This window comes from Glycine soja, chromosome 14 (genome assembly GCF_004193775.1).
Source record: "Glycine soja cultivar W05 chromosome 14, ASM419377v2, whole genome shotgun sequence".
NCBI classification, from domain to species: domain Eukaryota; kingdom Viridiplantae; phylum Streptophyta; class Magnoliopsida; order Fabales; family Fabaceae; genus Glycine; species Glycine soja.
Window position 1 is genome coordinate 26,779,981 of NC_041015.1, and position 72,089 is coordinate 26,852,069.

Genomic DNA, 72,089 nt, shown 5'->3' on the forward strand with positions numbered 1-72,089 from the left:
TGCTTGTGGCCACGTTCATACATCGTACGTAGTGTATGTTCATGGGGGGAAGTGCATTGACCTTGTCGGATGGCCCATTCATGGGGGACAAGCGTGGTTAAAGAATCTAAGCATTTATGAGGGGATGCTTAGGCACTTTAATTGGTCCATAGTAATTGGAACTTGCTTGTGGTCACGTTCATACCTTATACAACACAAGAAATAGAATAACTGTGGCAGAGTGTACTTTGTACTGAGGGGGCGCGTCACCTGGTAGGGAACTCCTTTGGGTCCCAGGCTGATCACCTATAGGGGGGGCAATTACGTGCACAACCGGGTGGTCTCGACGAACTCTGCATGGTTTCCTAAGTGAGAGTGTCGTGTGGACACGCTTAGGCTATTTCCTGGGATTTGATTGTTGGTACGTACCACATTGCATCTGAGAGTTGAGTCAGGTGCATGCATCATTCTGTGTAGTCTTGATTGGATCCATGGATGGATGATGAGAAATTGTTGAATATGGATGATGAGTAATTGTTGAATATGGATGATGAATAATTGTTGGATGTGAGTTTTGAATAATGAATGTTGTGTAAGCTCATAATGTTTGCCTATGTTTCTTGCTAATAGTGGTTATTTGAATTTGGTATTGGTTCTTTTTATAATGAACTCACCCTTGCAATTTTGTATCATGCGGTTGATACCTGTGATGATCGCGAACATTGTTCATGGGAGCAGAATGACAACAATAGGGTGTTCGGCTTCCAACAAGTGCATCGGATCGCACAAGTAGTATAAAACGATAAGAACCGAGTATCGAACTCTCGGGAAACTTATGTTATTTGGTAAGCTATTTCAGCAAATAAGTGTCTAGTGTGTAAAGATAAGTGTGAATATGAAGAGGTGTATAAACTATCTATGCAAAAAGAAAGAAAATCATGCGAGAGAAATGATGTGTAAAAACAAGTAGAAACACGTTGGTCTTCCTAATAGGTGCTTGATGCTGAAAAGATATTCTCTATCTAACAATGCTAATGTGTTCTTATGGTGTCTCCTGAGATACTAAACCCCGATTCCTCATGATAGTTTACCCTAATCCTGATCAAGCATCGTCCGCAAATTCCTCTTGTAAGACTAAACTCGACCAGGACCGCATTAAGACACATACACAACTAACTTATCATACCCCGATTCCTCGTGATAGTACGACAACTTAGCCCTGTACTATCAAGGACTTTAGAGTTAGACCAATTTCCACTATTGAATGACCCTAACAAAGCATGCATCTATGTGATCAAGGCAAAGGCATACTGGAGTGAAAAATAGATAGCACAGAGCACACATAAAACATCATTAAATAGATAAAAATATATTTACATCAGGTAGCTACAGGGAAGATCCAACAGAAGATTTAGCTTTCCATACCAAGAAGCCTTCGTTACAACAAAGAGAAGAACAAGATGAAAGATTGCAAAAATACAAGTGGTGAGGATGTGTCCTTCACCTCTAGGATCTCACAATCACTCACAAACTCATTTCAAGCTCTCAAACCGGCTCCTGCTTCAAGCTTTGGTCTTTGCAGATCTTCACATAGCAAAATCTCTCAAAACTCTCTGAAACTTGGACCTTTCTCTCTCTAGAATCCCTAGACATGCAAAGCTCTGAATCCCAGTCCAAACTCCCCTTCTGAAATCTGATTTTAGGCTTAAATAGGTGGCCTTGTTCGTGCTCGTGCGCTTAGCCCACTTATGGACTGCTTAGTGCACATTAGTGAATTTCGGCTTAGCGCGTGCCTTTCTCGCTTAGTGGATGAACTAAAGCGGTGCACTTAGTGAGATGAAGCGGTGCGCTTAGCGAACTTGTACAGCTCATCTTCTTCCAGAGTCTTCCTCGTGCTTAGCCCATGAGTGTTGCGCTTAGTGGACGCTCGCTAAGCCAGCAGATTGGCTTAGTGAGAAGTGAAAAACAACACTTTTCAAAGCTTTCCTAATTAACCTAAAATTGAGAGAAAATGATTATTAAACACACAAAATGGAAGTACTAAGTATTTATTACCTATATTTAACAGAAAATACTTATAACACTACAAAATAACCATAAATTGGAAGAGTTTGATACAATTTACACAAGTTTTATACACAAAAGTTAGTTGTATTCACCAACTAACAACTCCCCAAAATTTACAGTTTTGCTTGTCCTCAAGCAAAAAGAGAACAATTCACTTGTCCTCAAGTGACAACAACATGCAGTGACTATGTACAAAGGTGTATGCTACAAAAGTTACTGATTGCATGATAAGAGAATGGAGTAAAATGCCCTCATCACTTGCCTTTCACAAGGTATGCAGTTATCCAAAGAGAAGAATAAAATGTAATTTGAACAATTAGATGGAGCTAATCATAAGACAGATATCAAGAAAATTAGCTTAAACCACAGTCTCACGGCTACTGTTTCACTCAAGCACAAGTGTTTAAGCTATTCATTAATAACAACTAGCAAGAGGTCCAATCTTTGAATTTCATCTCATGCCATAAAGTCAGAAATGTATAAACTGAATCAAAAGGACTTTCTCAAGCTTGTAGTGAGGCTTGGCTACAAAAATACATTGGTTTTTCTAGGATTCAAAGGTTTTAGATTCTAAGAGAGAACAAATCCTAGACTTATCCAAGTGATCTTTTTAATACAATTAGCTTGCTCACTAGCTTTTCACTTTCATTGCTTTTGACCTTATTACATCAGCACACCTTTCCTATTATTGTTTTTTTTATATACAACTTATGTGTTGTATGTGATGATGCTTTATCTCTTTCTTTGCATCCCAATTAGTTGCACTCCCCCAAATTTGGGGTAAATTTTCCTTGAACCATATGCTCTCCTAGAATCTAAACAAGGTATCGGGAGAGAATTATTTAAGTTCAGGGTTCAAATTTTTTACGAACTCATTCAGCTTACAAAGGGTGCGAATGATAGAATTATAATTCAAGGTAAGTTTTCTGGTCAAAAGACTTTTGTATGCATAATCATGGCCTTCATCATGTCCTCATTTATACATTTCATTCTAAAATTCAGAGATTGATGCAAAGATTATTACTCACAGCCAGTCGTTCACTCACAGTTTAAGTTGATACTCTCACCAGTTTTGGTTCAAGCTTTTCTTTCACAATCAATCTGCCTACTGACTAACAATTCTAAATGCAAGTTCACATTCTTGTTCTTTCTTTGTCTAGCATACACACTTGCTCAAACTCGTGAAAAGGAACACAAACTCCATCAAAATCATGCACTCAACTCAAAATAAAAGCATACAACCATTTTTCACAAAAAGATAAAAGTGTTTCACTGCCATGTCATCAAAAACAAGTCAAACTGTTCAAAATGCTTCAGGATAAGAAAATTAACTACCCATAAATAAAACTAGCAAAAATGAATTATTGTACTAAAACCATAATTAAAATAATAAACCAAAAAGCAAAAAAGTGTCATCAGGAATCAAAATTCCTGTGATCGGTCCTAAGTATCCTGTGTCTGAACATCCTCCTCGTCTGTTACGTGAAGCACAGGGGTAGCTGTAGGAGAAGTGTTCGGAGATAGGACTGGCGTAGTCTGATCCTTAGGAGTGGAAGGGTCTGCTTCCTGCTGAAGTGAAGCTATATCTGCCACTGGTTTTGAAGGCTCAGAAGTGGCCTCAAGAGATTTCTCATAAGTGGTTGCAGCTTCTTGTGTTTGATCTGTCTTCTGACCAAGGGCTCTGGAGTGGTAGTCTCGGATGACTCATCCTCCATATGCTGAGGTACCTAGGCTGTGGGACCTTCATCTTCCCTGTGAAGAGAAGGTTAGGTCCCGGGCCAGGCTACCATCTCATTAAACTGCTCTACTGAAGGAATAGAGTCTGGAGGTGCCACCATCTGTAAACTTTGTAATAAGATAATCTTCCCCTGATGGATGCTTTGAAGCATGGTTTCAAAACGCTGAAAATCTGCAGGAGTTGAGGTAGAAGGAGCTGCTAGGGTACGTGCTGGAGGAGGAGCTATAGATGTGGAAAGGGCTTCAACTGGCCTTGTCCTCGCTCTCTTGGCCCCTCTGATAGTAACTTCCAGATCATCAGGGTTCCAACAGTTTTTCCTGATATAGGCCAAGTTAATGATCGGGCTCAGGCGTTCGAAGACCAGGCTGTCAGAAGCAACCCTTCTAGACTTACATAAAACGGTGATAAGAGCAGGGAACCCAAGTCTAGAAGAGTTAGACTAGGCCATAGATGCAATCTGACCAGAGATGAGAGCTCCCACATTCATGTCCATCTGAGAGACTAGGCCAAAGATCAGCCTAGCTCGATCTACTATCAGATCCGAGGTGTGGGAAGTAGGAGCCAGGTTGGAGTATGAGAGAACACTCCATACCTGAGCAAGAGTTGTTAAATCTTTCCTGAGAATCTTCCCAGGTTGGCCTTCAGCATTCAAAACAAACCCCCGACTTGGGATACATAAGGCAACCTTAATTTCTCTAATATCAGCGGGCAACCCGCAGTATTTGGAATATGCGGGTAAGGTTTCACCCTCAGCTAGTACCACAGATGTCTCCAAAAAGGTGTTGAGGTTGTCTACATCAATCTTCACCACGTGGCCTCTGACCCTGACTTGCTTTGGTGAAGGTCCTTCGGAGCTGTAAAGATTGGCATAAAACTCCTTCACCAAAGCTAGATCTATGTTGCTGTCAACTAAATTGGTGAGGCATTTATGGAAGTTATGCCTCTCCAATTCATCCTTAAACTCGTCCAGCTCAATATGGTGTATTTCTACCTTCCTTTCAGGCAGTATATGTCTTTATAGAACATTATCTATGTATCGGGTCCAGGCCTCAAAGGAGTGGAACCTCTTTGTATCCTACTGAGATGTGGGTCTTGTACCAATACTCTTTCTCTTTCTGGAAGCCATCTATAGACAAAGGAACCAAACAATTAATCAGGACACAAGTTATTCAAATTTCAAAAACTGAAAAAGACACTGGTCACTTAGCGAGACATGGTCCACTTAGCTGGCCTTTACAAAAAAATACTACCGCTTAGCGACATGAGGAGCCGCTTAGTGGAAGTTGCAAAAATTTAGCTTCTGCAGAATTGGCTTAGCTGGACAGCGCCCGTTAAGCTGAACATCTGCCACAAGGATATGCGCTAAGCTCTTTAAAGGCTACGCTTAGCAGCACCAACTTTTCAAAAATTCCACTAAGTATTAGGAGCTTAGCGAGCAAAGCTCGCTTAGCTCAGTGGATGCCACAACAAATCGCGCTTGGCTTAGGCAAGCTCGGCTTAGCCCGTGGCTATTAACAAAAAATTTTCAAAGTTACCTGGGCTTAGTTATTCAACCTCGCTTAGCCATAGGTAGCTCAGCAAGAGGATGAGTGTTTGTCCTCAAAGGACGAACTCGCTTAGCGCAGTAGGTGCGCTTAGCGAGTTCTTCTGAGAACGCCTATATACACAATGAGTACTGATGAACTCACTTAGTGCAGCATGCTCACTTAGCGAGTTCATCGCGTTTCCCAGAAAACGCAGAAAATGCAGTTCGTTTTCTTGCACTTTTCAAGCCTCTAAAGGGCATATCAGACATGCAATGTGTGCACCATACTCAATACAATATACAAGCGTATATAGTCCTAATCTTAAACTAATTCTAACAAAACATAAAAACCCTAAAAATATAAAACTACAGTTGAATTCTTCCACCCTAAAGTTTAGACAAGAAAAAGAGAAAAAGAATCAAGGAACTTACTTGGATTGTTAATGCTTTGGGATTGGAAGTAGACAACGCAAAGATGCAAAATGTGCAAATTTTTGGAGAGAGAGAGTGCAGTGAAGGTGTTTCCGAAATCTGGCAAGTGTGAGTGTAACTACTATTACACTTACTTAAGCAGTTTTCGACAATTTCACTTAGCGGAATGCTGCGCTAAGCGAGCTAGAGAGACGTTTGGTTTCTCAACTAGGCTCACTTAGTGGACCTGCGCGCTTAGCCGACATTTCAAATTCAAAATCATTTTTTTTGTTTAACATAGGCTTGGCTTAGCGTGAGGATAAGACCGCTTAGTGAGGTTTGCATATCTGAAAAGCTGCAACTCTCGCTAAGCCAGGCTCGGGCTAGCTTAGCTAAAATGATGCATCTTAAGTATAGAGGAGCATGCGCTTAGCTGATAAGGACTCACTTAGCGCTCACATTGCCACAAGGAATTCAGCTTAGCTGCCATGATTGGCGCTTAGCTTCATGGACCTCAGTTATGGCCGTAAGGAATTTAGCTTGGCGACAATAGGTCACGCTTAGCCAAGGATAAGCTGCCGCTTAGTGATCAAGTTGAAGCTTAGCCGAATTCAGATCGAATTGAAGTTGGCTTAGCTCATCCTTGGCCAGCTTAACGGACCAAATTAGCCTCAAATGCAAGGGTTGAGCGCTAAGCACTTGAGACTCACGGCTTAGCGCATGACCAAAGATGCGCTTAGCGCGAGGCTCGCGCTTAGCGAAAGAACTGTTTTTCAAAAAAAAAAAGTTTTCTTAGTTATTTTTCAGTCCTTTTTCCAAGAAATTGAAACCCTTATGTTAAACATTCAAAGATATGTGGATATACTCTTATGTACAGATTATACATCAAGTTCAAAATGATTAAATGCTTGAAAAACAAAGATAACAGAAATTAAAACTGGGTTGCCTCCTAGGAAGCGCTTCTTTAACGTCATTAGCTTGATGCTTTTACCTCACTGGGTGATCTTATGTTTTGGTTCTTACTTTCAGAACCTCTTGACCTCCTTCCATTACCTGAAAGCAGACATTGTGTTCTGGAGCAGGCTTGTTTTCAATAAACAAATCAAAATCAATTTTCTGATCTTCAAAACCTAGCTCCTGCTTCCTCTTCCCCATATCAACTATGCAGCTTGCGGTCAACATGAATGGCCTTCCCAATATTACAGGGATGTCAATATCTTTAGAGATATCCATTACCACAAAGTCTGCCGGGAAGATAAAATGTTTTACTCTGACCAACACATCTTCAATTACTCCATATGGCCTGGTAATGGAGTGGTCAGCTAATTGTAAAGTCATTCAAGTGGGCACTATTTCCAACACTCCCAATCTTCCACACATGGAGAGTGGCATCAAATTGATATTGGCTCTCAGGTCAATAAGAGCTTTTCCCACATTGACTTCCCCAATTGAACAAGGAATAGTTACACTCTCAATATCTTTATGCTTGGGTGGAAGGATCTTTTGGATCACAACACTACAGTTTCCTTCCACTATGATGTTTTGCTAATGAATATATTTATGCTTCCTTGTTAACATATCTTTCAAGAATTTAGAGTAGAGTGGCATTTGCTGCAAAGCTTCTCCGAAGGGCATGGTTATTTCTAGTTTCCTAAAAATGTCTAAAAATTTCTCCAGATGACGATCTTTTTCCTTCTTGGAAGGTACCCCGGGATATCGTACTTCCAAACCTTCATCCACAACTTTTTCACTTCTACTCTTCTTTGCATTCTTATTATTTTTTTCTTATTTTTCATTTTTTTCATTTTCTATTTCTTTTTCTACTTCTTTTTCTTTTTCTTGGTCCTTTAATTCTTTATTCTTGACCATTATTTGTTCCTCTCTTTCTTGATTATTTTCACCTCTCACCTCATTTTTCTTGCAATCAGTACCTTTCTTGTCAGCAATTTTCTTCTTATGCACAATACTATCCTCATCCTCAGCCTCCACAAACCTTTTACTCCTTGTCATCACAGCTTTGCATTCCTCCTTGGGATTCTATTATGTATTTTCCAGAAAACTATTGGATGACTTGTCAGCTATCTGCTTGGCCAGTTGTCCCACCTGGACCTCAAGGTTCTTCGGTGCTGACTCAGTGCTTTTATGATTTGACATTGTTACCTGCATAAACTGATTCAAGGTCTCCTCCAACTTAGTAGTCCTTTGGAATAAGTTAGGTCCTTGTGGGATCGGCCTGCTTAAAGGCCCACTCTGGTCTTTGTTGAACTAGTTGCCAAGGTATGTCCTCCATTGTCCTTGTTGATTATAGGGACCCTGTTGGAAGCCTGAAAGTCCTCCTTGAGTATACCCTTGTTGCTGTTGATTTCCCATAAAATGAATTTCTTGAGTTTTTTTCCAGTAGGAATACATTAGCCTATTTCATGAGCCTCACCACAGATGGTACAACCTTTGACCTGCAAAATAGAAGAATGCGTAGGTTGACCCATAGACAACTTAGTTGGCAGCTTACCGAGTGTTTCTGTTAAAATCTCAAGTTGCTTAGAAAGCAACTTGTTCTGTGCCAATAAAGCATCATGTGATGATAGCTCTATCAAGCTTTTCTTCGTGGGTTGATGGGTTCTGTCTCGTAGAATGGCATGATCACTGGCTCACATGTTCTCAATTAGCTCAGTTGCTTCTTCCGGGGTCTTAAGTTTTATCTTTCCCCCTGCAGAAGCATCTAACAGTTGCTTGGTTTGTGGTCTTAGCCCATCTATAAACATATTCAATTGGATTGGCTCAGAAAACCCATGAGTGGGAGTTCTTCTCAACAAGCCTCTGAACCTCTCCAATGCTTCACTCAAAGATTCATCAGGAAACTGATGAAATGAAGAGATTGCAGCTTTCCCTTCCGCAGTGTTGGACTCTGGGAAGTATTTCTTTAGGAACTTTTCAATAACTTCTTCCCAGGTTTTCAGACTGTTACCTTTGAATGAGTGGAGCCACCTCTTGGCTTCTCCTGCCAATCTTAATAGTGTTGCATATTTCAATGAACGTTGTCAAGAGTGCATAGGGGTCTTCATTAGGTAATCCTTGAAATAAGTTCCCCTGTATTAAATGAATTAAGGAATTTGGGTAGTTGATGTTGTTAGCTTGCACTTCAGGACGTGCAATGCTGGTGAAAAATTGTGGTACTGAACTACTTGAGTAATCCTTAAGGGTAATCCTCTAGTCATGTTCTTCTGCCATGGTAATGAGTACATGTAATTGAGTGACGGATTCCCTTGATGATGGTGAATCAGGTGATAATAAGTCAGAGAAATGAGTCTCTTCCTCAAGAATGGATGCAACCGTTTTGTCTTGCAGAAGTTTCCATCTCCTCTCGGTTCTGTTCCTTTGCAATGTAGCCTCAATTTCTAAGTCCAGAGGAACTAAATTGCCTGTGGGAGATCTATGCATATACAAGACTAACAGAACAACGGTTATCTAGTTTAACAAGAGAAGACAAGTCAGAATTAAGAACAAATATTCACAAAAACAATCAAAGTATAACAAATAAAGAATAGAGACCTAAAGACGAATTAACTTCCCAAATAAAAAGTTCCCCGGAAACGGTACCAAAAACTTGTTCGGCTTCCGGCAAGTGCACCGGATCGCACAAGTAGTATAAAACGGTAAGAACCTAGTATCGAACTCTCGGGGAACTTGTGTTATTTGGTAAGCTATTTCAGCAAATAAGTGTCTGGTGTGTAAATATAAGTGTGAATATGAACAAGTGTATAAACTATCTGTGCAAAAAGAAAGAAAATCACGCGAGAGAAATGATGTGTAAAAACAAGTAGAAACGCGTTGGTCTTCCTAATAGGTGCCTGATGTTCAAAAGATATTCTCTATCTAACAATGCTCATGTGTTCTTATGGTGTCTCCTGAGATACTAAACCCCAATTCCTCATGATAGTTTAGCCTAATCCTGATCAAGCATCGTCCGCAGATTCCTCTTGTAAGACTAAACTCAACCAGGACGCATTAAGACACACATACACAACTAACTTATCGTACCCCTATTCCTCATGATAGTACGACAACTTAGCCCTATACTATCAAGGACTTTAGAGTTAGACCAATTTCCACTGTTGAATGACCCTAACAAAGCATGCATCTACATGATGAAGGCAAAGGCATACTGGAGTGAAAAGCAGATAGCACAGAGAACAGATAAAACATCATTAAATAGATAAAAATATATTTACATTAGGTAGCTACAGGGAAGATCCAACAGAGGATTTAGCTTTCCATACCAGGAAGCCTTCTTTACAACAAAGAGAAGAACAAGATGAAAGATTGCAAAAATACAAGTGGTGAGGATGTCTCCTTCACCTCTAGGATCTCACAATCACTCACAAACTCATCTCAAGCTCTCAAACCGGCTCCTGCTTCAAGCTCTGGTCTCTACAGATCTTCATACAACAAAATCTATCAAAACTCTCTCGAACTTGGACCTTTCTCTCTCTAGAAACCCTAGACATGCAAAGATTTGAATCCTAGTTCAAACTCCCCTTCTGAAATCTGATTTCAGGCTTAAATAGGTGGCCTTGTTCGTGCTCGTGCGCTTAGCGAACTTATGGACCACTTAGCGCACATTAGTGAATTTTGGCTTAGCACGTGCCTTTCTCACTTAGCGGATGAACTGAAGCAGTGCGCTTTGTGAGATGAAGTGGTGCGCTTAGCGAACTTGTATAGCACATCTTCTTCTAGAGTCTTCCTCGCGCTTAGCCCATGAGTGTTGCGCTTAGCGGACGCTCGCTAAGCCAGCAGATTGGCTTAGCGAGAAGTGAAAAACAACACTTTTCAAAGCTTGCCTAATTAACCTAAAATTGAGAGAAAATGATTATTAAACACACAAAATGGAAGTACTAAGTATTTATTACCTATACTTAACAAAATATACTTATAACACTACAAAATAACCATAAATTGGAAGAGTTTGATACAATTTACACAAGTTTTATGCACAAAAGTTAGTCGTATTCACCGACTAACACAGGGTGCAGGGAGTAAGATCCTGGTGAGGAGCCGCCAAGCCGACGTGACAACGTTGGCATTATTTTGGGAGAGAGTTGTATTTTGTTTATTAACTCCTCCATAGTTGGGTTATGAGTTATTTTGTTGAATTAAAGATGTAAACTTCAGATTTTACTTATATGCATGAACAAATTTTAATTTTCCATCATGTGGATGACATGTACTAAGTTGTTGTTCCTATATATATATATATATATATATATATATATATATATATATATATATATATATATATATATATATATATATATATATATATATATATTCACCTAAGTAAATGTGTATGTTTTAGCGGATGTAGGTTGGGACAAAATTACTTCTATTTTCATAAGCAAATTAAGGGAGTTCTTTTTATAAAAATTGAAATTATCGCATATTAGAGTGTCGATATCGTAGCGACGAGGGGGGTCGTTACATTTAGTGGTATCAGAGCAGTTCGAACCTTTCAGCCAGTGAGTTGTGAGTCTGCTATGTTTTCTGTGCATTCTTTGGTTGTTTTGTTGAATGCTTGATGTTGGTTGTTTGTTGATGTCTGATGTTTGTTGTTTGCTATTAGCACTTACTCACTAGTTGTGTTTCTATGAGCTATAGAGATTTGATTGTTGTAGTCATATTGGATTTGTTTTTCTGATGTTTGCTATACCATGAGTTTCAATTCCGAGTCACGGGTTATCAGACTGGCCATCTGTATAATTTGTGAAGGGCAATGGGATGATATGGCAAGCGATCAAAAAATACAAATGATGGAAAGAGAGTGTTAATGTCTTGAGGCATCAACTCTCAAGAGTAACCAAGTAGGAACTTGTGATGGTTGTGATTTTGTGTGGTTCTTTTTCTTGTGTGTATTCCTTCCATGTCTGACTCCCTGGTGTGTATAGTGAGTGATGGCTGGATGGAATGATCATGCGATAGCTAATGCCCTTCAAGCCTTAGCTCAGGCTATAGGGAATCCAAACAGGGGAGAAGCTGGTGGAGCTGTTGAGTACCAGGGGTTGGACCGCTTCCAACGAAACAACCCTCCTTCTTTCAATGGAGGATACAACCCTGATGGTGCTCAGAACTGGATAAGGGAAATTGAGAAAATTTTCTGAGTTATGGCATGTCCTGAGGGGCAAAAGGTTGCTTTTGGTACATATACTCTAGTGGAAGATGCAGAGTATTGGTGGGAGAATACATACCAATGCCTAGAGGCTAAATGTCAAGATGTGACCTGGGATGTCTTCAAGAGGGTATTTTTGGAGAAATATTTTCCTAAGGATGTTAGGAACAAGAAAGAGATGGAGTTCTTGGAGCTTAAGTGGCTGAATATGCAGCCAAGTTTGAGGAGCTGGTGAGATACTTTCCCCATTATCAAGGGAGAGATGGTGAAAGTTCCAAGTGTGTAAAGTTTCTGAATGGCTTAGGACCTGAGTGAAGCAAGTTGTGAATTACCAAGGTATTTGTCAGTTCCCACTTTTGGTTAACATGTGTCAAATTTGGGATGAAGACTCTCGAGACAGGGCGACCTATTATAGGAGTACAGGTCCAATGAGGAACAAAAAGAATGGACCTCAACATCGGGGAAAACCGTATTTGACTCCTCCTAAGCAATATGGTAACCGCCATGACAATCAGAGGACTGTTGCTAGGGGATTTGCAGGTGGTAGTGGTAGCAAACCCAATACTTTCCCCACTCATATCATTTGTTACAAATGTAGGAAGCCAAGGCACACCTCCTCAAATTGTCCAGATAAAGATATGATCTATTTTAATTGTGGACAAAAGGGACACACTCAAAGAGATTGTTCACGACTCAAGAAAGAGCAAAATGGTGAAGGCCTGAATGGTCAAACTGGACATCCAAAGGCCACAGGAAGAGTCTTTACCCTTAATGGTGCTGAAGCTTTGAAATCCAAAGATCTAATCCAAGGTAGATATTTCATAAATGGGATTTCGTTACTTGTGTTGTTTGATTCTGGTGCAACCCATTCCTTTATATCCTGTTTGTGTGTAGGAAAACTTAAGCTTTCTGTGTCTTCTTTAAATAAAGATCTAGTGGTAGAAACCCCTACTAGTGGTTCTGTGTTAACTTATGATGTGTGTTTGAATTGTCCTGTGGAGATTTCTGGTAGAACATTCTTGATTGATTTGATTTGTTTGCCTTTGAGCCAGATTGATGTTATTCTTGGTATGGACTGGTTATCTTCCAACCATGTCTTGTTAAACTGTTTTGATAAAAGTGTGGTGTTTGATGATTCTGGAGTGAGTAAGGATATGATGTTTATATCTGCCAACCAAGTTGTGACATCTTTAAAAGAAGATGCTCAAGTGTACATGATCTTGTCTAGCCTGGAAATAAAGACAAAGGTTTCTATGTGTGACCTCCCTGTTGTCAGAAAGTTTCCTGAAGTGTTTCCTGAGGATATAACCGGTCTGCCACCTGAGAGAGAGATAGAGTTTTCCATAGACTTAGTACCTGGTGCTGGACCCATATCCATAGCTCCTTATAGGATGTCTCCTATAGAGTTAGTTGAGCTTAAGAAACAGTTAGAGGAGTTGCTGGATAAGCAGTTTGTTAGACCTAGTGTGTCTCCATGGGGAGCCCCATTGTTATTAGTAAAGAAGAAAGATGGGACCATGAGGTTATGTGTGGATTATCGCCAGTTGAATAAGGTGACGATTAAGAATAAGTACCCTTTGCCTAGAATAGATGACCTTATGGACCAAGTCGTAGGAGCTTGTGTGTTTAGCAAGATAGACCTTAGGTCGAGTTATCATCAGATCCGAGTGAAGTCTGAGGATATACCAAAGACTGCTTTTAGGACCTGTTATGGTCACTATGAGTATCTAGTCATGCCCTTTGGTGTGACTAATGCTCCAAGAGTGTTTATGGACTACATGAATAGAGTTTTTCACCCTTACCTTGATAGTTTTGTGGTAGTATTTATAGATGATATTTTGGTATACTCTAAGACTAGAGAGGAACATGAAGAACATTTGAGGATTGTGTTGCAAACCTTTAGGGACCGACAACTCTATGCTAAGTTAACCAAGTGTGAGTTTTGGTTAGAGAAAGTTAGTTTCCTAGGGCATGTGATATCTCAAGGGGGTATAGCTGTGGATCCCTCTAAGATAGAAGCTATTCTTAAGTGGGAAAGTCCTAAGTTTGTTTTCGAGATTAAGAGTTTTCTAGGTTTAGCAGGATACTATTGAAGATTCATAGAAGGTTTCTCCAAGTTGGCTTTACCTTTGACTAAACTGACTCGTAAGGGTCAAGCTTTTGCGTGGGATACCCAATGTGAGCATAGTTTCCAGACCCTTAAGGAAAGATTGACGACCGCTCCAATGCTAGTTTTTCCTAACCCGAGAGAGCCATTTGAGGTGTATTGTGATGCATCAAAGATTGGTTTAGGAGGAGTGTTGATGCAAAATTGCCAAGTAGTGGCCTATGCTTCTAGATAGCTTAAGACTCATGAGAGGAATTCTCCCCCCCATGATCTAGAGTTGGCTGCTGTGGTTTTTGCCCTTAAGATGTGGAGGCATTATCTGATTGGCTCTTAGTTCGAGGTGTTTAGTGATCATAAGAGCCTTAAGTACTTGTTTAGTCAGAAGGAGTTAAACATGAGACAAAGGAGATGGTTAGAGTTTCTCAAGGATTATGATTTTGAGCTTAGCTACCATCTTGGTAAAGCCAATGTAATGGCTGATGCCTTGAGTAAGAAATCTCTACATATGTCTTCCTTGATGGTTAGAGAGATGGATCTCCTGGAACAGTTTAGAGACCTTAGCCTTGCATGTGAGGTTACTCCTAATAGTGTAAGATTAGGAACTTTGAGGATCACTAGTGAGTTACTAGGTGATATCAGGGAAGGCCAGACGATTGATCCTTTTCTAAGGACTCAGTTAGAGGCTATAGAGTCAGGAAGGGATAGTATTTTCAATGTTGGATCAGATGGAGTTTTGAGACTTCAAGATAGGATTTGTGTTCCCAATGTGCCTGAACTTAGGAAGATGATCTTAGAGGAAGGACATAGGAGTAATTTGAGCATCCATCCTGGTGCTACTAAGATGTATAAGGATTTAAAGATGATGTTTTGGTGGCCCAACATGAAGAGAGAGGTTAGTGAGTTTGTCTATGCGTGCCTCGTCTTTCAGAAGGCTAAGATAGAACATCAGAGACCTTCAGGAAAGTTACAACCTTTAGAGATACCCTAGTGGAAGTGGGACAATATTTCAATGGATTTTGTGGTAGTCACCTAGAACCCCTAGAGGTTTAGATTCTATCTGGGTTATTATTGATAGACTGACTAATTCTGCTCACTTCATTCCCATTAATATCAGATTTTCCTTGGAGAAGTTGACCTCCTTGTATGTAAGTGAGGTTGTCAGATTACATGGTGTGCCATCTAGCATAGTATCTGATAGAGATCCTAGGTTTACCTCTAGATTTTGGGAGAGCTTGAACAGAGCGTTGGGAACCAAGCTTAGACTAAGTTCAGCCAACCATCCTCAGACTGATGGCCAAACTGAACTGACCATTCAGTCATTGGAGGACCTTTTAAGGGCGTGTGTCTTAGAGCAGAATAGAAGCTGGGAGAGTTTTCTTCCATTGATAGAGTTCACTTATAACAATAGTTTTCACTCTACCATTGGCATGGCTCCCTATGAAGCTTTGTATGGAAGAAGATGTAGGACACCCCTATGTTGGTTAGAGCCCGGAGAAGGCCTTACCTTAGGACCTGAAGTGGTACAACAAACCACTGAGAAAGTCAAGTTAATCCAAGAAAGGATGAGGACTGCTCAAAGTAGGCATAAAAGTTATCATGATAAGAGGAGAAAAGATCTGGAATTCGAGGTTGGTGATCATGTATTCTTGAGAGTCACTTTGTGGATTGGGGTTGGTCGAGCATTGAAATCTCGAAAACTCACACCTTGCTTTATCAGTCCTTTCCAAATTCTTAAGAGAGTTGGCCTTGTGGCATACCAAATTGCATTGCCCCCGTCTCTTTCTAATCTTCACAATGTCTTTCATGTGTCTCAACTCCGTAAGTATATCCATGATCCATCCCATGTGATTGAATTGGATGATGTACAATTGAAGGAGAATTTGACATATGAAACATTGCCTTTGAGGATCGAGGATAGGCGAACAAAACACCAAAGAGGGAAATAGATTCCATTGGTCAAGGTGATCTGGGGAGGTGCATCAGGAGAAGATGCCACGTGGGAATTAGAAAGTCAGATGCAAGAAGCTCATCCATCCTTGTTTGAGTAAGGTAAATTTTGAGGACAAAATTTCTAAAAGGGTGGGGGAGTTGTAACACCTTGATATATATATATATATATATATATATATATATATATATATATATATATATATATATATATATATATATATATATATATATATATATATATATATTAGTAATTATATTTGATGTTTGATTATTTTGTTGTGTTATTTTATCCATAATTATTTTCAAGGAGGTTAATTTAGTTCATAGAGAGGTGTGGGTAGATAAGAATCTAGCTTCTCAAAGAAGCCACGAGGAAGCTTCTCGAGAAAGCCTCTTAATTAAACTTCTCAAGGAAGTTACATGAAGCTGTCTCGGTAAAAACGATTCTCAGCCTTCGTTAACCGTTGGATCCTCTCGAAATTTGGTCTAGAGCTTTACAGAACACTTGTACACGATCGGACCGTTGGGATCTTTGAGAAGACGTCTGGAGTATGCGCGAAGTTTCTGTTTCCGAGAGCATTAGTCACTTGTGTGTTTTGAGCCTTGTAGTCCAAGTAGCTTTGGGAAAACGCCATTTGCTTCTCCTTCTTTCTTCCAAAACCATTTCCAACGTGCCAAGATTCTTCTCCATCACCCACAGCCACTAGTAGCCACCACGAACCGCCATTGTTCTCCGTTGAAACCCCACACCGAGAGGAACCCTTCAACCGAAGCGGAATCTTCCAACTTGTCTCGCGGTTTCGGTTGAGAATGAAGCCTGGTCTGACCTTCGTGGTTTTCCTTGAGGTAAATGTGATTCTATGCTTGTTTCTTGTTAGTTTCATCTTATCTTTGCATCATTCTGAGTTTGGAAACCACCATTGTATGTTTTGCGCTTCCTTTGAAAAGCCCTAGAAAAAAGAGACTTTGTAAAAGTTATCCTTTTCTGAAATGGGTGCTATTTTCATGACCTTCATTGAAACCCGGTCGCATAGGTGTGATCGGAATTTCAAAATGATGTCCCTTTGTAAAACCGGAAATTCTCTCAGTCCTTTCATTTAGTAATGTGGGTGTTTGACCCAGAGCATTGTTGTTAGCTTTGTTTCTGAAATCCATATTAAGTATCCTTCGTTTTGGCATGGTAGAGGCTTGCGTGGAACCGATGAGCGGGAACGAAAAAGAAATCTCCAAGTGACGTGACAAGGAACCCGCGGGTAGCTCACAATAGGTAAGGGGAGTTTATTATAAAATTTACCATTTTAACACCATAGTTAGGGTTAGGGAACCTAGCTATGAGAATAACTACCTGTCCTTGTTGAATGCTGATTTTTCCTTTATAGAAAATGATGTTTTTAACTAATGGGATGCGATATAATTGTCTTTGATGTGCATGCGGGTTTTCCAAGAGAAATAATGTTTTTAACTAATGGGATGCGATGTAATTGTTATTGATATGCATGTTGGTTTTCAGGAAGAAAAACTATGTTTTTTACGAATGTGATGTGATATATATTTATTGTGATGAATGATATTGTTGTCTTTATTTGATTTGTACTGTTTGAAGACCTGGGGAGTGTGAATCTCAGGCATGAAAGAAATATATATGTGTGGAGTGCAATTTATAGTTGTTGTCGCTATTAAGGATTTTAATTGATATGTGGTGATATTGATAATTATGATGATATTGATTTGAGATGACGTTGTTAATAAAGACCATGTCAACATGAATTGATGTTATTGTTGATGATTACGTGAATATGAAATGAGGTTGTTGTTGTTGATAACGTCATTGAGACGAGATGATATCTATGTTGAGAATGATATGAAAATGGAATGTTGATTGATGTTGAAAATCCATTGGCATGTGCATGTTGTGTATGTTCATGGGGGGGTGCATTGACCATGTCAGACGGCCCATTCGTGGGGGACTAGAATGGTTAAAGAATCTTAGCATTCGCAGCGGGAATGCTTAGGCGCTTTAATTTGTCCATGGTCATTGCACTTGATGGTGCCCATGTTCGATACATTGGATGTTGTGTATATTCGTGGGGGGTGAAATGCATTGACCTTGTTGGATGGCCCATTCATGGGGGACAAGCGTGGTTAAAGAATCTGAGCATTTCTGAGGGGATGCTTAGGCACTTTAATTGGTCCATGGTCATTGGCACTTGCTTGTGGCCACGTTCATACGTCGTATGTAGTGTATGTTCATGGGGGGGGGGAAGTGTATTGACCTTGTCGGATGGCCCATTCGTGAGGGACAAGCGTGGTTAAAGAATCTAAGCATTTCTGAGGGGATGCTTAATCACTTTAATTGGTCCATGGTCATTGGCACTTGCTTGTGACCATGTTCATACCTCATACAACATAGGAAATAGAATAACTGTGGCAGAGTGTACTTTGTATTGAGGGGTTGCGTCACCTGGTAGGGAACAAGTTCAAGTGATTGCATATGCTGTATAATGATTTTGATGATGCCAAAGATTGAAGCAATTCAAAGTTTACTACAAGTTCAAGTGAAGATCAAGAGATCAAGAGAAAAGATTCACGATAGTCCATTATTTGTTAAAAGAATCTCTTAAAACATTGTAAAGGTTTGGCCTTAAAAGCTTAATTTTTCAAAATCTTTTATAAAGTTTTAAGTGTTTTTTTACATCTTTGAAAATAGTATATTTCTCTCTGGTAATCGATTACCAAAAGCAAAAATGATTTTGCAAAGCTTTCAAAAAGTTTGAATTTGAATTTTAAAGGCTGTAATTGATTACCACCTTTGTGTAATCGATTACCAGTAATGGAATTTTTTGAAATTCAAACTGAAAAGACATGACTCCTCAATTATTAACTGTGCAATCGATTACCACAGATCTGTAATCGATTACCAGCGAGGAAATTTCAAAAATAACTCTGTAAAGTCACATCCCTTCATGAGTTTTTGAAAAGCCACCAAAGGCCTATATATATATGACTTGTGTTCGAAAATCTTCAGAGTTTTTCAGAACTTCATTGTCTTATTCTTTCAAAAGCAAACCTTTGGCCAAACACTTGCAAAACAATTAAGGATTCTTCTAAGTTCTTCAAATTGTATTATTCTTCTCTTAAAGAGAGAAAGAAACTTTTGTTCCTCAGAAGCAAACTGTGGTTGTAATCAAGAGGTAGTGGGTCTCTTGATTTGTAAGTTTTTTTTAACAAGAGGGAAAGGTATCCCTAGGCGGCTCAGAAGTTGTAAAGGAATTTACAAGGATAGTGGAAATCTCAAGTGGATTGCTTGAGGACTGGACGTAGGCACAGTAAGTGGCCGAACCAGTATAAACTGAGTTTGCAATTCTCTCTTCCCTAATCTCATTTACATTATTGCAATTTAATTTTATTTTGCACATTTAAAGAGCATCGAATAAGTTGTTCGTTGCTTCTTTTTCTGCATATAAAGTTTGCATATATCTTTTAAAGAGAGAATTAAAAATTTTCAGGGGAAAATTTTGAAACTTAATTCACCCCCTTCTTAAGTTATTGATGCCACTTGTTGAACAAAGATAAAGCAACATATTGGGTTCAAAACTAAATATCCTATAAGGTAATATAATGTACAGTTTTCACAAAAGTAGGAAACTTTTCCAAAGAGGATAAGCATATAAACAAGGAAATTTCCAAAGAGTGAAGGATCATTGAATAACAATGTCCCTAACTAATAATAGGTGAATACTAATATACTTAATGTTGTCCATTCTTGCATGTTTTCATTACTCATTCATCATACATGAATCTTTCAGATTCTAATGGTTCTGGAATAAATAACCACTAGCAATGTAAAACTAGAATTGACAAATGATCACACTCTAAAATTTGAGTCAGTCACATGTTTCCAATTTAGTCAAAAGTTAGAAAATCACACATATAGCGGTCTTATTTTTTAATGTTATATTCATAACAAGGAAAGCTGAAAGCTTCCTATAGACAACTCTGTTATTAATTAACCATTTGGTCTTCAATAGAGGAATCAGAACTCAACAATATGCTAGAAGGTACAGGACAATCAACCAGCACTTGAACTTTTGGCCTTGCTCCAAGAATTGCAGGGGCACGAATAAAAATTCCACAAAATGTTTCAGGATCTCCTTCCTTGGAGACAAGCTCTGGCATTGAAAGCTCTGCCTCAAAGCTTTGAATCTAAATCAATATGTATTTTAGTTAAATGTTATCCAAATTATCAAAGTGCACAAAAAAATTTGTTCCTCAAACCAAGTATATTATTCTCTTCACTAATTTAATGTAGCTTTGTGCATCACATACTATATTTACATTCATAGAAATCCATGAATCTTATTAATTATAATGATAAAAATGGTAAATGTTTTTAAACAAGAAAAATTTGTTTTGGGAAAATAATCTTGTAATTGATGTTATCAATGGCGGATGACAGAAGGCCAGAATTCTACCATATAAACACACCATTGCACCTTATGGCACCGCCATGGTGGGCCTCCCTTCACAAATTGCCTATGGAGGTTGGGTTGTTGTGGTTGTCAATAGTTTGTTTCATAGAATATACTATAGCTTAAAATGCATAGCACATGCATTTACCTGGCTACCAAAGAAATTTCTATGCACTGTACAATCAAGTCCACCAACGAAATATCGTCCACTAGTCTTCTGTCCTAAAATGATGTTAGTCATTTTAATTTTTTAAACTATTAGGACTGGAATTAAGTATTATGAACCACAACAGTTCATGGCCATACTCCAAAATATTAGGATTGGAACTAAGTATTATGAACCATAGCAGTTCATGGCATTCTAATATCCTATGAAATTTCACAACATACCTTTGACCTCACCACAAAAAGATTCTATCAAATCCATCATCCATAGCTTAGCCAGCAAACCCAACACAGATTATCAACAATCATGGGTAAATATTTGGAGGTATGCATTATAATAAGATATTGACTTGCAGAAATGATTCATGCAACATTAATTCAAATTAAAACCACTAAGGCTCTATCCCTTAGCTGCCGAAGAATGCTGATAGTGATGAACATAAGGGGTGACTCGAATAGATTTTGCTACTAAATTTCTCACTTCAAATCCCTTCCTCTGATAAAATATTTTTATCCTACCCATAACTAGCTAAAGCTTTTATCCACACAGTTCAAACCACTTGTTGACAAACCAATATAGCATCCGGTTCCCCCCCCCCCCCCCCCCCAACTCTCACTTTTTAATATATATAAGCACCAAAACTCACACTCACTTGTCACCATAGTAGCAACTTCAACTACTGATATCATATCACAAAACAGTGAATGATTATTAGGGAAGTTTGTTTAGTTTGAAACTGCACCAATTTATGGGGAAAAAAAACAAGCTTGCAAAGACCTAGTGACATAAAAGCATTTATTGAAAAAAAAAGCTTGCAAAAGCTCACAAAAATGAGAAAACAAGCAAACACGCACCTTGCAATGATGTCATTCCAATGGAGGATGCTCAACCTCGCAACGATGGCAAACCCCAACGGAAGTCACGAACCCCAACGGTGACGATGGTGACGAGGAGACGACGGTGACAGGTCGCAGATGACGCTCACAAGTCTTGCGGGTGAGGGAGAAGAGAAAGGCTTTGTTTGAGAGACTGAGCGCACGGCAAAAAAGGGTTTTGGGTTTTAATATATGTATAACACAACATCGGTTATTTAAAAAACTGATGTTAACATCAATTGGTTAACATCGGTTTTATAAAAAATCGATGTTAACAATCTCATGTTAACATTGGTTTTGAAAAAATCAATGTTAACCAGTTGGCGTTAACATCAATTTTTTAATAACTGCTGTTAAGGATCTCATGTTAACATCAATTTTTTCAAAACTGATGGTAACCAGTTGATGTTGACATTGGTTTGTTCAAAAACCAATGTTAACGTTAACTGGTTAACATTGGTTTTCAAAACCGATGTTACCTAACTGAAATTATTTACGAAAATGCCACTATGCTTTTGTTAACATTAGTTTTTCCAATAACCGATGTTAATCGTGCGATGCTAAATCTATAAATTCTAGTAGTGAAAGCTACATACAATAGTTGTAGAAAAATTGTATGGCAGATTGGTTAGTTTAAAAGGAAGGTTTAGGTAAGCATTCTGGGGCATGGACCATGGAAAATAAAAGCATGACTTAGCAGATAAATATCGCCTCAGAAATTTGAAAAGAAGGGTATGTGTGGCTAAGAGGCTATGGAAAGAAAAAAATTATCCCAAAATAAAACCATATAATTAAAGGGCCGATGAACATATATTGGTTAAAAAAATTCATTGCACGCAATTCTTGCCAAATTCATTTATGTTGTACTAAAATTGTATTAAGTCATAATTAATGCAAGAAGCATACTTAGAATTCTATCTATTTTGTTACGTATGGAGTAAGTTGATGTATTCGAGGTGAATTTTTGACTTAGATTAACTTGTGGTGGATATTGGCCAACTCTGCTCTAAATAGACTATGGTCTAAAATCTTTTGAATTTAATGTTGACACAATTTGGAAGATGGATAGGCACTTGGGGTGTTCATGAGGATGAATCGCCCATGAATTTGAATTGATCTAAACTGATTCGAACAATTTAGGTTGGATCATTTATGTATTTGGGTCAAAATCAAACCGAACCGATCAAAATTGTTCATGTATGGGTTGGGCTATGAGTTTAGATTTATAGATCCGATTAAAACTGAACTGAACCAATCAAAACCAATCAAAATTTTAGAGTTGTTTGGTCTGACTTTAAATACTGCTAATATTGAGACTCAAAGTATTGGAACTGCAACTATTGGGATTACTAACATTGGAACTTCTTAATGTATTACTTTTAGATACATTGTTATTTGTTTTACTTTTTTTCATATATATTTTTTCTGCCATGTTTATAATATTAATAGATCATATTTTGTTCATTTGTTTCAGAAATCTCATTGTAACAAATTTGGTTGTAGCAAATTTGGTTACAGGAATATTATGTTGCAGTTCAAACTATTATAGTAAATCTGGTTGTTAATAGATCATATTTTAGAATATTATGTTGATGGTATTAAATGAATCAATTTTACTACTTTCAGACATTTGATAATATTATGTTAATTGTATTGGATATTTGGACGAATCATGATATAAAATAGTAGTTCTAAGAAGAAAAAAAAGATAAAATTTAAATGGGTAACCCATCGGCCCGAACCAAACTAAATTGTTCATGAATGAGTTGAGTTGGGTTGGATTTCAAAAAAAATTGAGAAAAATGAACCAAACAAAACCTATTAAATTTGATTGGATTGGATCCTAAATTTGGCAAAAATTGGCATGAACCGGCCCGCGAACACCCCTATTAGGCACTTACAAAAATTGCTTTGACAATAAAGTTGATAGGAATGACCAAAATGACTATATGTGAATATTAAATGGAGGATTCAATATCTTTTTTCTTTTAACTTTTTTGGATTTATATAATTTAAATTTTGATTGGTTAAAGTTTATTTTTTTTGTCACCACTTTTAGTTCATATATTTAAGTGGTAACATTAATTGATGACATAATTAGTGACCTAGTGACTTGTCACATGACAAGAAATTTTTAAAGTGGTTAAATCCTAAAATTAGACACAATCAATGGATATGGTGTACCTGCTAAAGGATAGCTAAGTAAATTTCTTTAGAATATCTCTCTTGCTCCAAAACCTTCTCTTTAAGGCTATGTTCAGCAAGACATTTCAACTAGCTTATATTTTTTTTTTTACTAGCTGAAAAACATATTTGATTGTTTAGTAAATAAAATTTTTAGTAGTTTTTCAGTAGCTTCAAGCGTTTTTTGAAAGCTACTTGACATACAAAATTTAAAACATTAGCTTCTAACTATTTGTATTTTTTTTCCTTTTTATCCTTAATATATTTATCAATTTCCTGATTACCCTTTTTAAATAAATCATAGTTTTATTGCTTTTATATCATTTTACACTTTTCGGCTACTTTTATTAACACTTATAATTTAATAAGTTATCTGTTCTACTTCCAGCTTTCAATGTCCATCTAGTTTTTCAGGTTTCAACTTTCTTATTAAATGAGAATAATAAATGAGAATCAACAATGTTTTTATCTTGAGAGTCTCACTCTTATTTAATTTATACATACCATAATGGGTCGTAGATCCATGGACCTTGTCGCATGATTACCATTTAAGGTAACCTTTTCTTGATCATAGTTATGAATTGATTTGTCTTCATAACCTTGATAATAGCTTTGTGATAGCACCTTTGCCCTGGACGAATACTTGAGGCTCTCCTTTTGTTGAGTGGGAGATTTCTATCTAATGTATTTAGGGATGCCAAAGATATAAGGGTTCTTTGCTCGTTGTTGGTTTCTCGTATGACCGGTTAGGGTATTCGGCTTTGAGTACCCTTTTGGTATACTTGGAAAATGAGGTTCATAAGTCATAAAGAGTAGGATTTCAAACTTTGTTACCTTGGTTTTGATTAGATCTTGCTCTTTGTCTCTCAAGTGATTTTTTCTCTACGTATGGAGGTGTCGTGGTCATTAGGGAGGTGCGCTTGTCAATGTCCTTAAATGTGATTGCAAAGTGTGGTCACATCCTAAAAAATGGTATTGAAGGTGTGTCATGGTGGGCTTCCTTGCGTCATTGTGTGAGTGGGTGCGAACACAACAATGGGAGCGACATAGATTGAGAAAGGGGAACGATGTATGAGTGGGTGTAATGGAATAGGGTTAGAGTATAAAATATGCGTTTTCGAATAATTCTTGCTTTATTTTTTATTTTATTTTATTTTTAAATTAAAACCAATAAATTGAGCACTTATGTGTCAAATTTTATGCATAAGAAAGTGCTTATTTTAGTAAGTGTTATCTTAATATTTTGTATTCAATAATATAGCATTTTTTAATAAAGGCTATATAAACGACTCTATATGCTCCATTTTGTCACAGTGCACATCATTAAGTAATCTAATGGATAGTCACAAGTAATTTTTTTTTTGGTAAGTTGTGCTTTTAATCCTTCATTAACTAGTTTGAACAAATGAGAAATTAAAAACAATTCATAAAAAAACTTAAATGTGACTATTATCTTGTCAAACTTTTTGATGATGTAACAAGCCATTGGATTACCAACATCACTGTTATGTCATTAGTTAACATTGTTGGTTGATAGCAAGAATAAAAGAAGTTTAGAACTTTGACCGGTCAAAATTTAGACTAAGAATTAAAAGTAGAAATCCAATGGTGTTTAGAGAAAAAAATAATAAACCCTTAAATGTCAATGTGATACAACATCATTAATAATATTTATAAGGACCATAAATGAGTTGAATTTTCTGTTATAGGAAACAAGGCCTATTAAGGGCAATGACACTTTTGATGTATTTGGAAACATCTTCTACTATCATAACATTACATCAAATCTATTTCTAAACTCATTTCATTTTAATGTAGTGATAAAATAGTTATGCTACAATCCAAGGTATAATTGTTTAGCATTCTACATCCGTGAATTTACTTTACTCAAAACTTGTAGTTTTGGTTGATACAATCTAGCCTAAATAGATCTGTATGAGAAGACAATTGTTCAATATACCTGTCATTATTATTAAATAGAATAAAATGTTTTTTATCATCCAAAAGAAATATATTAACACAAGTACAAGTGGCACTAAAAGCACAATTATAACTAAAAGGCCTACATCCTCAAAGGCCCAGGCATCCCAAACAAAATGTTAAGATATATTTACTAGTTATAACAACCCCATAAATATACCATAACCTCTTATACCTATCGAAATCATAAATAAGAATGGTTGTTCACATTAACATTAACAGTTGATATCCCACCCCATCAATCAAGACCCATACACACCCCTAATTACCCTTTCCATATGTATGTCCTGCATGCCAACCTTTGGCACCACAAGCCCTCCAAGATAACAACCATAAGTCTTGCCTCTCCCAAAACTAGCAAATAAGCAACCACAACAACTGACCTTCATTCAACCATATTTAACATTTTGATTTAGCACTATTTTCAGGTTTGAGGACCACTCTTACAAAGAAGACCTGGAACTTTTGACCTTGTTCCATTACCAAGCTCGAATCTTCACTAGGTTTAAGACATTTTTCAAGTCCAGATGGGCTTCATTGAAGATGATGTTGTTACACTTCATCCAAATCATCCAAATAACTTCTAGCCACACAACTCCCCACCGCTCCTTCGCCTCCTTGCCTCGCACCCAATCTGAGAATTGCCATAAAGACTCCACAGCCCCTAAAGGGGTCGCTACTAGTACTTCACACCATGTAGCACATCTATACCAAACACAAGAAGATACCCTACACTAAAAAAATAAGTGTGATATAGTTTCATTGTGCTCTTTACACAAAATGCACAACACATCACCAATTGGAAGCTGTACACCACTCAAGGAAACTTTCCAAGCCAAAGCGATCACCTTTAATGGATCTCAAAGATGCCACAATTTGTTGTTGAAGTATGACTCTTCTACATCCACCGCCCCCCCCCCAAATTCAATTTACCATATCCATATTTGACTGAATAAATTACCCCACTCTCTCCCTTCTAGATCCACTTGTATGAGATATCTCTACTGGGCCTACCACTCTTCAATTCCGTTATCAAATCATCCTTCAAGCTCTCTTCCCAACCAAATAAATTTGTCCTCTATCATAAGTCCCAAGTCCCCACATAATTCTCCCACGACCCAACATCCTTAATGAAACTTTGTTGTTGCACTGATATTAAAAACAACTTGTTGTATTTAAAGCACATTGCATCTAATCCCAACCATATATCTTTCCAGAAACCAACTTCATCCCCTACCCCAAGGTCACGTCTCATATTATCCCAGAACCATTCCTTATGGAAATCTATACGACATGATAAGGATGTGTGTTGCCACCAGATTGATAATACTGGACACTTCACCAAATCTTCATCATTAACAGTGTTGAGTCCAAAATCCTTGGTGTTTTATTTATGACAAACCTTCTGAACACAAATCATAATCCTTTTGAATTTATGCCTACTGATGAGTTTGCTTAAGTGTATTTAGAAAAGACAAGTTCTGTGAAGAAAAACAATTGAATTAAACTCAGGGTTGTCATGAGTCACTCAGAAAGGATAATAAGCATGAAAGCTCAAAAGAAGACTCAAAGTGTCCCTAGCTATGTACTACAATGAAGAAGTCAACATGTTCACTGGATGAAGAGAAAAAAAAAATAAAGCCATGAGAAATAGCCAACAAATAAAGGATGAGAAGAATGTTGCAAACATGAAGATCTGGACAATGAACATGACATGAAGAACAACTTTGTTGCAACACACTTAGAATCAAATCTCATTAACAGGATGAGCTCATTTTGGACATTGTATGAAGAGTTCTAGAAATGCAATCGAGCTATTCTTGGTGGATATGGAAATCTTGAAGAAATTTCTTCAACTTTCACGAACTAGTCATGGTATGATACAACCTGGATCATGGACAAAATTGAGTCTGAAGTTGCAGATGCTAGTCTGCCTAGATATCTTGATATGCGTGTAGTAATTTGAAGACTGCTTGAGCTACATAAGTGTGTTTGGGATGATCTCACTGGCTATGAAAATATTAGAGAAATATATACACCTTTCATTCAGAAGTCATGGGATAATAAGGCTTGGATCTTGGAAGAAACTGATCATGAAGATAGAGATGTCATTTCATCCTCACTATATAATACAATTGCAATGCTTTGAAGATTGCTTATGTTGTAGTGGCCCAAATTACATGAGACCAAACCCTGAATGTTAAGGATAAAATTATCTACAACTTTCATGCAAACATCAAAAGCTAGTTTGGTCATTCAAAGGGTCAAAGAAACCAAATATAGTTGCAAGCATAACATGCTACTACAAGCTCACACCAGAATGTTTGGAATACAAGTATATCATGTCATCTCATCAAAGTTTTCCTATAAAAAGAACATTTAGTGGCTTTCCATCTGCATTAGAGAACTATATAGTGGCTTTCTCATCAAAGAACATCAAAAGCTAGTTTAGTGGCTTTCTCATCAAAGTTTTTAAATAAATTGATCATAAAAAAGAACCTACATCAGAATAGGTCTTTCTTCAACAACATCAGAATGTATTTATGAGAGAACATTAAAAAGCTACTCAGAAACTGATATCAAAATGACAACATCAGAATGGATTGATAAAAAAGGAGCTGGAAGCTGTAAAGTTAAAAGTAGCTTGTCTACTACAAAAAGAAGTCATCCAACTATCATAACGGCTAGATAATGACTAGTTTGGCATGTAGGGCCTATAAAAGGATAGAAGACAGTTGCAAAAGATAAGAGAGAAGGTAGGAGACAACCTACACTATACAAAAATAGAATTCATCTCTTCTCCTCGTTGTAGAAGTGTTTCAAGCTGAGAATGAAGGTAGTAGGAGAGCATACAACTTAGATCTTTAAAGAATATTCACTCTAGTGAATGTTGTAAAGTTGTAAAAAACCCTCAAACACATTCTCCTTGTTTGTATTTTGTATGTATCCCAAATTAACCATGTGGGTTAAGTTTGGATGTGAGAGAAGTGATAGGGAGAACCCATGGAAGGCTGGTAGCTTAGAGAGATTCTTTAAGATGACAACTTGAAAAGGATAGAGTGAAATAAAACTTGGGTAGCCTGAAGAAGTGAAAGAAATACTTGTATTGTCTCTCCCATGACCAAGTGAGTGTCGTGGTTCAATGGGTTTAGCTTCCCAAGAGTGAGGAGAATCATTCTATGGGTTAAGCTCACCTGAAAAGGTTAAGAATACTTGGATTTTCTCTCCCATGGTGTTGTGGTTGAGATGTGTTATGTCCAAGCCAAGTCCAGGTGTGGTATGGTGAGGGAGATGTTGTAAAGTCCAACAAGTGGTTGACAGTTGTAAAAATCCAACATGTCGTTAGTTGTGTTAGTGAAAATCTCATCAGTTTGGGTGATGATAGGATGTAACCCAAGGTTGGGGTAAACTAGTATAAAATCTATATGTTGAATCTCCTCTTCCCTTCCTTTTTACACTATGTTATTTGTTGTTTTATATACTACATCTTACATATATCATAATGCATACATAAGAAGGCTTTTGTAACAAGCTTAATTGTTTTGTTAAATGACATATTTGAACTAAATTATCTTTATGATAACAAGATCTATTTCAAACTAGTTCAATCATATGCATCAAAGTATGAAAACTTTCAGAGAACATGAAAATAATTTTGTGCATGAAAAGCTTCAAATAGTTCTGAATAATGTCTTTCTGAGTACCACAATCAGCACAACAGATTTTTGAGTGCTGAATCATCATTACATAATCTGTTTTCATAACAACTAAGAGACACATTTATCTATGTAATGATCTTTGAACATGAGAAAATGCACATTGACATTAGGTTCTCAAAATGATATCAAACATTTAATAGTGAGTGTTTTGACTAACCACTTAGAAAGTTGAACTCTCTAAGTGCTTGAAACTTTGTCTTAAAACTTTTTGAACACCAAGGTAATCTTGAGTAAAAGTTCAGAAGGGTTAAAGTTTTAGGATAAGTTAGCTAAGTCACAATCCAACCCCCCTTCTTGTGACATATAGCACAAAAAGCATCATCTCATAGAATCATAAGTCAAGTTATCACACTGTCAACTTTTTGCAAAAACCATATCTTTGTAAGATATAGCACAGGAAGAACCATATCACAAAATCATAAGTCAAGTTATCACACTGTCAACTTTTTGCAAAAACCATATCTTTGTAACATATAGCACAGGAAGAACCATCTCACAAAATCATAAGTCAAGTGATCAGAATGTCACAAGAATGGGGGTTGACTTGTGACTTTGCCTACTTTTCCTAAAGCTTTAACCATTTTGAACTTTTACTAAAGATTACTTTGGTGTTCAGAAAGTCTTGACATAAAGGTTGAAGCACTTAGAGATTTTGACTTTCTAAGTGGTTAGTCATAACACTTATTATTAAATGTTTGATATGATTATGAGAACCTAATATCAATGTGCATTTGCTCATGTTCAGAAGATCATTACATAGATAATGTATCTCTTACTTGTTATGAGAAAACACATTATGTAATGATGATTCATCACTCAGAAAGTTGTTGGGTTGACTACAGTGCTCATAATGCTATACTCAAAAAGAAATTTTGACGCTCAGAATGTTCTAATGCAAATGCATTATATATGACAACAAATAACATAATGTAAAGAGGAAGAGAAAAGAGGATTTAACACATGGATTTTATACCCGTTCACCCCAATCTTGGGCTACGTTCAAACCTCACCCAAACTGATGAAATTTCCACTAACACAACCAACAACATGCTGGATTTTTATAACTGCCAACCGCTTGTTGGACTTCACAACATCTCCCTCACTATAGGCACTACACTTGTTTTTGACTTGGAGATAACCCGTCTCAATCACAACACCATGGGAGAGACAATCCAAGTATTCTTCACCTCTTCAGGTAGGCTTAATCCACAGAATGATTCTCCTCACTATTGGAAAGAAAAACCCATTGAACCATGAAATCCACTTAGTCATGGAAGAGACAGTACAAGTATTTCTTTCACCTATCTAGGCTACCCAAGTTTTATTTCACTCTAGCCTCTTTAGGCTTCCATTTTAGAGATTCTCTCTAAGCTACCCGCATTCCATGTGTTCTCCCTATCATTTCTTTCACAACTAAACTTAACTCACATAGTTAATTTGGGATACATACAAATTACAAATTAGGAGAAGGTGCTTGAGGGGTTTTTACAGCTTTCCAACACTCATTTAGGTTATCTTCTCAGAAGCTCTAAGTTGTATGCACTCTTATTGTAACCATTCTCTTCCATGTTTTGCACATGTCTTCTATCTTCTTTTATCCTTTTATAGCCCCCACATGTTAAAATAGTTGTTATCTAGTTGTTATGACAATTGGATGACTTCTTTTTGAAGTAGAGAGATTGTTTTAAACTTTACAATTATCAACTCCTTTCTAATCAGTCCATTCTAATGATTAGTTTTTGAGCAGCTTTTTGATGGTCTCTTAGAAATACATTCCAATGTTGCTGAGGAAGGACTTATTCTGATGTAGGTTGCTTCTAATGAAGATAACATGATATGACATTGTAGATAGCTCAACTCCATCAATCCAAATACTTCATCACAACACAGATCATTGTGAAGTAGCATACTTCAGCATAGGTAACATTTGAAGTTTGTTGTTATTGTTGTGTTAGTGTTATGTCCTTGTTTTAGACTTCACAAAGTGTCTTCAATTGTCACTTTGATTTTGCACACCAGATCTTCTCTAGAACATTCTTAGCTTTCTACTTGTGCATCTTTTAATGTAGCTAGCATTCACTTTTAGATGTGCCCTTAGTATGTGTGGCAACATATTGAAAGTGAGATGCTTTCAACCTCAGTCTTCTTATATGCCTTCTATATTGTGGCAACATATGGAAGAACTAATGTGGTCTTTGAGGTGCATTCTGATCCATTATGAGCTCTATTCTAAATTTTTGTTTTCATAGTCAAATTCTTCATCATTCTAGTGTAGACTATGATGCACTTTCATTTTGATGCATAGATACTGCATGATCTTGACTTCAATACATTATTTTGATATAGCCATCTCATAATCTATCATGTCTTGATTTTGGTCTATCATCAAAGTATCATGTTCTCATTCTCAGAGTCCTCAAGTGCACCATTTTGATGTTGACTCTGAAACAACTTCATTCTGATGTTGTCTACTCAATGTAGCTTTTGATAGATCTTCGGAGTAAGGAATTTTTTATGTCTTTGCAAAATGGAGAGACTGAGATCCTTAGATGAAATAATGACTTCGTTAGTAGATGGGCTTCTTTCAAATCTTCTGAAGTTTCTCATTTGAAAGCATAATTAAGACATCCATCCTAACCTTTTTCTAAACTCATCAACACACTTGTTATGTTCTGCTATTTGTATATGTATCATTTGCACATGTCATACCCTAATTTCTTCCGGGGACTATCGTTCGTTGATCTTTTGATCCTTGCTAGTCGACTTACGGTCTTGAATGCCAGTTTCAGTGTGAAACAAAGGATCATTCATTGTTTTGATCAAGAATGCAAAAATACAAAAAAGGACAAAAGGGTCTTTTCCTTGGTTTTCCTGGACCCTAGCTCACCTAGGCTAGCCTCAGGTGTTGGATCAAGTGGCCTCGGAATAATTAAGAAGGGGGGGTTGAATTAATTATGAACGTGTCTTGACAAATTAAAAAATCTATCCTTCTTAATGTTACTAGATTCAATTAGGCTTTTACTACTAAGTTAAGAAAGTAAATAACAGAAATAGAAACTTAACCAAAAGTATAAGCGATAATTAAAAGTACACAACGGAAATTAAAGAGTGTAGGGAAGAAGAAGACAAACATAAGATTTATATTGGTTCGGCCATAAACCATGCTACCCTCCCTTGTTCTCTTTGAAAAACCACGTGGATGTACCCTCCAATTGAACTGATCCACAAGAGATGTACCCTCTCTTGTTCTCAGTATAACAATCCCCAAGTAGATGTACCCTCTACTTGTACCACAAAGGATGTACCCTCCAATGTGTTAGGACAAAGAATTCTCAGGCAGTTAGTCCTTTGAATCTTTGTAAGGGGAAACAAAAGATATCTCAGGCGGTTAGTCCTTTGAAATGTTTTGTTTAAGGGGAAGGGAAGAATCAAAAGAATTTTCAGGCGGTTAGTCCTTTGAATCTTTTGTAAGGGAGAAGAGAGACACAAAAGAATTCAGGCGGTTAGTCCTTCATTCTTTCGGCAAAGGGAGAAGAGAATGAAAAAGATGAATAGCACAAGTTTTTGAACAAGGAACTTTTCTTGGAAGAGAAAGTGTTGATAAAAAACTTTTAGAAAGATGAAGAGAAATGAATCAGAAAATTCTGTAGAAAGATATTGAAAGATTGATTGAAAGATGTTGAGAGATGATGTTGTAAAGATTAAAAGATAGATGATTCAAAGATGATTGATGATTGATTATTGATTGTTATTGAAACTCATGCCATGGTCACATATTTATAATCTCTTGATGACTCAAGTCAAAGCTTGTGACTCTTGGCAATTTCTTTGAAACTAGTCACTTAAAAAGTTGTGACTTTTGAAAGAATCTTAAAAAACAAGTCACTTGAAGAATTGTGACTTTTGGAAATTTATTTTTCGAAATCAGTCACTGGTAATTGATTACAATTAAGGTATAATCGATTACACATCAACAGATGTGACTCTTCATTTTGAATTTTGAAAATTAAAACATTTAGAAGCTCTGGTAATCAATTACAGGTATTGTGTAATTGATTACACAAGTTTAAAATACTTTAAAACTGTTTAAACATAAATTGTAACTCTTGAAATTTGAAATCTTAATGTTTTAAAACACTGGTAATCGATTACCAGAGAGAAAAACTCTTTGGTAATGATTTTGTGAAAACTTCTTGTGCTACTCAATGTTTTGAAAAACTTTTTTAGTACTTATATTGATTGAGTCTTCTCTTGATTCTTGAATCTTGAGTCTTGAATCTTGATCTTGATTATTCTTGAATCTTGATTCTTGAAACTTGGTTCTTAAATCTTGAATCTTGATTCTTGAATCTTTGGAATTTTCTTAACTCTTGATTCTTTGGTATCATCTAAATAACCTTGGAAGGCATTGCTTCCACATCTGACTCGCCTAGGCCACCAAATAACTTCATGGTGAAGAAACCAACTAGCCTGGGCGAGCTGCCTTTGCCCTAAGTGCCCATTTTCCTATAAATAGGCATGCTAGGGAGGCCGAGGAAGGGTGGGAAGGTTCAGAAGGAAGAGAATTGAGAGAAGAGAGAAAGAAGAAGAAGAAAGAAGAAGAAGAAAGAAGAGGAAACAAAGCTGAGGCACTACCGAATCATGACTATGATCAATCTCTACATTGTTCCTTGTTCAGTGTTCTTCGTGCGACCGTCGGTTAGTTTTGTTTTTAAGATTTGAAGGTGATCTATGTACCCTTAGGGGTCCCCCTTGTTATTATATGCACATCCATCTTCTCCATCCATCATCGGTGATCTCGTTTTCCTTTGTAAAGTTCAATCTTAACTGATCATAAGTGTTGTAAAGTTGTCCTTAAAGAGATTGAAAGTTAATAAACAAAACGAAGATAAAACCAACTCATAACTAACTTCTTTTTATCAAATATTCAAGGTCCAACACCTTAACGATTCTCTCCGCTTTTCAAAATTTAAAAGATCATTTCAAGGTCCAATGCCTTAACGATTTTCTCCATTTTTCAAAATTTAAAACATTGTTTCAAGGTCCAACGCCTTAAACGACTTTTTGTTCGCAATTAAAATGAATCTTTCAAAAACATAAAAATCAATTTAACATAGAAACGTTAAGACTTAAAGAACTACGTAGGTCTAAATTCCTCATCACACTTGAGGATACGTAGGAGCATGGGAAACACCCTTGTCTACCCAAAAAAAAATATAAAAATGGAAAATAAATAACATTGAAGTCATGTTTTTTGCACACTCGATTAAAGGTTGTCGTCCCTTGTGACAGACACGTGGGGTGCTAATACCTTCCCCATGCGTAAACAACTCCTGAACCCTTATTTTCAATATCCGCAGACCTTTGTCTTTTTGGTTTTTCTAACATTTTCCTCGAATAAACGTTGGCGGCGACTCCGCTTGTTTTCTCCCTTGGAGAAGAATGCTTTGGCCTATCCATTCGGCCTTCGCCGTCCCGTTGTAGGGTAGGTTGCGACTGATGGTGACTCCACTGGGGACGTAGTTAGAGAGTTAAGCTATTCGATCAGTGTTCAATGTTTATCGTGACTTCTTCTTTATTTATGTTCCCTTTTCTCTTTTATCTTTTGTTTTGTCCATATTTGTATATAACCTTTGCTACATTGTTGTGTTTGGTGTCTGTTTGTATATCTATTACATTCGTCCTTAGCACACACATTGAGATATTACGCCCTATACCCGGGTCTATGTGAGCCATAAGGAGTGGAGGTCGATCTGTGGTCATCAAGGGTCTCCGACTTTCTTGATAATTGTGAAACCTCATCTAAAGTTTTCCTCTTTTAATGATGCATTGTCGTTGATAGTCCCTATCGCCATAATGTATTACCTAAGAGAATCATATCTCTAGAAGCCAGTAAAGTTACATGAAACCACCCTTGGGAGTTGTCACTAGAAGGGAACTTTTGGATCCTTTCCATTAGGTTCCTAAATTAGGGGGGCACATAGCAAACTCACTCTGGTTTGTTCCTTGATCACATCATGCATCTCTTCATGGCATCGTAATGGACATATCATTTATCATATTCATGCATTGCATTCGCATGAGTCATTGCATTATCATACATTTTCATTTTGCATGCTTTTGTTCTACCATCTGCATACATTCTATTTTCATCATTCGCATGTTATGTTCACTCATGCATGATCCTTGCATTTTCCTCTGCAAAAAAAAAAAAAACAAAAGAAAGAACAAAAAGAAAGTCACAATGAAGAATGAAGTTTACACCATATTCTTAGTTACATGTGTTGGGTATCATGATGATAGCTATAAACAAACCATGTTGGGATTATACACTCATTTCTCTTAAAAAATGATTGAAAATCATGTGAACATGGTACCTAATGCATTGTTAACCAGGAAATGGTGGTTCTTTGGGCGTCTCAGGTCGATCTCATAATTACATTTGTCATGCATGGCATAAGTATGCCCAAGTCATTCATCTCTATGATATGTTGTCGAAGTATTGACACTCAATTTCTATTCCTTGGATTATGGGGTCGAACCAAGCACATGCTTTTAAGAAAAGGGTTTCATCAAGTCAAGGTCAAGTATGGAAGTAACCAGCTTGCAAAAGTTGGGGCAGAAGATGGATCGAGTTTACATAGATTTTTTGGCTACTGCCAACACATGATCGAGCTAAATAATTTACAAAATTAAGGACTGTTGATGTCCATGTTTTATTTCCAGTTTCACTTTGACTCTGACAAGATGTGATGAACCATGTTGCTTGAATGAAAATCTGAATTGATTTGACCCTATGTTCTACTGAATGTCCTGTGTAAAACTTGCAATACTTCAACAATGTATCATTCACATACATCCATGCTTATTTTTATTTTCACATTTGGATGCATTGCTCATTGCATTCTTTCCTTGAAATCAGAATCGTAATCATTGTAATCATAAGGAAAGAACACACTTTATGGCACCCTTACCGAACTCGTTCCAGAGCTAGAGTAATGAGTGAAATAGGGGAGGTGCAAGAAAAGATGAAGGGTGACATGGAGGCCATGAAAGAGCAAATGACGACAATGATGGAAGTCATGATGAGTATGAGAAAAATGATGGAGGTCAACACAGCTACAGTCGTTGCCGTAAGTACTGCCCCTAAGGTGGACCCAACTCACCTATCTGGCCTCAATCAAGTAAATCCTCTAGTCTCAGATATGGTAGGGCATGGAGGCGAAGCGTTAGGAAGTACGAGCAACCCCCATTTTGTGCAAGTTCAGAACAAGCATTCCTTCCCTCCATATGGCTTGCCTCCCAACTATATACCACCCTATGTTGCACACGCTACCGATGTGAATGTCAATAACTCCACTCCCATACTCATTGAGAGCCAATAACCCCAATCTGGTCAGGAACAGGTCCCTCAACCCATGGGTGACACACATGAAGTACCCCGAGCCTTGCCTCGGATATAGAGGAAAGGCTAAGGTTCATTGAAGGAGGCGGAAATTATGCCTTTGCTGACATGGCAGAGTTATGCCTAGTGCTCGATGTGGTCATTCCTCCAAAGTTCAAGGTGTTGAACTTTGATAAGTACAAGGGGACGACTTGCCCCAAGAATCACTTGAAGATGTACTGTAGGAAAATGGAGGCATACACAAAAGATGAAAAATTGTTGATGCATTTCTTCCAGGAAAGACTTACTGGGTCAGCCATCACTTGGTACACCAATCTAGAGTCTTCCCGGGTCCATTCTTGGAAAGACCTAATGGTTGCCTTCATTAAGAAGTATCAGTACAATTCTAATATGGCTCCAGATAGGATGCAGCTATAGAACATGTTTAAGAGGGAGCATGAATCTTTCAAAGAATACACCCAAAGGTGGAGGGATCTGGTAGCTCAAGTAGTGCCCCCAATGATGGAGAGGGAGATGATAACAATGATAGTAGACACGTTACTGATGTTCTACTATGAGAAGATGGTGGGTTACATGCCTTCAAGCTTTTTTGATTTAGTGTTTGCTGGCGAAAGGATCGAAATGGGTCTGAGAAGAGGCCAATTTGATTATCTTGCTATGATGAATAAGAAGCTTGGGGCAAATGGAGAGAATAAGACGGAGGGAGGAACCCATGTTGTGGCTGCCGTTCCTACATGGCCAAATTTCCCACCAGTTCAACAATATCAATACTCAGCCAATATTAGCCCTTCTCATTACCCACCACCATATCAACCAAGAACACCCAATCATCCACAAAGGCCACCCCTAAATCATCCATAAAACCCTCCTGTTGCGCCTCTCTGATACCAAACACCACCCTTAACACGAACCAAAACACCAACCAAGGAAGGAATTTTCCAAAAAAGAAGCCTGTAGAATTCACCCCAATTCTGGTGTCGTATGCTAACTTAGTCCCACATCTACTCAATAATGCAATGGTAGCCATAATCCCAACAAAGGTTCCTCAACCTTCATTTTCTGAGGATACAACTCGAATGCAACATGTGCTTATCATGGAGGAGTTCCGGGGCATTCTATTGAGCATTGTATGACCCTGAAACATAAGGTGCAAAGTCTAATTGATGCAGGCTGACTAAAATTTAAGGAGGATAATTGCTTGTGAATTCTGACATTATCAAGTGACACTATGTGTGGGGAAATTTGAAGGTTGATGTTAGATGTCTCAAATGACTCATTAGGATTTTCAAGTTGATGCCATTACTATAAACAGCAGTCACAATGCTAATAATATGAATAAATTTGATGTCCTTGTCTCTCATCCTCTCACAATTACATATTTGCTTATTTAACTTTCACTGGAATGTGAATGTAAGCCGTTGGTTTGTTTGCTCAAGTGGCCTATGCTCCTGAGTTGATCTCTGAGTTTGTTCAATTAGAAATTGCTCATTCTATATGTTTGGTGGGGGTGCCGTAAACGATGAGTAAAGTAAAAAAGAAGAAAAAACGTTTGATTGACTGTGTTTTAAATCAAAATAAGAAGTACAGACATTCATGTGACCTCATTCTTAAAAGTTTTCTTTTTTAGAGAAAACTGAGTTATCAAGAACAAGAGTCGTTCAGCTTAATCTATCAATTAAAAATACTTTAAATATTTCTCATCCTTGAAAATTCATTTTTGAGAACCTACACAATTTCTTTCATCTTTCCTTGCTACAAGGTCATGACAAAAGACATCAATAGATACCTCAGAGCCCTACACTGGGGCAATGAGAGGCACCGTGCATGAGCCTCAAGCAAACCTAGGGGTAGATCAGAAGTTCTTATGCGGTAGGTCGAGAACCCGAAAGGGCGGCCTAGGCAAAAATTAGGGTAATAAAAAATAAAAAAAGAAAAAGCAATCAGGGGCGTGTTATTAAGGTTTTGTCCCAAAATCCAAACTAAAAGTATGTAGTCAAGATTTGGAATGACACATGCCCATGTTTCAACATCCCAAACACTAATTTATCCCTTGCTACCCCCTGTAAGCCAAAGAATATTTGTTATCTAAAAACAACACAAAAATAACAACAAAAACAAAATAGCAACCCTGAGTAGGAATTGTTAGTCGATGAATACGACTAACTTTTGTGTATAAAACTTGTGTATTTTGTATCAAACTTTCCCAATTTATGGTTGTTTTGTAATATTATAAGTACTTTTTGTTAAATATAGGTAATAGATAATTTATACTTTTGTTTTGTGTGTTTAATAATCAAGTTCTCTCAATTTCAGGTTAATTAGGCAAATTAGCGAAAGTGATGCTTTCACCTTCTCGCTAAGCCAATATGCTGGCTTAGCGAGCATTCGCTAAGCGCGACACTCAGTGGCTAAGCGCGAGGAAGAATCCAGAAGAAGATGAGTTGTTAGGTTCGCTGAGCGCACCACTTCAGCTCATCCGCTAAGCAAGAGAAGCGCGCTGAGCCAAAAATCACTAACGTGCACTAAGCGGTCCATACGTGCGCTAAGCGCAGAAGCATGGACAAGGCCACCTATTTACGCCTGAAATCATATTTGCAAAAGGAGTTTGGAGTTTTTCTTTAAGAAGCCTCTGCATGCACGAGAATCTGGCCCTGGCTTGAAGCTTTTGCATGTTTAGGAAGTTCTAGAGAGAGAAAGGTCCAAGTTCCAAAGAGTTTTGAGAGATTTTGTTGTGTGAAGATCTGCAGAGATGCGAGTTCGAAGCAAAAGCCGTTCTGAGAACTTGAGATGAGTTTGTGAGTGATTGTGAGATCCTAGAGGTGAAGGAGACATCATCACCACTTGTGTTTTTGCAGTCTTTCATCTTGTTCTTCTCTTTGTTGTAAAGGAGGTTTCCAAACTATGGAAAGCTAAATCCTCTGTTGGATCTTCCCTGTAGGTACCTGATGTAAATATATTTCTATCTATTTAATGATGTTTTGTGTGTTCTCTGTGCTATCTACTTTTCATTCCAGTGTGCCTTTACCTTGATCACGTAGATGCATGCTTTGTTAGGGTCATTCAACAGTGGAAACTGGTCTGACTCTAAAGTCCTTGGTAGTACAGGACTAAGTTGTTGTGCTATCACGAGGAATTGGGGTGCGATAATTTAGTTGTGTATGTGTGTCTTAATGCGGTCATGGTTGAGTTTAGTCTTACAAGAAGGATCTGCGGACAAGGCTTGATCAGGACTATGCTAGGCTATCATGAGGAATCGGGGTCTAGCAGTCCAGGAGACAACATAGGAACGCATGAGCATTGTTAAATAGATAACATCCATTTTTGCATCAGGAACCTATTAGGAAGACCAACGCTTTCTCTACTTGTTTTTACATAGTATTTCTCTCGTGTGATTTTCTTTCTTTTTGCCTAGATAGTTTAAACACCTGTTCATATTCACAATTATCTTTACACACCAGACACCTATTTCCTGAAATAGCTTACCAAATAACACAAGTTCCCCAAGTGTTCGATACTCGGTTCTTACCGTTTTATACTACTTGCGCAATCCGGTGCACTTGCCGAAAGCCGAACAACTTTTTGGTGTCATTGCTGGGGAACTTCTTTTTATTTGGGAAGTTAGTTTGTCTTTAGGTGTCTATTCTTTATTCTTCTATTACTTGAAAATATTTTTTTTTGTTTATGTTTGTTTTTCTCTTGACTTGGTGACTGCTACTCTTGTTAATGCTTTGTATGCCTAGTAAATCTTCTGCAGATGATTTAGTTCCATGAGATTTGGAGCTTTTTAAGGGGTGAAATGAATTTCTTGACGACACACGATAAAGGGTGGGAACATGAGTTAAGTCCTTACAATCAATATGAAGAAGAAAGAACTCTTAATCTTGAAAGTGTGTTTGAAGAATTCAGGGCATACCATGCTAACTCAAAAGCTAATCAAAATTCAATGAAAAATCATGAAATTTATTTTGGTAAGAGCTACTCAATAGAAAACTTTCAAGGGAGACCAGAGTTACAACCTTACTATCAAAAAGAAGCAAAAGAGGTCCCAATCTGGATAAATTGTTGATGCAATTCATGGAAACAACTAAATCAACTCAACGAGCACTCCAAAGTGTAGAAATCCAGGTTGGTGAGCTGGTAGAAGCAGTGACTCAATTTATGTCTTGACAAGAAAAATACTTTGTAGAAGTTGAAGCTCAAGAGAAAAGCCCTGTAAAAGAGCATGAGTCAAGAGAAAAAGATGAGGAACAAGCACAACAACAATGGGAGAAGTACTCAATAGTAGAAAACCAATAGGAAAATATTCTTCAAACCAATAACCTTCCTCATCAAATGATTGTAAAGAAAGGAAGGCAAGGACAACATGAGGAAATTGTAAGTGCCATTCTTTCTTTAATCACTAACACCTTTCTTGAAATGATTTGGAATGTCCTTCCAGACTATATGAAGTTCATGGAATTTCTAGCTAAAAGGAAAAACTTCAAGGAAGATGTGTTCTATGTGATTTTCATGCCACCTTGAAGGTATTAAGCTATGCATCAAGCTAATGACGTTAATGAAGCGCTTCCTGGGAGGCAACCCAGTTTTAATTTTTGTTATCTTTGTTTGTTTTTCATGCATTTAATCATTTGGACCTTGCTATATAATCTGTACATAGGAGTATATCAACCTATCTTTAAATAATTAACATAAGGGTTTCAATTTCTTGGAAAAAGGAATGAAAAATAACTTAGAAAACATTTTTTTATGAAAAAAACAATCCTTTCGCTAAGCACAAGCCTCGTGCTAAGCACATCCCTGTTCATGCGCTAAGTCGCGAGTCTCACGCGCTTAGCACCGCACCTTTGCATCAGAGGCTGATTCATTCCGCTAAGCTAGCCATGGCCAAGCTGAGCCTAATCGAATTTAATCTGAATTCGGCTAAGCTTCAGCCTGATCGCTAAGCGACACCTTGTCCTTGGCTAAGCACGACTCAGTGTCGCTAAGCGCAATTCCTTACGGTCATAACTGAGGTCCATGAAGTTAAGCGCCATTCATGGCAGCTAAGCAAGATTCATTGCGGCAGTGTGCACGCTAAGCGAGTCCTTATCAGCTAAGCGCATGCTCCTCTGTACTTAAGATGCATCATTTTAGCTAAGCCAGCCAGAGTGTGGCTTAGCGAGAGTTGCAGCTTTTCGGATCTGCAAACCTCGCTAAGTGGTTTGATCCTCGCGCTAAGCCAAACCTGTGTGTTAAAAAAAACTGATTTTGAATTTGAAACATCGACTAAGCGCGTCGATCCACTAAGCGAGCCTCGATGAGAAACCAAACATCTCTCTGGCCCGCTTAGCGTAGCGGTCCACTAAGCGAGAGTATCGAAATATGCTTAAGTGAGTGTAACGACAGTTACACTCATAATTTCCAGATTTCACCAACTCCTTCTCTGCATTCTCTCTCTCCAAAAATTTGCACATTTTGCATCTGTGCTTTCTCTTTGCGTTGTCTACTTCTAATCCCAAGCATTAACAATCCAAGTAAGTTCCATGTTTCCTTTTCTCTTTTTCTTGTCTAAACTCTAGGGTAGAAGACTTCAACTGTAGTTTTAGATTTTTAGGGTTTTTATGTTTTGTTAGAATTAGTTTAAGATTAGGGCTATATACGCTTGTATACTGAATTGAGTATGATGCAAACATTGCATGTCTAATATGCCTTTTAGAGGCTTGAAAAGTGCAAGAAAATGAACTTCGTTTTCTGGAAAACGCGATGAACTCGCTAAGCGAGCATGCTGCGCTAAGCGAGTTCATCAATACTCATTGTGTATATAGGCGTTCTATGAAGAACTCGCTAAGCACGCTTACCACGGTAAGCGAGTTCATCCTTTGAGGATGAACACTCATCCTCTTGTTGAGCTACTTGTGGCTAAGCAAGGCTGAATCGCTAAGCCAGGTAACTTAGACAATTTTTTGTTGATAGCCGCGCGCTAAGCCAAGCTTTCCTGGGCCAAGCACAATTTGTTGCGGCATTCACTGAGCTAAGCGAGCTTTGCTCGCTAAGCTCCCAACACTTAGTGAAATTTTTGAAGAGTTAGTGCCGCTAAGCATAGCCTTTAAGGAGCTTAGTGCATATCCTTGCGGCAGATGTTCAGCTTAGCGGGCACTTTCCCGCTAAGCCAATTCTGCAGAAGCTATATTTCTGCAACTTCCGCTAAGCGGCTCCACATGTCGCTAAGCGGTAGTGTTTTTTTTTTTTTTTTTTACAAAGGCCAGCTAAGCGGACTGTGTCTCGCTAAGCGGCCAATGTCTTTTTCAGTTTTATTTTTCAGTTTTTGAAAGTTGAATAACTTATGTCTTGACCAGTGGTTTGGTTCCTTTATATGCAGATGGCCTCTAGGAAATGCAAGAGTAGTGATTCTAGGCCACAGGATCAGAATGATAACAGGAGATTTTAATCAGAGGAAGCCTAGAACTGATATATCGTTAATATTTTAGACCGAAGGATCCTTCTGGAAAGGAATGTGGAACTTTATCATTATGAGTTCGACGAGTTTAAAGCAGAATTGGAGAGGCGAAACCTTCACAAACGCCTCGCTAACCTTTAGGAAGGGAGCATAGATGTGGCAGTGGTTAAAGAATTCTATGCAAATTTCTATAGTTCAGCAGATCAAGCTCCCAAATGTGCTAGAATAAGAGGCCATTTAATCAAGATAGATGCAGACAACCTAAATGAGTTCCTCCAGACTCCAGTGTTATTAGAGAATGGGGAATCTTTACCCACTTATTCTAGATTTTGCAGATTAAGGTCTGATCCCAGAGAGATGGAGGCTAGTCTATGCATTTCGGGAAAGGGCTTTATTCTAAACACGGAGGGCCAACCATGGAAGCTCCTCAGAAAAGATCTTACCACCCTGGCTCAAACATGGAGCGTCTTCTCTTACTCAAACCTAGCTCCTACCTCCCGCACTTCAGATTTGAACACAGACAGAGCTAGGTTGGTCTATGGCTTAATCACAAGGATGGACATGAACATTGGCGGTTTGATCTCTGGAAAAATGATCATGATGGCTCAGTCTAACTCTTCTCGCTTAGGCTTCCCAGCTTTAATCACAGCCTTGTGTAGATCAAGGGGAGTTGGATCTGCTGGTCTTACCTCTTACGAAAACCTAATACCGGTCATTAACTTAGCCTATATCATAAGGAACTTGTCATACCCTAATTTCGTCCGGGGACCTTTGCTTGATGGCATGCGACTTTTGTTTGGTCCTTGTAAGGTGCTTGGCACCCATCATTAGGCAATTTGTAAAATTCCGGGACATGCCGAAAAACAAAAGAAAATATTGATGCACAATCCGTAAGGTTCCGTGATACACCGGAAATCAAATAAAAGCATCGTTGCACAATTAGTGAGGTTCCGTAACATTCCGTAAGTCAAAAAGGGGATGATTATGTAATCCGCAAGGTTTCGTAACATTACGGAAAGAAAACAAGTATCGTTACGAAATTCGTAAGTTTCCTTAACTTTACGAAAAAAGAATCACCAAAAAAAAGGCAGGGGGGTGTACTTAGTAAAAATGGGGGTGCAAATAGCAACCAGGCCCACTTGGGCCCTCCAGAAGATTCCTCAAGAAGGCTGTTGCTTCTGGAGGAAGCAACCCTGTTCGCCTGGGCGAGCTGGGTGGCAAGCATCTCCTCTATTTTGCTATAAATAGGGGAGGAAGTGAAGAAGAAAAGGGTTCAGCCCCTTAGGCACTTCTCTCTCTTTCGAATTTACTTGGAAAAATTGTTTCCGTGAAGAAAATCTAAGCCGAGGCGCTTCCGAAACATTTCCGTAACGTTTCCGTGAGGAATTTTGCAAAGGTTTTGACCGTTCTTCGACGTTCTTCATTCGTTCTTCATCGTTCTTCGATCTTCAACGGGTAAGTACCTCGAACCAAGCTTTTCGATTCATTCTATGTACCCGCAGTGGTCCACATTGTGTTTCGTGTATTTTTATTCTCGTTTTATTTACTTTTTATACCCCCTTTTGACGTGCTTAAGCCATTTTATTTCAGTCATTTCTCGCTTAACCTAAAAATAAAATAAATTTCCACCGATCGTTTGGATTGTATTATCCATTAACTTCGGTTAAAATGAATTCCGACCGTTCGGTCGTGCCGTACCACGTTGGAAATCAAAAAGAGGTAAAATAATAATATAATAATAAAAAATATATACCTTTTAGTAAAATAAAGCGGAAAATCAATCGGACGTTTTCTCTTTGGGATTTCTCATTCTTAATTGAATTGACTAATAACTAAAGTGAAACGAAGGCTAAAATCAACTCGCCTAGTCAAGCTCGTCCATAAAAAAATAGGTTTTTGAAGTTTGTTATTTCAATTTCTTACTAAGTAAAATGGATCATTTTTCAAGGTCCAACGCCTTAAAATGATCCCCTTTCAAGTAAAAAAGAACCACTTGATAAAAAAGAACTACGTAGGTCTGATTTCCTCATCACAATTGAGGAATACGTAGGAGCAAAGGAAACACCCTTGTCGACCACGAAAATAGAAAAAATATAAAAAGGGTATAAAGGATATAAAGACGTAAAAAGGGAACGTAAAAATCAAAGTCATGTTTGCACATTCGATTAAAGGCTGTCGTCCCTTGGGATGGACGTGTGGGGTGCTAATACCTTCCCCGTGCGTAAATACAACTCCCGAACCTTTTCACTTAAAAGTTCGTAGATCGCGTCTTTTCCGGTTTTTCTGACGTTTTCCTCAATTTAACGTTGGTGGCGACTCCGCACGTATTCCTTTCGTGGAACACGCATCCCGCGAGTCTCGCGTCGCCCTCCCGCCAAAGGGTAGGTTGCGACAATTGGCGACTCCACTGGGGACTGTTTTTAGAGAGTTAGGCCATTTAATCTTGTGCAATGTTTTACCATGACTTACTCCTTTGTTGGCTTTCCTTCATTATGTTCTTGTATATATAACTCTTTGATGCTTTTAGTGCATTTTTGTATGCTTGAGGTAAATATTTATTCATTTGATGCACACAAACACTAACACTATTTGCACACACGGTGAGTTGAAAAAGGGCCCTATACCCGGGTTCGTGGGAACATAAGGAGTAGAGGTGAATCCGTGATCATGCTAGGTCTCCGACTTGCTTGATTACAGTGAACCCTCATCTAGAGTTTTTCTCTTTGAAAACATATTGTTGCTAGTAGTCCCTACTGCTGCAGTATGTTCTTCGAAGGGGATGATACCTCTAGAAACCATCAAGAGAGATATGACTACCTTGGGGGTTATTACTAAAAGCCTAGTTAGCTCTCTCCCTTATAGGTCCCTTAAAATAGGGGCACGGAGCAAACACGCTGCGTGCCATTTTTCACACTGCCATGCATAAGTGTCATATACCCTTTTGCTTATATTTGTTTGTGAATATTGTCGTACTATGTACATCCCCGTGTTGCGCCTTTCGCATATGCATCGCACATGGGTTCTGTCTTGATCCCCTCTGTAAACAAACCAACGAAGGGTCCGTGTCACCGTTTTAAATACATACGTTGGGGCACTTTGCTACCCCTAGACATTGTATCTAAGAAGGAGACAGTTTCTCGGGCTCCCGTATTCGTAAATTGCATCTGTGTCATATGCATTTCTTCATGCATTCATCCATTCCACCCATGATAGATGTCGGAGTTTTGATTCGCACTAGATTTTATTTCACTTTAGTAAAACATGGGATCAAGTCAAAAGCCTTCGCTTAAAAAGAGGTTCTATCAAGTCAAAATCAAGAGCTTAGAGGTCACTAGTTTACGAGAGTTGGGGCAATTAATGGGTCAACTTCAACGGCAAGCTTTCCGCAAAGCCTATGGTAAGATTTGGGACCTAGCTAGGGTAGAAGTCTCCATGGAACCGATTGCATCCCTTTCCCAGTATTATGACCAGCCTTTGAGATGCTTCACGTTCGGAGACTTCCAATTGGTACCAACCATTGAAGAATTTGAGGAAATTCTAGGATGTCCTCTCGGGGGAAGAAAACCATACCTTTCCTCCGGGTGTCTCCCCTCTTTGAGTAGAATTGCAGCTGTGGTCAAGGATTCAGCAAGAGGTTTGGACCGCATAAAACAGACTCGGAACGGCATAGCGGGCCTACCACGGAAGTACCTAGAAGACAAGGCGAGGGGTATGGCCAGTCGAGGAGATTGGGTCCCGTTTATGGATGTGTTAGCTTTGCTAATTTTTGGGGTCGTCCTCTTTCCAAACGTGGATGGTTTGGTGGACCTAGCAGCAATCGACGCTTTCCTTGCATACCACCATAGCAAGGAAAGTCCGGTGGTAGCTGTCCTGGCAGATTTATTTGACACATTTGACCGAAGGTGCGAAAAGAGTAGCGCACGGATCATCTGTTGCTTGCCCACTCTCTGTGTTTGGTTGGTTTCACACCTGTTCCAGCAAGACACAAGGCATCTGTCGCAACCTACCCTTCGGCGGGAGGGCGACGCGTGACTCGCGGGATGCGTGTTCCACGAAAGGAATACGCGCGGAGTCGCCACCAACGTTTATTTGAGGAAAACGTCGGAAAAACCGGAAAAGACGCGATCTACAAACTTTTAAGTGAAAGGTTCGGGAGTTGTATTTACGCACGGGGAAGGTATTAGCACCCCACACGTCCGTCCCAAGGGACGGCAGCCTTTAATCGAATGTGCAAACATGACTTTGATTTTTATGTTCCCTTTTATGTTCTTATATCCTTTATACCCTTTTTATATTTTTTTCTTTTTTGTGGTCGACAATGGTGTTTCCCTTTGCTCCTACGTATTCCTCAATTTGTGATGAGAAAATCAGACCTACGTAGTTCTTTCGGAACAAAGTGTTTGGTTAAGTTGTTTTTGTCTTTTTTTTGCAAAATATGTTTTTATTGAACAAAAGGTCATTTAAGGTGTTGAACCATTAAACGGTCTTTTGATTTTGAAAGGGGAGAAACGTTAAGGCGTTGGACCATTAACGATCTCTTGTTTTTGAAAGGAGAGAAACGTTAAGGCATTGGACCATTAACGATCTCTTGGGGTGGTCGACAAAAGCGGGGCTTTTGCTCCTACGTATCCTCAATGAGGAACTCAGACCTACGTAGTTCTTTCAAAAGCGGTAAAGTTACATGTTGATTTTATGCTTTTGAACGGTCCATGTTAACCGATAAAAGCAAAGAGGACCGTTTAAGGCGTTGGACCTTAAAACGGTTTTTAGTGATTTTCGGACAAAACTTGATTTGTGAGTCTATTTTAGTCTTAGTTTCACTTTGGTTATTAATCAATTCATTCAAGGAAACTTCCAAAGAAAAACGTCCGATTGATTTTTTTAATTTATTTTATTCAAAGATATTTTGAATATTTTATTATTATTTTTCAAGATATTTTGATTATTTTATTATTATTTTACTTTTTTTGGTTTAACCGAGGTTATAGTGTGAACGATCGGTTAGATTTCATTTTAAAAGTGATTAAATGAGATTACAACACAAATGATCGGTTGAAGTTCATTTTATCATTATTTAGATGAGAAAACGGCTTAAATAAACGGTAAAAGCGCGTTAAAGACGAAAGAAAAGAAATTGAAAATAAAGATGAAAGCTTAAAAAAACAAGAAATGAATTGAAAGTCTCGGATTCGAAAACTTACCCGTTGAAGAACGAAGAACGGATGAAGAACGATGAAGAACGGACGAAAACCTTCACGGATTTGCTTACGGAAACATCTCGGAAGCGTTACGGAAGCACCTCGGCTTGGATTTTCTTCACGGAAACAATTTTTTTCACCCAAAACAGCTGAAATACATAGCCAGGGGGCTGAGGGATCCTTAGAACAGCCCCCTTCAGCCTATTTATAGGAAAAAGGGGGAGGAGGTTGCCGCCCAGCTCGCCCAGGCGACCTTAGCTCGCCCAGGCGAGCTGGGTTGCTTCCTCCAGAAGCAACCCAGCTTCAAAAAATGTTCTGGAAGGCCCAATTCAAAATTTCGAAATTGCTATTTGCACCCCCCCCAATTTTGATAAGTTCACCCCCCTTCTTTCGTAATTTACGGAAAAGTTACGGAAGCCTTACGGAAGCATATAGGACTTGATTTTCTTCTTTTTTTCTCTTCCGTCTCACCTGTATTAAGTTATTTATGCTTATTTAGAGTTATGGGAATTTTACGGAAGCATTACGGGTGTCCCGGAAGCCCCGAAATCCCATTTTCCAACAAAATGGGGGGTGTGGTGGCCACCTAGCTCGCCCAGGCGAGCTCAGCTCGCCCAGGCGAGCTCAGCTCGCCCAGGCGAGCTAGGTTACTTCAACCTTAAGCAAGAAATTGCCCAGAAACCTCTAGAAGGGCCCAGATTCGAAAATTACTATTTGCACCCCCCATTTTACTAAATACACCCCCTTTGGCTTTTTTTGGTGATTCTTTTTTCGTAAAGTTACGGAAACTTACGAATTTCGTAACGATACTTGTTTTCTTTCCGTAATGTTACGGAACCTTGCGGATTACATAATCATCCCTCTTTTGACTTACGGAATGTTACGGAACCTCACTTAATTATGCAACGACGCTTCCATTTGATTTCCGGTGTGTCACGGAAACTTACGGATTGTGCCTCAATATTTTTTTGGTTTTTCGGCATGTCCTGGAATTTCACAAATTGCCTAATGATGGATGCCAAGCACCTCACAAGGACCAAAGAAAGGTCGCATGTCATCAAGCAAAGGTCCCCGGACGAAATTAGGGTATGACAGCATCCATGTCTGCTCCTGAGCCATCGCTCGTGTACTGAAAAGAGGAGGATAGATTGGGACCAGCTTTTGGCTGAGATAGGTGGTAGAACAATCAATTGGTTCCCCCGATGGAAGGAAGGAAAAGAGGGAGTCTTTTTCTCATGTGGAGGGTACCCAAACATTCCGCTGATAGGAACGAGGGGTTGTATTAACTACAATCCCGCGCTCGCTATAAGACAACTAGGGTACCCTATGAGGGGAGCACCGATGGAAGAAAGCATGTCTCCTTTCCTTGTGAGGGATTTCGGCACACAAAATTTCAAGGCTATACAAAGAATCCATAAGGCATGGGAAACCCCGTTAAGGAAGGATCAAGAACTTAGGGGCATTCGTAATGGCATCATTGGTGGGTACCATGAATGGCTGAAAGTTCATATACGAGGTTTAGATTGGCTCGCCAAGTTAAAAGTCGTCAGCGAAGAAAGTTTTGAAGCACCGGAAGAAGACGAAGAAGTCCAAGCTCTCAAAAGCGAGTTAGGAAAGGCGAAACTTGCCAAGGAGAAGTTCAAGTTGGCCGCTACACACATCCGGAAGGAGTGTGCCGGATTACGGGAAGAGAATGCAACTACCGCAAGAGCCCTTGAACAAGAGACCAAGAGGGCTCGCAAGGAAGAGTATGGCCGGAACAAATTTCGCGGAGCCCTGTGGGGTAGCAACAATGAACTCGAGCTGCGAAGGGAAGAGAGGGACCAGTCACGAGCACATAGCATGGTTTTGAAAGAGGAGTTAGTTGCCTGTTCAAGGTCCAAAAGAAGCTTGTCTCAGCGTTTATGCGAGACGGAGACCAACATGCTAGCTATCATTGCCAAGTACCAAGAAGAGTTAGGTCTAGCCACGACCCACGAGCATAGGATCGCGGACGAGTATGCCCAAGTATACGCAGAAAAAGAGGCTAGAGGAAGGGTGATCGACTCTTTACACCAAGAGGCAACCATGTGAATTTAGAGGAAGGGTGATCGACTCTTTTTTTCTCTTCCGTCTCACCCGTATTAAGTTAGTTATGCTTATTTAGAGTTATGGGAATTTTACGGAAGCATTACGGGTGTCCCGGAAGCCCCGGAATCCCATTTTCCAACAAAATGGGGGGTGTGGTGGCCACCTAGCTCGCCCAGGCGAGCTCAGCTCGCCCAGGCGAGCTAGGTTACTTCAACCTTAAGCAAGAAATTGCCCAGAAACCTCTAGAAGGGCCCAGATTCGAAAATTACTTTTTGCACCCCCCATTTTACTAAATACACCCCCCTTTGGCTTTTTTTGGTGATTCTTTTTTCGTAAAGTTACGGAAACTTACGAATTTCGTAACGATACTTGTTTTCTTTCCGTAATGTTACGGAACCTTGCGGATTACATAATCATCCCCCTTTTGACTTACGGAATGTTACGGAACCTCACTTAATTATGCAACGACGCTTCCATTTGATTTCCGGTGTGTCACGGAAACTTACGGATTGTGCCTCAATATTTTTTTGGTTTTTCGGCATGTCCTGGAATTTCACAAATTGCCTAATGATGGATGCCAAGCACCTCACAAGGACCAAAGAAAGGTCGCATGTCATCAAGCAAAGGTCCCCGGACGAAATTAGGGTATGACAGTTGCCCCTCTTTACTTGTCTTTTATTGGAGATAAAAGGAAAGTAAAGATAAGACACTAATTTCGTTCCTCTCGATTTGACGAGAGTCGCGGGTGACCATAAAATCTCCACATGCAAATGACTTGTAGTTCCCAGAATCTCACAAATTGCCTAATGATGGATGCCAAGCACCTCACAAGGACCAAAGAATGGTCGCATGTCATCAAGCAAAGGTCCCCGGACGAAAATCAGTGTATGACACTAATTTCGCTCCTCTCGGTTGACGAGAGTCGCGGGTGACCATGACTTGTCGTTCCTAGAATTTCACAAATTGCCTAATGATGGATGCCAAGCACCTCACAAGGACCAAAGAATGGTCGCATGTCATCAAGCAAAGGTCCCCGGACGAAAATCAGTGTATGACACTAATTTCGCTCCTCTCGGTTGACGAGAGTCGCGGGTGACCATGAAATTTCCGCATGTAAATGACTTGTTGTTCCCGGAGGAACAAAAGGTGCAGAAGACTATGTCAGTCTCTGCATGCTATCAAGCGTTCTGTCTTACAGATAGCAAAAGAATGTTTATACGGATAACCACTCGGGTATTTCCGCGTATCATCGGGCCCGCCGCCTCTGGATGATACAAGGGTGCAGAATGACCAAATTTGGTCTCTGCTTGTCATCGGGCCCGCCGCCTCTGGATGACAAAAGGGTGCGAATAACCATAAGGTATCTCCGCGTATCATCGGGCCCGCCGCCTCTGGATGATACAAGGGTGCAGAATGACCAAACTTGGTCTCTGCTTGTCATCGGGCCCGCCGCCTCTGGATGACAAAAGGGTGCGGATAACCGTAAGGTATCTCCGTGTATCATCGGGCCCGCCGCCTCTGGATGATACAAGGGTGCAGAATGACCAAACTTGGTCTCTGCTTGCCATCGGGCCCGCCGCCTCTGGATGACAAAAGGGTGCGGATAACCGTGAGGTATCTCCGCGTATCATCGGGCCCGCCGCCTCTGGATGATACAAGGGTGCATGTCACATGACCTCAGGGTCAGTATGACAAAGATTATGGGGCGGCCGACAAAAGCAAGGCTCTTGCTCCTACGTATCCTCCAATGAGGAACTCAGACCTACGTAGTTCTGGATAACTTGTGAGACTTGAAAAAGTCTCCACCAGAAGATGCCTACATCTCCGGAAAGGGCGCAGATGACCATATTGGCCTCTGCTTATCAATCACACTCGAGGTACGGATAACCGTAAGGTGTCTCCGCGGGCTACCAGCTCTTGGGTCATGGCAACAAAAGGCGGTGTGGTCGACAAAAGCGAGGCTCTTGCTCCTACGTATCCTCCAATGAGGAACTCAGACCTACGTAGTTCTGGATAACTTGTGAGACTTGAAAAAGTCTCGGTGTTTTCTTCGCTAAAATGCAAACATGCTTTAGTAAAGAGATAAATATTCCAACTGATTTAGAGCAGCATATGCTTTTTTTTTTTTTGAGTGAAAAACAATGCATCTACCGGGGAAGGAGAGTCTGCTGATGAAATCCCCCATAACCATAAATGAGATTTTGGATGTTAGCATTTCGTTTCTAAATGACCATTTAGAGGAAACACTGGGTTCGACAAAAATAGAAGAAATCCACTCAAAGTGTATCAATCTCACACAGGTAAGTGTTTCATCCTAATTCCGAACCATAGATATGTCATGAATTGACTTTGCAAATTATTTCCTATCAAATCAAAAATTACATGCGTGATCATGGATCAATAGGACTTCCCTTGGGAATGGGTTCTTTTGGTGGTTTTTTCGGCTTTTGTGTGTTTTTGGCTTTTGATTTTTCTGGCTTTTTCTTTTTCTGTTTTTGTTTAGTGCGGGGCGAAAAAGTCGCTAGCGCACGGGATTTTGGTTGGTAATCAAAGGGAGAAGACCATTTTAGGTCGTGGTTTCCTTTCCTTCTTCTTGTTCATTTGGTGACAATTCTGTACTGTTCAGATATTGTCTGGTCCAAAGACCTCTCTGCACATTTCTTCTGGTTTCTTTGACCAGGAGCTTCCTTCTTTTTTACTTTCTCCCATTCTTTGGTTGGGAATTTTCTTTCTTTTCTTTTTTCTTTCTCCCACTCTTTGATTGGGAATTTCCTTTCTTTTCTTTTTTCTCTTTCTCCCACTCTTTGATTGGGAATTTCCTTTCCTTCCTTTTTTGCTTTCTCTTTGATTGGGAATTTCCTTTCCTTCCTTTTTTGCTTTCTCTTTGATTAGAAATTCCCTTTCCTTCTTTTTTTTTTTTTTGCTTCCGAGGGTAAGGTTTATGGTGAGTCAGGATTTTGGCTCAAGGCTTGTAGAATGGCTAGACATGATACATGTCAGGGTTTGGTTTGGTTCAAGGATAAAAAGGGATGCCCCACATTATTTCCATGACACAAATGCAAAAAATGATGATTTGGAAATTTTATGCAAAACTGGTTATGCATGCACCTATGCGGACACTCAAATGTCAAATTTTTATGGTCATGTGATGCTAGGGCTCAGGATTTATTTCCTCTATTTTAAATCAACCCAATGTTTCCAAAATATGTTCTTTTATCAATTTGTGCATTCATTCGAGTCCATTTTGGGCGTCCGGGAAAATCTTCACAGCATTCACCCTTCAGGTGTATACACATTTTTTTTTAAAAAAACTAGCTATGATCAGCGAATTTTTTCAAAGAAAAGTTGGAAGTGATCTCTTTCAAAAGCATGTTGGTTTTTTAGCTAGATAACTTATTTTTTTCTTTTTTCTCCTTCTTTTTTTTATCATTATCATTTGTTTATTTCTTTTTCTTGTTTGTTTTTTTTTTCTTTTTTTTTTCATGAGGTATTTTGCTACCTAAACATGTGCATATTTTTGTGAGGTATTTTTGCTATATACATGCATATCCAAGGTATCTTGCCACCTAAACATACATATATATGTTTTGTGAGGTATTTTTTTGCTACATACACGCACATCTAAGGTATCTCTCTACCTAAACATACAAATATATATTTTGTGAAGTATTTTTTTGTTTACATACACGCACATCTAAGGTATCTCTCTACCTAAACATACATATATATATTTTGTGAAGTATTTTTTTGTTTACATACATGCATATCTAAGGTATTTTCACTACCTAAACATACATATATATATTTTGTGAGGTATGACTACCATTCGAGCTTGCGCTTGTTTTATTTAAATCCCCAGGATCATGAGCAACTAGGTGCGTCCTACTATAAAAAGTGATCAAATAACAAGCAAAAAAGGATCAAGTGCTTCTAAGTTTTACAACCTCGTAGTGAGGAAGAATGAAAGAAGCAGTTGATTCTTGCAAAAAGAATTTTCCAAGGACGAGAAATAGTTGAAGGATTTTTCAGCTGATGGATTAAGTCAAATGACTCCTATGTAGAAGCAAGATGTTTTGATGTCTTGATGATGCTAAAGGATCAAGTGCTTCTAAGTTTTATTCAAGACAAGAATCCAAGAAAGTCAAGATATATGATCAAGTTGATTTCTAGAATCTTTTGGAAGAAGTTTCCAAATTGAAAAAACAAAAGGTTTGACCAAAGAATTCTATCATTTCAAATTGAGAATTGCTCTCCGGTAATCGATTACCAGCAGCTGAAAATGTTTATAACAGTCACTAGAAATTTGAATTCAAAATTTATAATGTGTAATCGATTACACATGGATGGTAATTGATTACCAGCAATTTATTCAAATTTTAAAGCCTGTGATCTATTACACAAGTCTTGTAATCGATTACCAGAGGAGATTTTCAGAAAATAATTTCCAAGAGTCACATCTATTCAAATGGTTTATGAATGGCCATCAAAGGTGACTTGGAAACACGAATTTAAAGAGAGTTTTCATTGCCCACAAAGTTTATCCTCTCAAAAGATTAAGAGTTTTTCTGAACTGAACTGTCTTATCCTCTCAAAAAGATTCCTTGGTCAACCACTTGCATATTCAATAAGGAATTTTGATTGGTCTTCATTGTACAATCTATCCCTTTTAAGAGAGATTTCTTCTTCTCTTCTTCTTACTTCTGAAAAGGGATTAAGAGACTGAGAGTCTCTTATTGTAGAGGATTCTTGAACACAAGGGAAGGGTTGTCCCTGTGTGGTTCAGACTTTGTAAAAGGAGTTTTACAAAGAGAGTGGAAAATCTCAAGTGGGTTTCTTGAGGACTGGACATAGGCGCGGGAAGTGGCCGAACCAGTATAAATCAAGTTTGCATTCCTCTCTTCCTTTAAACTTCTTTTATTGCTATTTATCTTTTGCTTTAAAGAAGTTTATTTTGATTTGTCTTTTGAGTAATTCATGTTAAGGGTGCATTGTTAATCCAAAAAGAAAGAGTGATAGTTCAATTGGGGAATAGTCTTTGCATCTTAATTCAACCCCCCTTTTTCTTAAGGTAATTGAGGCCATTTGTCCAACATCCTATTCTTGATAACTCACTTCTCTCTAAAAAGACAAAATGAGGTCACATGAACGTCTATATTTTTACTTGAAAACACAGTCAATCAAATGCCTTTTTATTTTTTATTTTGAAACTTATTTTTTATTTTGAAACTTATTTGTTTTGAACTTTGCTCGTTGTTTTACGGCACCCCCACCAACGCGCAAGATGAGTAATCTCTGATTGAACGGTCTTGGAAGTCAACACTCAAGAGCGCAGGTTGCTTGAGCAAACAGACCAATGGCTTACACCCACATTCTGGTGAAAGTTGAATAAGCAAACATGCGTTTGTGAGAGGATGAGGGACAAAGATATCAACTTTATCCATTTCATTTAACATTGTAGCTGTGGTTTACAATAATGGCATAAACTTGGAAACCCTGATGAGTCATTAGGGACACCTAACAACAGCTTTCAAAATTGCCCCATGTATGGTGTTGAATCAATGTTATGATTCAACAAGCGATTCTCCTTAAATTTCAGCCAGCCCGTATCAATTAGACTTCACACTTTATGCTTCGGGGTCATACAATGCTCAATGGAATGCCCCAGGGCTCCTCCACGATAAGCACACGTTGCGTTCGAGTCGTATCCTCAGAAAAATGGAGGTTAAGGAACCTTGGTTGGGGTTATGGCTACCATTGAATTATTGAGTGGATATGGGATCAAGTTTAGCATATGACAACGGAATTTGGGGTGAACCCTACAGGCTTTTTGCTGCAAAATTCCTTTTTGTTGGTGTTTTTTGGTTTGTGCTAAAGGTGGTCTTCGTCATTGGAAGTGCGGTAGACAGACTTTGTGGTTGATTCAGGGATGGCCTTTGTGGATAACTGGGTGGTGGGTAAAGAGGAGGTTTGTTATTGGCTGAGTAATGACATTGTTGGGTTGGTGGGAAACTTGGTCGTACAGGAATGGCAGTCACAGCATGGGTTTCTCCCTCATCCTCACCCTCTTTATTTGCCCCAGTTTTCTCAGTCATCCTAGTAGGATGATCAAATTTGCCTCTTTTCGGACCCACATTGATCCTTTCACTGGCGAAGACCAAATCTGCAAAGCTTTGAGGGTGCGCAGCCCACCATCTTTTCATAGTAGAGTACCGATAATGTGTCTACCATCACGATTATCATCTCCCTTTCCATTATTGGGGGTACCACCTGGGCCGCCAGATCCCTCCACCTTTTGGGCGTGTTCTTTGAATGATCCGTCCCTCTTTTTGCACATGTTCTGTAGTTGCATCCTATCCGGAACCATATCAAAATTGTACTGATACTGCCTAACAAAGGCAACCATTAGGTCCTTCCAAGAATGGACTCGGGAAGGTTCCAAGTTAGTGTACCAGGTAACAGCTACCCCAGTAAGACTTTCTTGGAAGGAATGTATCAGCAATTCCTCATCTTTTGCATATTCCCCCATCTTCTGACAATACATCTTTAGATGGTTCTTGGGACAAGTAGTCCCCTTGTACTTGTCAAAGTCCAGCACCTTGAACTTGGGAGGGGTGATGATATTGGGTACTAGGAACAACTCTTTTAGGTTAGCAAAGGCATAATCTTCACCTCCTTCAATGGCCCTGAGCCTTTCCTCTAGATGATCCAACTTTCCCATTCCTGCCATAGTCATGAGGGTTTTTAACCGCTGTGGAACGTGAGGGTTGTGGTTGTGGATGATATTGAGGGCCCTCCAAAGTGTTTTGCAGGGGTATACCACCAACTGCTTGCCCTTCAGCAGCATATCCGAGGCAAGGCTCGAAGTTGGCTAGATCGTGGTGGGGAATTTCATGTGTCTCCTCCATGGGTCGAGAGACATGTGCATGATTAGATTGAGGTTGTTGGCTCTTAATGAGTATGGGAGTGGAGTTATTGACATGCTCATTGGGAATGTACACCACATTGGGTGGTGTATAGTTTGGGAGGCAAACCATATGGCGGGAAGGCGTGCTTGTTTTGAATTTGCACATCATGGGGTCATCCGTACTTCCCAAATCTTTGCCTACCATATTTGAGGTTGGATGATTCATTTGCTTGAGGCCAGATGGGAGCATCGGGTTCACCTTAGCGACAGCGCTAGTAGCGGCAACTATAACCGCATTGGCTTCCATTATCTTCTTCATGCTCATCATGGCCTCCATCATTGTGGCCATTTGCTCTTTCATGGCCTCCATGTCGGCCTTCATCTTCTCTTGCACCTCCTCTGCTTCACCCATTACTCTAGCTCTAGCACGAGTTCGGTAAGGGTGCCGTAAAGCGTGTCCTTTTCTTTTTTATAACAATGATTAAGTTCATTTTATTGTATTTTATTTTATTTTTCAACGAAAGAATGCAATGAGCAATGCAACCAATGAAAAGCATGGATGTATGCGAATGATGTACAGTTGAAGTATTGCGAATTTTTATGCAGGATATGGGGTTGAATCAATTTAGATTTTCAACATGGTCCATGACATCTTTGTCAAGGTGAAACTGGAAGTAACAAGGACATAAACAATCCTAAATATGTTTGGCAGTAGACGAAGCAGTGATGTGACTCGATTCATCTTTTGCCCCAATTTTGCAAGACGGTTACTTCCATATTTCAACTTGACTTGATGAACCTTTTTGTAAAAGCATGAGCTTGGTTCAACCTTATAATCCAATGAATGGCAATTCTGATCGCCAATACTTCAACAACATCTCATAGGGATGAATGACTCGGGCATACTTTAAGCCGTGCACAGAAAATGTAATTATGAAATTGAGATGCCCGAAGAAACACCATTTCCTAGTTAACCATGCATTAGGTACCATGTTCAATTATTTTGTTTTGTTGTTGTGTGTTTTTTTTTTTTTTTTTTTAGAAATGGGTTTATGATCCCAACATGGTTGGCTCATGGTGCCTAACACATGCAACTAAGAATGTAGTGTGAAGTTTCACGCTTCCCCTTTTTTGTTTTTGTTTTGTAGAGGAAAACGCAAGGATGAACAAACATGAAAACAAATGGTATGCAATTTTGTAGATCAAAAAGTTTGTTGAACGCATATGCATGATGATGCCATGACTTATGCAAAATGTGAGGCTGGAATATGATAACGGACAAATGCAGGAACGATATGTTCATTATGATGTTATGAAGAGATGCTTATGCGATGCATGATATGAATGCATTTTACGGACACGAGAGCCCGGAAAATTATCTCTTCTTACTTGCGCATTTGGGGGCGCAGTGCCCCATGTGTACAATTAAAAAGGTGATATGGACCTTCCGGCTTCCCGTGACAAAGGACGAGACCAACATACAATGCATGCTAGAGATAAAATGCGGGAGTGATTTGATTCGCACTGATTTTTGGAGTAAAAACGTGGGATAAACTCATTTTATTCAAAAAGTTATAACTAGTCAAGATCTGAGCGACAATACAAACTTCCTAGCGGTTTCTAATCATATGGTCCATTAAGTCTATCATATGTTGACAATAGCTGAGAAGTCCGTGGATCTTCTTGGGGGCGGAGTAGGTGTCCGCCATTGCTTTGGCCTTGGCTAGCAATCGGGGAAGTTCTTGACTCCTGTTCAAAGTAAGAGCAAATCGGTCCGTCCACATTGTTGCCTCTTGGTGCCATGAATCAATTACCCTCTCCCTTGCTTCGCTTTCTGCTGATATCTTGGCGTACTCATCCTCTAGCCTTTGCTCGTGAGTCGCCGCTAGATTTAGCTTCTCTTTGCACTCATCGATGACGGCCCACATATTCCCTTCAGTCTCGCTTAACTGTTGGGACAAATTTCTTTTCGACCTAAGGTAAGCCTTTAGCTCGTCCTTCAAGATCATGCCTTTGACCCGTGATGATTCCTTTCACCTCTTCGGAGCTTGAGCTTACTATTGCTGCCCTATAAAGCCCCTCAAAACTTTGCTTGCACGTGTTCTTCCTTTCGGGCCTTCTTGGTTTCTCGTTCCAAGGCTTCAGCGGTGGCCATATTGACGTCCCTTAGTTCATCATACTCTTTTCAGACTTTGATGGCTATGGACTTGAACTTCTCTTCGACTACTCGGGCTCTTTCAAGCTCTGCCTTTAGAGCTTGTACCTCATCACTTTCTTCTGAAGCTTTAACCTCATCGTCCCTCACAGTCTTTAGATTTGGGAGCCAATCCAATCCTTGTGTTCGGACTCTCAGCCACTTATGATAGCCGCCGATGATCCCATTACTGCTTCCCCTAAGCTCTCTGTCCTTTCTTCACGCCGCATCCCATGCCTTGCGAACTCCTTGGAGTACCCTCGCGTTTGTGGTCACTGAAACCCCATGCGATGAAAGGCATGATGCTTTCATCTGATGGCACTTCTCTCATGGGGTAGCCAAGCTGTCCTATGGCGAGGACGGGATTATAATTAATACAACCCCTTGTTCCCATCAAGAGAACATTTGGACATCCTTCGCATGAAGATAGAATCCTGATTCTTCCTTCCTTCTAGCGAGGAAACCAATTAACAGACGCCCCTCCATGCTAGCCAAGAGTTGGTCCCAATTCGCCTTTCCTTTTTCGACGCACGAGCGGTAACCTTGTAGCGGATAGGCGGGCCTACCTTCTTGGAGAAAAAGGTGTGAAACCAGCCCCACATAGAGAGCTGGAGTACAGCAAACAATCCTTGCACCGCTCTTTTCACATCCCCGGTCGAACGTGTCATACATGGCCAAAATGGCGACGATCGGGCTTTCCTTGCCATGATGAAAGGCGAGGAAAGCGTCAATCGCTGCTAGGTTCACTAACCCTTCCATATTCGGAAAGAGGACAACTCCAAAGATCAAAAGCGCCAAGATGTCAATAAAAGAAAGCCCATTCGCCTTGATTTGCCAAGGCCTTTGCCCTTTCCTCCAAACACTTCCTTGGTACTCCGACTACCCCATTCCTGTTTTGCTTTACCCGGTCCAACTCTTGTGCTGAGATTTTCACTACCTTGGCAACTCTTGTCGTGGAAGGATAGAACCTAGAGAAAAGATATGGCTTCCTTCCTCCCATTGGGCATCCCAGGATTTCTTCAAACTCTTTCACAGTCGGCACTAGCTGGAAGTCCTCAAATGTGAAGCACCTTAGGGGCTGGTCATAATACTGGGAAAGGGATGCAATCGGTTCCATGGAGACTTCTACCCTAGCTAGGTCCCAAATCTTACCATAGGCTTTGCGGAAGGCTTGCCGTTGAAGTTGACCCATTAATTGCCCCAACTTTCGTAAACTGGTGACCTCTAAGCTCTTGATTTTGACTTGATAAAACCTCTTTTTAAGCGAAGGCTTTTGACTTGATCCCATGTTTTACTAAAGTGAAATAAAATCTAGTCTGAATCAAAACTCCGACATCTATCATGGGTGGAATGGATGAATGCATGACAAAATGCATATGACACAGATGCAATTTACGAATACGGGAGCCTGAGAAATTGTTTCCTTCTTGGATACAATGTTTGGGCAGCATGGCACCCAACGTATGTTTTTTAAGAAGGCGACCCGGACCCTCCGTCGGTTTGCTAAAGTGAGGGGATCAAAGACGAAACCCACGCATGATGCATATGCGAAAGGCACAACACGGGGATGTACATAGTACGACAATATTCACAAACAAATATAAGCAAAAGGGTATATGATACTTATGCATGGCAGTGTGAAAAATGGCACGCAGTGTGTTTGCTCCGTGCCCCTATTTAAGGGACCTATAAGGGAGAGAGCTAACTAGGCTTTTAGTAATAACCCCCAAGGTAGTCATATCTCTTTTGATAGTTTCTAGAGGTATCATTCTCTTCGAAAAACATATTGCAGCAGTAGGGACTACTAGCAACAATAAGTTTTCAAAGAAAAAAGCTCTAGATGAGGGTTCACTGTAATCAAGCAAGTCGGAGACCTAGCATGACCACAGATTCACCTCCGCTCCTTATGTTCCCATGAACCCGGGTATAGGGCCCTTTTTCACTCACAGTGTGTGCAAATAGTGTTGGTGTTTGTGTGCATCAAATGAATAAATATTTACCCCATGCATACATTTTAAAACGCACTAAAAGCAACAAAGAGTTTATATACATAAGAACATAATGAAGGAAAACCAACAAAGGGATAAGTCACGGTAAAACATTGCACAAGATTAAATGGCCTAACTCTCTAAAAACAGTCCCCAGCGGAGTCGCCAACTGTCGCAACCTACCCTTCGGCGGGAGGGCGACGCGTGACTCGCGGGATGCGTGTTCCACGAAAGGAATACGCGCGGAGTCGCCACCAACGTTTATTTGAGGAAAACGTCGGAAAAACCGGAAAAGACGCGATCTACGAACTTTTAAGTGAAAGGTTCGGGAGTTGTATTTACGCACGGGGAAGGTATTAGCACCCCACACGTCCGTCCCAAGGGACGGCAGCCTTTAATCGAATGTGCAAACATGACTTTGATTTTTATGTTCCCTTTTATGTTCTTATATCCTTTATACCCTTTTTATATTTTTTTCTTTTTTGTGGTCGACAATGGTGTTTCCCTTTGCTCCTACGTATTCCTCAATTTGTGATGAGAAAATCAGACCTACGTAGTTCTTTCGGAACAAAGTGTTTGGTTAAGTTGTTTTTGTCTTTTTTTTGCAAAATATGTTTTTATTGAACAAAAGGTCATTTAAGGTGTTGAACCATTAAACGGTCTTTTGATTTTGAAAGGGGAGAAACGTTAAGGCGTTGGACCATTAACGATCTCTTGTTTTTGAAAGGAGAGAAACGTTAAGGCATTGGACCATTAACGATCTCTTGGGGTGGTCGACAAAAGCGGGGCTTTTGCTCCTACGTATCCTCAATGAGGAACTCAGACCTACGTAGTTCTTTCAAAAGCGGTAAAGTTACATGTTGATTTTATGCTTTTGAACGGTCCATGTTAACCGATAAAAGCAAAGAGGACCGTTTAAGGCGTTGGACCTTAAAACGGTTTTTAGTGATTTTCGGACAAAACTTGATTTGTGAGTCTATTTTAGTCTTAGTTTCACTTTGGTTATTAATCAATTCATTCAAGGAAACTTCCAAAGAAAAACGTCCGATTGATTTTTTTAATTTATTTTATTCAAAGATATTTTGAATATTTTATTATTATTTTTCAAGATATTTTGATTATTTTATTATTATTTTACTTTTTTTGGTTTAACCGAGGTTATAGTGTGAACGATCGGTTAGATTTCATTTTAAAAGTGATTAAATGAGATTACAACACAAATGATCGGTTGAAGTTCATTTTATCATTATTTAGATGAGAAAACGGCTTAAATAAACGGTAAAAGCGCGTTAAAGACGAAAGAAAAGAAATTGAAAATAAAGATGAAAGCTTAAAAAAACAAGAAATGAATTGAAAGTCTCGGATTCGAAAACTTACCCGTTGAAGAACGAAGAACGGATGAAGAACGATGAAGAACGGACGAAAACCTTCACGAATTTGCTTACGGAAACATCTCGGAAGCGTTACGGAAGCACCTCGGCTTGGATTTTCTTCACGGAAACAATTTTTTTCACCCAAAACAGCTGAAATACATAGCCAGGGGGCTGAGGGATCCTTAGAACAGCCCCCTTCAGCCTATTTATAGGAAAAAGGGGGAGGAGGTTGCCGCCCAGCTCGCCCAGGCGACCTTAGCTCGCCCAGGCGAGCTGGGTTGCTTCCTCCAGAAGCAACCCAGCTTCAAAAAATGTTCTGGAAGGCCCAATTCAAAATTTCGAAATTGCTATTTGCACCCCCCCCAATTTTGATAAGTTCACCCCCCTTCTTTCGTAATTTACGGAAAAGTTACGGAAGCCTTACGGAAGCATATAGGACTTGATTTTCTTCTTTTTTTCTCTTCCGTCTCACCTGTATTAAGTTATTTATGCTTATTTAGAGTTATGGGAATTTTACGGAAGCATTACGGGTGTCCCGGAAGCCCCGAAATCCCATTTTCCAACAAAATGGGGGGTGTGGTGGCCACCTAGCTCGCCCAGGCGAGCTCAGCTCGCCCAGGCGAGCTAGGTTACTTCAACCTTAAGCAAGAAATTGCCCAGAAACCTCTAGAAGGGCCCAGATTCGAAAATTACTATTTGCACCCCCCATTTTACTAAATACACCCCCTTTGGCTTTTTTTGGTGATTCTTTTTTCGTAAAGTTACGGAAACTTACGAATTTCGTAACGATACTTGTTTTCTTTCCGTAATGTTACGGAACCTTGCGGATTACATAATCATCCCTCTTTTGACTTACGGAATGTTACGGAACCTCACTTAATTATGCAACGACGCTTCCATTTGATTTCCGGTGTGTCACGGAAACTTACGGATTGTGCCTCAATATTTTTTTGGTTTTTCGGCATGTCCTGGAATTTCACAAATTGCCTAATGATGGATGCCAAGCACCTCACAAGGACCAAAGAAAGGTCGCATGTCATCAAGCAAAGGTCCCCGGACGAAATTAGGGTATGACAGCATCCATGTCTGCTCCTGAGCCATCGCTCGTGTACTGAAAAGAGGAGGATAGATTGGGACCAGCTTTTGGCTGAGATAGGTGGTAGAACAATCAATTGGTTCCCCCGATGGAAGGAAGGAAAAGAGGGAGTCTTTTTCTCATGTGGAGGGTACCCAAACATTCCGCTGATAGGAACGAGGGGTTGTATTAACTACAATCCCGCGCTCGCTATAAGACAACTAGGGTACCCTATGAGGGGAGCACCGATGGAAGAAAGCATGTCTCCTTTCCTTGTGAGGGATTTCGGCACACAAAATTTCAAGGCTATACAAAGAATCCATAAGGCATGGGAAACCCCGTTAAGGAAGGATCAAGAACTTAGGGGCATTCGTAATGGCATCATTGGTGGGTACCATGAATGGCTGAAAGTTCATATACGAGGTTTAGATTGGCTCGCCAAGTTAAAAGTCGTCAGCGAAGAAAGTTTTGAAGCACCGGAAGAAGACGAAGAAGTCCAAGCTCTCAAAAGCGAGTTAGGAAAGGCGAAACTTGCCAAGGAGAAGTTCAAGTTGGCCGCTACACACATCCGGAAGGAGTGTGCCGGATTACGGGAAGAGAATGCAACTACCGCAAGAGCCCTTGAACAAGAGACCAAGAGGGCTCGCAAGGAAGAGTATGGCCGGAACAAATTTCGCGGAGCCCTGTGGGGTAGCAACAATGAACTCGAGCTGCGAAGGGAAGAGAGGGACCAGTCACGAGCACATAGCATGGTTTTGAAAGAGGAGTTAGTTGCCTGTTCAAGGTCCAAAAGAAGCTTGTCTCAGCGTTTATGCGAGACGGAGACCAACATGCTAGCTATCATTGCCAAGTACCAAGAAGAGTTAGGTCTAGCCACGACCCACGAGCATAGGATCGCGGACGAGTATGCCCAAGTATACGCGGAAAAAGAGGCTAGAGGAAGGGTGATCGACTCTTTACACCAAGAGGCAACCATGTGGATGGATCGGTTTGCTCTTACCTTGAACGGGAGTCAGGAACTTCCCCGATTGTTAGCCAAGGCCAAGGCGATGGCGGACACTTACTCCGCCCCCGAAGAAATTCATGGGCTTCTCGGCTATTGTCAGCATATGATAGACTTAATGGCCCACATAATTAGAAATCGCTAGGAAACTTGTATGGTCTCTCAGACCTTGACTAGATACAACTTTTTGAAATAAAATGAGTTGGTCCCATGTTTCTATTCCAAAAAAGCTTGTGCGAATCAAATCACTCCTGCATTTTATCTCTAGCATGCATTCTTTCTTTCTTTACCCACTCCTCACGTTTGGTTTTTTAGGGAAAAACACCATAACTGAACGCGCCACAAGGCATTCCTATCGCACCAGATCCAAATCTAGAACGATGGGTGATCAAGAGGAGACACAGGAACAGATGAAAGCCGACATGTCAACTCTGAAAGAACAGATGGCCTCCATGATGGAGGCCATGTTAGGCATGAGGCAGCTCATGGAGAAAAACGCGGCCACCGCTGCCGCTGTCAGTTCGGCTGCCGAAGCAGACCCAACTCTCTTGGCAACTGCGCACCATCCTCCCTCAAACATAGTAGGATGGGGAAGGGACACACTAGGGCACGATGGCAACCCTCACCTGGGATACAACCGAGCGGCTTACCCTTATGGATTGCCGCCCAACTACTCACCACCCGTCTTGCAAGACGATGCGGGCCATATTGCTTCTCCCATCCTTGAAAGAGAGCCTCCTCAACAGCCCGACGAGGTCCACAAAGACCCTCAAGACTATGCTCGAAGGGATGTCGAGTTCTATCCCCCGATCCCCGAAGGGCCAGCACCCAGCATGTTGCCTCAACCCAACATCGCGACACAACCAATAGTTTTGTTCACGGAAGGACCGCCCCCGGCAACTGAAGAAAAGAGGAAGCTGGATCTACTCGAGGAAAGATTGAGAGCCGTGGAAGGATTTGGGGATTATCCGTTCGCAGACATGACGGATCTTTGCTTAGTACCCGATGTTGTTATTCCCCCGAAGTTCAAAGTGCCGGACTTCAACAAGTATAAAGGGACGACTTGTCCCAAAAACCATCTCAAGATGTACTGCCGCAAGATGGGCGCACACTCTAAGGATGAAAAGCTATTAATACACTTATTTCAAGATAGCTTGGCCGGAGCCGCGGTAGTGTGGTACACTAATTTGGAAGCCTCCCGTATCCGTACTTGGAAGGATCTGATTACTGCCTTCCTAAGGCAATATCAGTACAATTCTGATATGGCTCCCGATCGCACTCAGCTGCAGAATATGTTCAAGAAAGAGGGGGAAACCTTTAAAGAATACGCACAACGATGGAGGGACCTGGCAGCACAAGTAGCTCCTCCCATGGTTGAGAGAGAGATGATCACCATGATGGTAGACACTTTGCCAGTGTTCTACTATGAGAAGCTAGTAGGTTACATGCCGTCCAGCTTCGCGGACCTAGTGTTCGCCGGGGAAAGAATCGAGGTAGGATTGAAGAGAGGAAAGTTCGATTACGTTTCCTCCACAAGTGCGAATGCCAAAAGAATCGGGACTACTGGGGCAAAAAGGAAGGAAGGAGATGCCCATGCCGTCTCTTCAACACCCACGTGGGTCAAACCCCCGCAGACACCTCATGGTACCCATCAGTACGCGCAACATCACCCGAGCTTCTCGGCTCATACCGGGAATGCCTCTAGTTTAGCGCCTGTGCAGCCTAAGGCACCCACCCAGAGGGAAGCTCCCCAAGTTCCAAATCCGAACACAACTCGCCCGGCCGGTAATTCCAACGCAACAAGGAACTTCCCTCCGAGGCCATTTCAAGAATTCACCCCACTCCCAATGACGTACGAAGACCTCTTGCCGTCCCTCATCACCAACCATTTGGCCGTGGTAACTCCTAGAAAGGTCCTCCAACCCCCTTTCCCAAAGTGGTATGACCCTAATGCAACTTGCAAGTACCATGGGGGTGTCCCGGGGCATTCCGTTGAAAAATGCTTGGCCCTTAAATACAAGGTCCAACATTTGATAGACGCTGGATGGCTGACTTTCCAAAAGGATCGGCCCAATGTGAGAACCAACCCGCTCGCCAATCATGGAGGGGGAGTGGTTAACGCCGTTGAGTCCGATAGGCCGCACAGGTCTAAACCTTTAAGGGATGTGGCAACCCCTAGGAGGTTTATCTTTGAGGCCCTACAAAAGGGAGGTGTGATTCCTCATAGTGGGCGCAAGGAGGATTCCTGTTTACTGCATTCCGGCGAGCTGCATGACATGGAAACGTGTTTGGGAGTAGAGGAGTTGTTACAGCAAATGATAGATCAAGGTCGACTGGAAGTTGGCAGTGAAGGAAGAGAAGAGCAGCATATATGCATGCAGTCCACGGATGGGAGCGGTGTTGCGAGGCCCAAACCCTTGGTGATATACTTCACCAAGGGCACAGCTTCACAAAAACCCGGACACCCCTTAGCAGCTAAACCTGTTCCTTTCCCATACCAAAATAGCCACGCAGTACCATGGAGATATACACCTCCGAGAGAGAAGGAAGAAGAAGCCACCGACGTCAGCTCGTTGTCGGCTAAAGTAACAAATATCACGAGACTGAGTGGTGTGACCCGTAGTGGTCGTGTGTTCGCGCCTCCGGACCTACCAGTCCAACCCGTGGACGTCAAGGGAAAAGGAAAAGTGGTGGAGGAACAAGATGGTGAAGCACCCCACGCTTCGAATAAAGATATTCCGGCAAAAGGCCTTCCGGAGAAAAAGGATGGTAAAAAGGAGGTGTCGCTAGAGGAAGCCAGCGAGTTCCTCTGTATAATTCAGCAGAGCAAATTCAAGGTTATCGAACAGCTCAACAAAACTCCGGCCAGAGTCTCGCTGTTGGAGTTACTCATGAGCTCTGACCCTCATCGGGCTCTGCTAGTGAAGGTTTTGAACGAGGCCCACGTGGCCCAAGATATCTCGATAGAAGGTTTCGGAGGGCTGGTCAATAATATCACTGCCAATAACTATCTCGCCTTCGCCGAAGAAGAAATCCCCGCCGAGGGGAGAGGGCATAATAAAGCTTTGCACGTATCAGTCAAGTGTATGGACCATATCGTAGCCAAAGTGCTCATCGATAATGGTTCCAGTTTAAATGTGATGCCTAAGAGCACTTTGGAGAAATTACCATTCAATGCCTCCCACTTAAAGCCAAGTTCAATGGTGGTTCGTGCCTTCGACGGCACCCGCCGAGAGGTTAGGGGAGAGATCGATCTCCCAGTACAAATAGGCCCTCACACCTGTCAAGTTACCTTCCAAATAATGGATATTAACACCCCCTACAGTTGTCTGTTGGGGCGCCCGTGGATCCACTCAGTAGGAGTTGTTCCCTCAACACTCCACCAAAAGTTGAAATTCGTAGTGGAAGGGCATCTGGTCATCGTATCAGGCGAGGAAGACATCTTGGTGAGCTGCCCATCCTCTATGCCTTATGTGGAAGCCGCAGAGGAGTCATTAGAAACCGCTTTCCAGTCTTTTGAGGTGGTAAGCATTTCCTCCGTGGACTCCTTCTCTGGGCAAGCTTGCCTGTCCGATGCAGCAGTAATGATGGCCCGAGTTATGTTGGGGAACGATTACGAACCCGGAATGGGTTTAGGCAAAGACAACGGCGGCATAACTAGCTTGATAAATGCCAAAGGAAATCGTGGGAAGTATGGTTTAGGCTATAAACCCACTCAGGCGGATATAAAGAGAAGCATCGCGGGAAGAAAGAGCGGTGGTCAAAGCTCGCGGTTGAGACAAGAAAGTGAAGGAAGCCCGCCCTGCCACATAAGTAGAAGCTTTATAAGCGCGGGTCTGGGAGACGAAGGTCAAGTGGTCGCGGTATACGAGGATGATGTTCCGAGTACATTGGATTTGGTACGACCATGCCCTCCTGATTTCCAGCTAGGAAATTGGCGAGTGGAGGAACGCCCCGGCATTTACGCAACGAGCATAATGTAAACCTTTACGGTTTTAAAAGCTCTATAGTTGGGCCTAGGCTTTAGAGTTTTTCCTTTTGTTAAGGCTTTGTGTCTTTTGTTTTTGAATTTATAAATACAAGGATCTTTCTTCATCTGTTCCTACGTCTCTACCCATTCTCATTCATTTGCATGTTTACTTCTTTATTTCTGAAACGGCAGATCCGATGACGAGTCCCCCGAAGGTACTAATACCTGGGACCCGCTTATCAACTTCGAGCAAGAAACGAATCAAACGGAAGATGAAGGGAACGAGGATGTGGGACTTCCCCCAGAATTAGAAAGGATGGTCGCCCGTGAGGACCAAGAAATGGGGCCTCATCAAGAAGAAACAGAACTAGTAGACTTGGGAATTGGCAGTGGAAAAGGGAAGTAAAGATAGGCACAGGTATTACCGCACCTATCCGTGAAGAATTAATAATCCTGCTAAAAGACTACCAAGACATCTTTGCTTGGTCATACCAAGATATGCCCGGTTTGAGTTCTGACATTGTACAGCACCGATTACCTCTAAATCCCGAGTGTTCCCCGGTAAAGCAGAAACTGAGAAGGATGAAGCCCGAAACATCCTTGAAGATAAAAGAAGAAGTGAAGAAGCAATTTGACGCTGGTTTTCTGGCCGTCGCTCGGTATCCGTAATGGGTTGCCAACATTGTACCGGTCCCTAAGAAAGATGGGAAAGTACGAATGTGTGTGGATTATCGGGACCTGAATCGGGCCAGTCCCAAGGACAATTTTTCTTTGCCACACATCGATATCCTCGTGGATAACACGACCAATTTCGCTTTATTTTCCTTCATGGACGGTTTCTCCGGTTACAATCAGATAAAGATGGCGCCAGAGGATATGGAAAAGACTACCTTCGTCACCCTGTGGGGGACGTTCTGTTACAAGGTGATGTCCTTTGGACTCAAGAATGCCGGGGCAACTTATCAACAGGCCATGGTAGCTTTGTTCCATGATATGATGCATTAAGAGATCGAGGTCTACGTGGACGACATAATTGCTAAATCTAAATCCGAGGAAGAACACCTTGTCAACCTGTGGAAGTTGTTCGAAAGGCTTAAGAAATATCAATTAAGGTTGAACCCCGCCAAGTGTACCTTTGGGGTCAAATCGGGGAAATTGCTTGGTTTCATCGTGAGCCAGAAAGGAATAGAGGTAGACCTCGAAAAGGTAAAGGCCATCCTTGAGATGCCAGAACCTCGTACTGAGAGGCAAGTCCGAGGCTTCCTGGGACGCTTGAATTATATTGCCAGATTTATATCGCAGCTCACCGCCATTTGTGAGCCGTTGCTCAAACTCTTACGCAAAAACCAAACTGATCGCTGGAATGAGGATTGCCAAAAGGCTTTTGGAAGGATCAAAAAGTGCCTTATGAATCCTCCTGTGCTTATGCCACCAGTACCTGGAAGGCCTCTCATCTTGTACATGACAATCTTAGACGAGTCGATGGGGTGTATGCTGGGGCAACATGACGAATCCGGAAAGAAAGAGCGCACTGTTTACTACCTAAGTAAGAAGTTCACGACCTGTGAAATGAATTACTCCTTTCTCGAAAGAACGTGTTGTGCTTTAGTATGGGCATCCCATCGCCTAAGGCAGTACATGCTGAGCCATACTACCTGGTTGATATCCAAGATGGACCCGGTTAAGTACATCTTTGAAAAGCCAGCTCTCACGGGACGAATCGCCCGGTGGCAAGTCCTGCTATCCGAGTTTGATATAGTCTACGTCACCCAAAAGGCGATAAAAGGAAGCGCCTTAGCAGATTATTTGGCTCAACAGCCTCTTAACGACTATCAGCCCATGCATCCTGAATTCCCTGATGAGGATATCATGGCCTTGTTTGAGGAAAAATTGGACGAAGATCGGGACAAATGGACCGTATGGTTTGACGGAGCGTCAAACATTCTAGGCCATGGCGTTGGGGCAGTATTGGTCTCTCCGGACAATCAATGTGTACCTTTCACAGCCAGGCTAGGATTCGACTGCACTAACAACATGGCCGAATATGAAGCATGTGCCCTAGCCGTCCAGGCAGCAATTGACTCCAATGTCAAAATTACTCAAGGTATACGGCGACTCAGCGTTGGTAATCCATCAGCTGAGAGGGGAATGGGAAACTAGAGATCCCAAGCTGATACCCTACAAAGCCTATATCAAGGAATTGGCTAAGACCTTTGATGAGATCTCCTTCCCTCATGTTCCCCGCGAGGAAAATCAAATGGCGGATGCGCTTGCTACTTTGGCGTCTATGTTCCAGCTAACGCCGCACTGGGATTTACCCTACATTGAATTTTGGTGTCGTGGCAAACCCGCGCATTGTTGCCAAGTAGAAGAGGAACGGGACGGAAAGCCTTGGTATTTCGACATCAAGCGATATGTCGTAAGCAAAGAATACCCGCCAGAGATTGCCGACAATGATAAGAGGACATTGAGAAGGTTGGCAGCCAGTTTCTTCATGAGTGGAAGTATACTGTATAAGAGAAATCACGACATGACACTCCTGCGGTGTGTGGATGCCAGGGAGGCAAATCACATGACCGAGGAAGTCCATGAGGGCTTGTTTGGAACGCACGCCAACGGGCATGCTATGGCCAGGAAGATCCTAAGAGCAGGTTATTGCTGGCTTACCATGGAAAGTGATTGTTGTGTCCATGTGAGGAAATGCCACAAATGTCAAGCGTTCGCAGATAATGTCAATGCCCCACCACATCCTCTGAATGTCATGTCCGCCCCTTGGCCTTTCTCCATGTGGGGAATAGATGTCATCGGGGCCATTGAGCCCAAGGCCTCGAATGGTCATCGCTTCATCCTCGTAGCGATAGATTATTTTACCAAGTGGGTCGAAGCGGCCTCTTATACCAATGTCACGAGGGGTGTGGTGGTCAGGTTCATTAAGAAAGAAATCATCTGCCGATATGGTTTGCCAAGGAAGATTATCACGGACAACGGCACCAACCTGAATAACAAGATGATGGGGGAAATGTGCGAGGAGTTTAAAATCCAGCATCACAATTCCACACCCTACCGGCCAAAGATGAATGTAGCCATGGAAGCGGCCAATAAGAATATCAAAAAGATTATCCAAAAGATGACCGTGTCATACA